The sequence below is a fragment of the Mustela nivalis genome (assembly GCF_964662115.1).
Source record: "Mustela nivalis genome assembly, chromosome: 15".
Lineage (NCBI taxonomy): Eukaryota > Metazoa > Chordata > Mammalia > Carnivora > Mustelidae > Mustela > Mustela nivalis.
In genome coordinates, this window is record NC_139034.1 from 30,313,238 (window position 1) to 30,384,190 (window position 70,953).

General features: G+C 54.2%; 2 pseudogenes across 2 annotated transcripts; one reads left to right on the plus strand and one right to left on the minus strand.

The window, feature by feature from the left end:
- Positions 1 to 28,725: 28,725 nt before the first annotated feature.
- On the minus strand, positions 28,726 to 55,763 carry LOC309849187 (calpain-8-like; annotated as a pseudogene). The gene is made up of 11 exons: positions 55,371 to 55,763; positions 51,040 to 51,109; positions 48,653 to 48,742; positions 38,112 to 38,230; positions 37,431 to 37,564; positions 36,569 to 36,737; positions 35,643 to 35,732; positions 33,881 to 33,966; positions 31,902 to 31,976; positions 31,182 to 31,341; positions 28,726 to 28,886 (listed from the first exon to the last, which is right to left on the minus strand). The product of its transcript is annotated as a calpain-8-like (transcript).
- Positions 41,434 to 45,625, plus strand: LOC309849238 (NEDD4-like E3 ubiquitin-protein ligase WWP1 pseudogene; annotated as a pseudogene). The gene has a single exon. The product of its transcript is annotated as an NEDD4-like E3 ubiquitin-protein ligase WWP1 pseudogene (transcript).
- Positions 55,764 to 70,953: the final 15,190 nt, after the last annotated feature.

A 70,953-nucleotide genomic window follows, 5' to 3' on the forward strand; every position in this document is an offset into this window, starting at 1 on the left:
GACTGCGCCACAGCTGCAGCTTCCGCTTCTGCTTTCAGCTGCGCCATTACTTCTCCTTGCATTCTTAATTCCTCTAATGCCTTCTGCAACTCCACCTCCTTACTCTCGAATTGCTGTCTTATGGCTTCCAAATCCTGTAATGCATGGAGACTTGGAGATTTCTCCTTCTTATCTGCCTCTCTCTCCCCTATTTCCTGCAACTCGCTATCTGAGAGTCCTTCCGAACTTTCACTTTCAGAGTCGGAGTCTTGGGAAGACCCTTTATGAGACTCCTCCTTTACCTGCTCCAGAACCTCCCCTCCCTGTTGCACTGCTTGCTTCAAGGGCTCTCGAGTAGATTGTAAACACACTCTCACCAAGGACCACACGGCAAGGGTTCCCGAGGTTACAAATGGGCATCGTTTCAAGTCCTCCCCCAGGTGCTCCCACTGTGGCACATTCAGGAGCCCCTCCTCTATAAACCAGGGGGCAATTTCTCCTACTTCTCTCAAGAAAGAGCGGGCTGTTTTTGTCTTTAAGGGGGTGCCATTTGCCTTGAGGATATCCTTTAGAGGGCCCTCCATCCTGCACCTAGCAATCTCGTTTCCCATCCTGGGAAAACTTTCTCTCTATCGTCCCTGAAGAGCCTTATAAGCAACCTTACCTCCGATCGTCTTCAGGGAACCTCCCTGTCAATAGACAGTTATTGGTGCACTCCTTACCTTATCGTTGCTCTACCTCGATCACCTCTTTGCGACGCGGGCGAAGTTCCCGGGTTTCGGCACCACTTGTCGCTCTCGCCGGCAAGAACGACCCGCAACGTGATGGGTGGCAAGCTTCTTTATTAGTTCTCTCCGTCCCGACAGTCTCTCCGCTTTATATCCTTTACCTCGGCCAATCACCGATCTAGTCCGCGCCCCTATCCCTGATCACGCTGCGAGCACGGGCTCACCCATGCTTGCAGCCAGCCAATCAGTCTCGCTTCCTCAATCCCCGGGCAGCTCCGCATACGTGACTCCTTGCATCTATTTCATGGCTCTCCACACTGGCGTGTGCTGCCGCCAGTGTTCGGGCCCAGGATTGCCCTGGAGCCCTGCAGGCCTTTGGGGCCCTGCTCGTTGCTGCTGTGATACATAGTCCCCCAAATCTGGAGCACAGATCGGCAATATCATCTCCTCTCCCCAAAACTGAGGGTACTGCCGAAAGCCCCATGCTGTTGGGGGCAGGTATTGTGGACCCAGGTCGGGGGCCGGAGTGCTGGCTGTTGGGCCCAGCATGGGACACGGTGCCACGTACCTGGACGGCAACAGCCAAGCCAGGGGCATTGGCTGTGGGCGTGATGTGGCAGAAGATGGCTTGTTACACGTTGCAGTTCTTTTGCACCTAATCATCGCTGGGTAGGGGATGAGGTGGTCTTGGTGGCAAGGCTGCTCTGGGCCTTGCTGACCAGGAAAGTGGGGCCACTAAGAGGAGAGTCCAGGAAGCCCCTGTTCCCGCAGGCAGACTTGCTGGAAGTGCCGCTGTCTGATCTGGACCTCTGCTTGATCTGGTGCCTGGGGATGTGACTGGAGGGAGGAGCACTCAGGCCCCAAATCAGTCTGGTTCGTTGTGCTGGCCACCATGGTCCCCGATAGGATGCTCTGGCATGGGCGGCCCCCTGTGTTCTGGCCCAGGCTTGCCCTAGAGCCCTTCGGGCCATGGGGGGCCCTGCTCGTTGCTGCTGTGATGCAGAGAGCTCCAAATCTGGAGCACTTATCAGCAACATCATCTCCTCTCCCCAACACTGGGGGTTCTGCCGAAAGCCCCATGCTTTGGGGGCAGGCATTGTGGTGCCAGTTGGGGGGCCAAGGTGCTGGCTGTGGGGGCAAGCATGAGACACAGCGCAGGGCAGCTGTTGGGCCGCTCTCAAGTCAGTGGCTGCGGCAGTGGGCTGGGATGTGCAGGAAGATGGCTTGTTGCACGGTGAAGCTCTTTTGCACCTAATCAGTCTCTGGGCAGGGGATGAGGGGGTCTTGGTTGCAATGCTGGTGTGGGCTGTGCTGATCACCATGGCAGTGTTGCTAGGAGGAGAATCCAGGATGCCGCCGTCCCCGCGGGTAGACTTGTTAGAAGTACCGCCGTCTGATCTGGACCTCTGCTGGGTACTGTTCCTGGGGATGTGACTAGAGGGAGGAGCACTCGGGGCTCCCGACACAGGCTGGTTCCTTGTACTGTCTCCTGTGGTCCCCGACAGGGTGCTCTGGCATTTTCTGCCACCTGTGTTCGGGCCAAGGCTTGCCCTGGAGCCCTGTGGGCCACTTGGGGCCCTGCTCGTTGCTGCTGCGATGTAGAGTGCCCCAAATCTGGAGCACAGATCAGCAACATCATCTCTTCTCCCAAAACTGGTGCTGCTGCTGAAAGCCCCATGTTGATGGGGGCCGGCATTGTGGTGCCAGTTGGAGGTCCTGGGTGCTGGCTGTTGGGCCCAGCATGGGACACGGTGCCACGTACTTGGGCAGCAACTGTCAAGCCAGGGTTAGCAGCAGTGGGCTGTGATGTGGCGGAAGATGGCTTGATACATGTTGCAGCTCTTTTGCACCTAATCAGTCGCTGGGCAGGGGATGAGGTGGTCTTGGTGGCGAGGCTGCTCTGGGCCTTGCTAACCAGGGACGTGGGGCCACTAGGAGGAGAGTCCAGGACGCTCCCGTCCCAGCGGGCAGCCTTGCTGGAAGTGCGACGTCTATATGGACCTCTGCTTGGCCTGGTGCCTGGGGATGTGACTGGAGGGAGGAGCACTCGGGGCTCCCGACACAGGCTGCTTCATTTTGCTGGTTCCCGTGGTCCCTGACAGGGTGCTCTGGCGTGGACGGCCCCCTGTGTATGGGCCCAGGCTTGCCCTGGCACCCTGCGGGCCACTTGGGGCCCGGCTCGTTTCTGCTGTGATGAAGAGTGCCCCAAATCTGGAGCTCAGATCGGCAACATCATCTCCTCTCCCCAAACCTGGGGGTGCTGCCGAAAACCCCATGCTGATTGGGTAGGCATTGTGGTGCCAGTTGAGGGGCCGGTGTGCTGGCTGTTGGGCCAAGCAGGGGACACAGCGCCGGGCAGCTGGGGGGCAGCTGTCAAGCCTGGGGCAGCAGTAGTGGGCTGGGATTTGAAGGAAGATGGCTTGTTGCATGGTGAAGCTCTTTTGCACCTAATCAGTCTCTGGGCACAGGATGAGGGGTTCTTGTTGGCAAGGTTGGTGTGCACCATGCTGAACACAAAGGCGGTGCTACTACGAGGAGAGACCAAGACGCGGCTCTCCCCGCGGGCCTCCTTGCTGGAAGTGCCGCCGTCTGATCTGGACCTCTTCTTGGTCTGGTGCCTGGGAATGTGACTAGAGGGAGGAGCACTCGGGGCTCCCGACACAGGCTGGTTCGTTGTGCTGGATCCCGTGGTCCCCGACAGGGTGCTCTGGCGTGTGCTGCCGCCAGTGTTCGGGCCCAGGATTGCCCTGGAGCCCTGCAGGTTTTTGGGGCCCTGCTCGTTGCTGCTGTGATACATAGTCCCCCAAATCTAGAGCACAGATCGGCAATATCATCTCCTCTCCCAAAAACTGAGGGTACTGCCGAAAGCCCCATGCTGATGGGGGCACGCATTGTGGTGCCAGTTGGAGAGCCATTGTGCTGGCTGTTGGCCCCAGCATGGGACACAGCGCCGAGCAGCTGTTGGGCCGCTGTCAAGCCAGTGGCTGCGGCAGTGGGCTGGGATGTGCAGGAAGATGGCTTGTTACACGGTGAAGCTCTTTTGCACCTAATCAGTCTCTGGGCAGGGGCTGAGGGGGTCTTGGTTGCAAGGCTGGTGTGGGCTGTGCTGACCATAATGGCAGTGCTGCTAGGAGGAGAATCCGGGACGCCCCGGTCCCCGCGGGTAGACTTCCTAGAATTACCGCCGTCTGATCTGGACCTCTGCTGGGTACTGTTCCTGGGGATGTGGCTAGAGGGAGGAGCACTGGGACTCCCGACACAGGCTGGTTCCTTGTATGGCTCCTGTGGTCCCCGACAGGGTGCTCTGGCGTTTGCTGCCGCCTGTGTTCGGGCCCAGGCTTGCCCTGGAGCCCTGCGGGCCACTTGGGGCCCTGCTCGTTGCTGCTGCGATGCAGAGTGCCCCAAATCTGGAGCACAGATCGGCAACATCATCTCTTCTCCCAAAACTGGTGGTGCTGCTGAAAGCCCCATGTTGATGTGGGCCGGCATTGTGGTGCCAGTTGGAGGTCCTGGGTGCTGGCTGTTGGGCCCAGCATGCGACACGGTGCCACGTACCTGGGCAGCAACTGCCAAGCCAGGGTTCGCAGCAGTGGGCTATGATGTGGCGGAAGATGGCTTGATATATGTTGCAGCTCTTTTGCACCTAATCAGTCGCTGGGCAGGGGATGAGGGGGTCTTGGTGGCAAGGCTGCTCTGGGCCTTGCTAACCAAGGACGTGGGGCCACTAGGACGAGAGTCCAGGACGCCCCCGTCCAGGGGGCAGTCTTGCTGGAAGTGCCGCCGTCTATATGGATCTTGCTTGGTCTGGTGCCTGGGGATGTGACGGGAGGTATGAGCACTCGGGGCTCCCGACACAGGCTGGTTCATTTTGTTGGCTCCCGTGGTCCCTGACAGGTTGCTCTGGCATGGACGGCCCCCTGTGTATGGGCCCAGGCTTGCCCTGGCACCCAGCGGGCCACTTGGGGCCCTGCTCGTTGCTACTGTGAAGAAGAGTGCCCCAAATCTGGAGCTCAGATCTGCAACATCATCTCCTCTCCCCAAAACTGGGTGTACTGCGGAAAGCCCCATGCTGATGGGGGCAGGCATTGTGGTGCCAGTTCGGGGGCCAGGGTGCTGGCTGTTGTGCCCAACATGGGACACGGTGCCTCGTACCTGGGCGGCAACTGCCAAGCCAGGGTTAGCAGCAGTCAGCTGTGAGTGGCGGAAGATGGCTTGTTACACGTTGCAGCTCTTTTGCACCTAATCAATCGCTGGGCAGGGGATGAGGTGGCCTTGGTGGCAAGGCTGCTCTGGGCCTTGCTTACCAGGGACGTGGGCCCACTTGGAGGAAAGTCCAGGATGACCCCGTCCCAGCCGGCAGCCTTGCTGGAAGTGCCGCCGTCTATATGGACCTCTGCTTGTTCTGGTGCCTGAGGATGTGACTGGAGGGAGGAGCACTCGGTGCTCCCGAAACAGGCTGGTTCGGTGTGCTGGCTCCCGTGTTCCCCGACAGGGTGCTCTGGCGTCGACGACCCCCTGTGTTCGGGCCCAGTCTTGCCCTGGCGCCCTGCGAGCCACTTGGGGCCCTGCTCATTGCTGCTGTGATGAAGAGTGCCCCAAATCTGGAGCTCAGATCGGCAACATCATCTCCTCTCCCCTCGCCCCACACCTGGGGGTACTGCCGAAAGCCCCATGCTGATGGGGGCAAGCATTGTGGTGCCAATTGAGGGGCCGGGGTGCTGGCTGTTGGGCCAAGCAGGGGACACAGCGCCGGGCAGCTGTTGGGCCGCTATCAAGCCAGTGGCTGCGGCAGTGGGATGGAATGTGCAGGAAGATGGTTTGTTGCACCGTGAAGCTCTTTTGCACCTAATCAGTCTCTGGGCAGGGGATGAAGGGGTCTTGGTGGCAAGCCTGGTGTGGGCCATGCTGACCACAAAGGCGTTTCTGCTAGGAGGAGAAGCCAGGACACACCTGTCCCCGCAGGCAGCCTTGCTGGAAATGTCGCCGTCTGATCTGGACCTCTGCTTGGTCTGATGCCTGGGAGGTGACTGGAGAGAGGAGCACTCGGGGCTCCCGACACAGGCTGCTTCGTTGTGCTGGCTCCCGTGGTCCCGGACAGGGTGCTCTGGTGTGGGCGGTCCCCTGTTTTCGGGCCCAGGCTTGCCCTGGAGCCCTGCGGGCCACGTAGGGCCCTGCTCGTTGCTGCTGCGATACAGAATGCCCCAAATCTGAGGCACAGATCAGCAATATCATCTGCTCTCCCCAAAAGTGAGGGTACTGCCGAAAGCCACATGCTGATGGGGGCAGGCATTGTGGTGCCAGCTGGAGGGCCGTGGTGCTGGCTGTTGGGCCCAGCATGGGACACAGCGCCTGGCAGCTCTTGGCCGCTGTCAAGCCAGGGGCAGCGGCAGTGTGCTGGGATATGCAGGAAGATGGCTTATTGCATGGTGAAGTTCTTTTGCTCCTAATCAGTCTCTGAGCACAGGATGAGGGGGTCTTGTTGGCAAGGCTGCTCTGGGCCTTGCTGACTATGGACGTGGGGCCACTAAGAGGAGAGTGCAGGACACCACCATTCCCGTGGGCAGCCTTGCTGGAAGTCCCGCCATCTGATCTGAACCTCTTGGGTCTGGTGCCTGGGGATGTGACTAGACGGAGGAAAACTCAGGGCTCCTGACCCAGGCTGGTTCCTTGTGCTGGCTCCCGTGGTCCCCGACAGGGTGCTCTGGCGTTGGCGGCCCCCTGTGTTCGGGCCCAGGCTTGCCTTGGTGCCTTGCGGGCCTCACATTATCTCCTCTCCCCAAAACTGGGGGTGCTGCCGAAAGCCCCATGCTGATGGGGGCAGGCATTGTGGTGCCACTTGGGGGGCTGGGGTGCTTGCTGTTGGGCCCCGCAGGGGACACAGTGCTGGGCAGCTGGGGGCCGCTGTCAAGCCAGAGGCAGTGGCAGTGGGCTGGGATGTGCAGTAATATGGCTTGTTGCATGGTCAAGATCTTTTGCACCTAATCAGTCCCTGGGCACAGGATGAGGGGTCTTGTTGGCAAGGCTGGTGTGCGCCGTGCTGGCCACAAAGGCAGTGCTGCTAGGAGGAGAGGCCAGGACGCCTCCGTCCCACGTGCAGCCATGCAGGAAATGCCGCCTCAGATCTGGACCTCTGCTTGGTCTGGTGCCTGGGGATATTACTAGAGGGAGAAGCACTCAGGGCTCCTGACACAGGCTGGTTCGTTGTGCTGGCTCCGGTGGTTCCCGACAGGGTGCTCTGGCGTGGGAGGTCCCCTGTGTTCCATTCCAGGCTTGCCCTGGAGCACTGCGGGCCACTTGGGGCACTGCTCGTTGCTGATGCGATGCAGAGTGCCCCAAATCTGGAGCAGAGATCGACAACATCATCTCCTCTCCCCAAAACTAGGGGTCTGCTGAAAGCCCCATGTTTATGTGGGACGGCAATGTGGTGCCAGTTGGAGGGCCGGGGTGCTGGCTGTTGGGCCCAGCATGGGACACGGTGCCACGTACCTGGGCGGCAATAGACAAGCCAGGGGCTGCGGCAGTGGGGTGTGATGTGGCAGAAGATGGCTTATTACACGTTGTAGCTTCTGCACCTAATCAGTCGCTGGGCAGGAGATGAGGTGTTCTTGCTGGCAAGGCTGCTCTGGGCCTTGCTGACCAGGGATGTGGGGCCACTAGGAAGAGAGGCCAGAACTCCCCTGTCCCCGCGGGCAGTCTTGCTGGAAGTGCCGCCGTCTGATCTGGATTTCTGCTTGGTCTGGTGCCTGGGGCTGTGACTAGAGGGAGGAGCACTCAGGGCTCCCGACACAGGCTGGTTCCTTGTACTGGCTCCCGTGGTCCCTGACAGGGTGCTCTGGCATGGGCGGCCCCTTGTGTTCGGGCCCAGACTTGCCCTGGCGCCTTGCGGGCCTCTTGTGGCCCTGTTCGTTGCTGCTGCGATGCAGAGTGCCCCAAATCTGGAGCACAGATTGACACAACATCTCCTCTCCCCCAAAACTGGTGGTGCTGCTGAAAGCCCCATGTTGATGTGGGCCGGCATTGTCGTGCCCATTGGAGGGCCAGGGTGCTGGCTGTTGGGCCCAGCATGGGACACGGTGCCAGGTACCTGGGAGGCAACAGCCAAACCAGGGGCTGCGGCAGTGGGCTGTGATGTGGCAGAAGATGGCTTATTACACGTTGGAGCTTTTGCACCTAATCAGTCGCTGGGCAGGAGATGAGGTGGTCTTGGTGGCACGGCTGCTCTGGGTCTTGCTGACCAGGGACGTGGGGCCACTAGGAGGAGAGTCCAAGACGCCCCTGTTCCAGCGGGCAGTCTTGCTGGAAGTGCCGCCGTCTGATCTGGACGTCTGCTTGGTCTGGTGCCTGGGATTGTGACTAGAGGGAGGAGCACTCGGGACTCCCGACACAGGCTGGTTCGTTGTGCTGGCTCCCGGGTCCCCGACCGGGTGCTCTGGTGTGGGCGGCCCCCTGTGTTCGGGCCCAGGCTTGCTCTGGCTCCCTGCGCGCCACATGGGGCCCTGCTCGTTGCTGCTGCGATGCAGAGTGCCCAAAACTGGAGCTCAGATCGGGAACATCATCTCCTCTCCCCAAAACTGGGGATGCTGCCGAAAGCCCCATGCTTATGGGGGCAGGCATTGTGGTGCCAGTTGCGGGTTCGGGACTGGATGCTGGCTGTTGGGCTCATCAGGGACCATAGCGCTGGGCAACTGGGGGGCCGCTGCCAAGCCATGGGCAGTGGCAGTGGGCTGTGATGTGCAAGAAGATGGCTTGTTGCATGGAGAAGCTCTTTTGCACCTAATCAGTCCTGGGCAGGGGATGAGGGGTCTTGGTGGAAAGGCTGGAGTGGGTCATGCTGACCACAAAGGCGGTGCTGCTAGGAGGAGAGGCCAGGACGCCCACGTCCCCGTGGGCAGCCTTGCTTGAAGTGCCCCCGTCTGATCTGCACCTCTGCTTGTTCTGATGCCTGGGGATGTGACTATAGGGAGGAGTACTCGGGGTTCACGACACAGGCTCTTTTGTTGTGCTGGCTCCTGTGGTCCCCGACAGGGTGCTCTTGTGTGGGCGGTCCCCTTTGGTTCAGGCCAAGGCTTGCCCTGGAGGCCTGTGGGCCACTTGGGGCCCTGCTCGTTACTGCTGTGATGCAGAGTGCCCCAAATCTGGAGCACAGATTGGCAACATCATCTCCTCTAACAAAACTGGGAGTGCTGCTGAAAGCCCCATCTTGATGGGGGCCGGTATTGTGGTGCCAGTTGGAGGGCCGGGGTGCTGGATGTGAGCCCAGCATGGGACATGGTGCCATGTGCCTGGGCGGCAGCTGCCAAGCCAGGGGCAGCGGCAGTGGGCTGGGTTTGCAGGAAGATGGTTTGTTGCATGGTGAAGCTCTTTTGCACCTAATCAGTCTCTGGGCAGGGGATGTGGGGGTCTTGGTGGCAAGGCTGGTGTGGGCCGTGCTGACCACAAAGGCGGTGCTGCTAGGAGGAGAGGCCAGGATGCCCCGTCCCCACGCACAGCCTTGCTGGAAGTGCCGCCGTCTGATCTGGACCTCTGCTTGGGGATGTGACTGGGGATGTGACTAGAGGGAGGAGCACTCGGGGTTCACGACACAGGCTGGTTTGTTGTACTGGCTCCTGTGGTCCCCGACAGGGTGCTCTGGCGTGGGCGGTCCCCTTGGGTTCGGGCCCAGTCTTTCCCTGGAGGCTGGGGCCACTTTTGTCCCTGCTTGTTGTTGCTTTGATGCAGAGTGCCCCAAATCTGGAGCACAGATCGGCAACATCATCTCCTGTCCCCAAACTGGGGGTGTTGCTGAAAGCCCCATGTTGATGGGGGCCGGTATTGTGGTGCCAGTTGGGAGGGCCGGGGTGCTGGCTGTTGGGCCCAGCTAGGGACACTGCACCGGGCAGCTGTGGGGCCGCTGTCAAGCCAGAGGCAACGGCTGTGGGTTGGGATGTGCAGGAAGATGGCTTGTTGCACGGTGAAGCTCTCTTGCACCTAATCAGTCTCTGGGCAGGGGATGAGCGGGTCTTTGTTGCAAGGCTGGTCGGGCAGTGTTGAACACAAAGGCGGTGCTGCTAGGAGGAGAGGCCAGGAAGCCCCCGTCCCCACCGGCATCCTTGCTGGAAGTGCCGCCGTCTGATCTGGACCTCTGCTTGGTCTGGTGCCTGAGGATGTGACTAGAGGGAGGAGCACTCGGGGCTCCTGACACAGGCTGGTTCATTGTGCTGGCTCCTGTGGTCCCCTACAGTGTGCTCTGGCGTGGACGTTCCCCTGTGTTCCGGCCCAGGCCTGTCCTGGAGCCCTGCGGGCCAGTTCGGGCCCTGTTCGTTGCTGCTGCGATGCAGAGTGCCCCAAATCTGGAGCTGAGATCGGCAACATCATCTCCTCTCCCCAAAACTGGGGGTGCTGCCAAAAGCCCCATGTTGATGGGGCCGGCATTGTGGTGCCAGTTGGTGGGCCGGGGTACTGGCTGTTGGGCCCTGCATGGGACACGGTGCCACATAACTGGGTGGCAACTGCCAAGCCAGGGGCAGAGGCAGTGGGCTGAGATGTGGCGGATGATGGCTTGTTACACGTTGTAGCTCTTTTGCACCTAATCAGTTGCTGGGCAGGGGATGAGGTGGTCTTGGTGGCAAGGCTGCTCTGGGCCTTGCTGACCAGGGACTTGGGGCCACTAGGTGGACAGGCCAGGATGCTCCCGTCCCTGCACGCGGCCTTGCTGGAAGTGCTGTAGTCATCTGATCTGGACCTCTTCCTGCTCATGTTCCTGGGGATGTGACTGAAGGGAGGGAAACTCGGGGCTCCCGACACAGGCAGGTTTGTCGTGCTGGCTCCAGAGGTCCCGACAAGGTGCTCTTGCGTGGGCGGCCCCCTGTGTTCGGACCCAGGCTTGCCCTGGAGCCCTGCGGGCCATTTGGGGCCCTGCTTGTTGCTGCTGTGATGCAGAAAGCCCCTAATCTGGAGCAGAGACCCGCAACATTATCTCCTCTCCCCAAAACTGTTGGTATTGCCGAAAGCCCCATGCTGATGGGGGCTGGCATTGTGGTGCCAGTTGGGGGGCCGGGGTGCTGGCTCTTGGGCCCAGCATGGGACACAGTGCTGGGCAACTGGGGGGCCGCTGTCAAGCCAGGGGCAGCAGCTGTGCCAGGGGCGAGTACAGCAGAGGAGGTAACCGAGCCTGGCTGGGCACTGGCTCGGGTCCCCTGGGACGCAGATGAGGGTAAGGGAACCACATAACCTACCTGGTTGCCACTGCCCAAGGACAGCTGGTCTACTGCCGTGCTCAGGGCCTGGAGTGGGTCTGGAGCCTGAGCTGCCGACTGTCCATGCGTGGGAGAGATTTGAAGGGTGCTGGCTCCGGACCACTGCCCACCAACAGCCCTGAGTGGGCCCTGGGCAATGGATCCTGGGTTGCCCCTACCTCCAGGCAGCGCAGGCAGCCCTGGGACGACCTTGACTGAAGCTGTGATGTTCCCGGAAGGCATTGAGAGGGCCTCGGTAGATGCAACGTTGCTCCCACTGCAACCAGGGTGAGACCCAAAGAGGAGAGGCTGGGAAGAACGGGAGCAGTCCCTGGAGGTGACCTGGGAGTCAGAGGCTGGCAGGGGAGCAGCCACTCTAGCAGGCAGGGCAAAGGCACTGGATGGGCTAGCTGCGCCACAGCTGCAGGTGGCCTCTGTGTCCCCTCGAAGAGCATCTTGGATGCGCTGGAGAGCAGCTTTTTTTTCCCGGTCCAGGTCCTCAACAGTCACTCGAAACCCCAGCTCAGGGGGTGATGGCAGCCTCAGAGGCTCCCCTTGCCTGTGTGGCCACAGAGGAAACTTGCGTTTTCAGGGCCTGGAACAGTCAGCTGGGGATGAATAGTTCCTCTGCGCTGCCTTCTGCCCCGTGGTGGTATCGGCAGCCTTTTCCGGCTGGTTCTTTTGGCAAAGTCCAGGCTCTCCGGCAGGACACAAGGGGCTCTCTTGGCTGACTTTTATGGGGGACCACGGGGGCTGCGAGGCCTGACTTGTGGCCAGACGCCTCTTCTTCTGGACCGGGTGGCAACCCCTGGTGGAACTGTAAGAACTGGTGCTGTCATTTCGAGTGGGGCAGGAGCTCCTGTGGGAGCTAGGGGACTTCTTATTGTATGGGTCTTCTGAGCTCTCTTTCCGGGGGACGGCTCTCAGCAGAGGCCCAGGCCTGGGCACAAAGGAAGAGAGGCCTCTGTGGACCCCCAGGCGCCTAAATGCCCCCTGTGGGGCCTCAGTGCCTTTAGGGTCCTTTCTGTGAGTCTCTATCTGGGCTGTCCCTTTGCCGCTCTGTCTGGGATTTCTGCACACCTGCTCCGCTGTGGAGTCACCATGGTCATTTCTGGGTGTTGAGGGCCGCAGCCCAGTGATGACCCGCTTCTGCAGCAGACAGGGGGTGACCGTATCCACGATGGACTCGGAGCAGCAGTGGCAGGACATCTGTGATCCGGCATCTGACAGCACTGATTTCAGCCGGCAGCCCCACCTACAGGAGGAGGTAAGAAGCCCCAGAAGAAAGCGCGGGGTCGCCAGGGTCCCGGAGTACCTTCTCCAAGCTGCTAGGATGGAGCGTGGATGCCAACTTGTGGGGTACTTGGAGGACCGCCTGTGAGTGGACCCCGGGGCGTGGACCGCTGGGCAAGCCCTTGCCTCCAAGACTTGTCTGCGGCCACAGTGAGCCTGGTGGGGGCGGACCAGCCCTCCTGGCAGGTGCGGACCCCGCAGAGCCCGGGGATTGGGGGAGGGGCATGGCCTGCTCAAGGAGGTGCCCATAGAGCAGTCTGGTAAGGTCAGATGCTGAGGATAGCGAACTAGGCTCGCAGCGCTCTCCTTCAGCTGCCAAGTCACGGCTGAAGGCCTAGAGCACAATGCGGGGCCTGTTGCCAGGACACAGCTTTAGAACCTGGAACCTGAGGAGTGAGCACGCGTGCAGGAACCCCTGTGCACGCGCACAGCTTCTGTTGGGTCACCTCCCAGTGCAGGAATCAGGCCTGCAGAGGCGCCATGGGGGGGTCAACTCCCTCATTCCCAACCCTTGGGGGATTCACAGATCTCTTGGGCTTGAAGGCTGAACTGAGGAAGGGGAACGGGAGTGCAGTGGGTGCCAGCCATCTCCCCTGGCTGGGCCTGAAGCATTAAGGGACAAGAGTTGGTCCCATAGCCGCGCCCTGCAGACCCATCAGCCGGGCATGGCAGGGCTACATGCATTTTCTCTTCCCTGGGCAAGTGCCTGCATTGCCTCCTTCTCTGGATGTCAGGCCCTTTGGTTCTGGGTGACATCTTGGACAGTGGGCTCACATGTTGTGCGACTCTGGCCTCTAGGAGACGCTCTGAAGACCTTTAGGGTTCTTTACCCATTTTGATTAATCCAGCAACAGGGTGAAGGTCCAAGTGCGCATTCCTGGTGCTCTCTGGGCTTTTCTCTCTCGCTGCTGCTGCCACTCGGAACCAAATTCTCACCACTGACTGCGGCAACTGCCGTGCCAAGTTCTTCATGTCTGTCCATTCCTATCCAGGCCTCAGAGGCACTTGAAGAAGGAGGGAGTCTTCTCCTCCCTGTTCCGTACTTGGGGACTCTGAGACACGCAGATGTTTCACCGCCTATCCCAGGTCACCCAGCTGGCAGGCTGATGCCACCCTGAGTCCATGCTGAGAGCGGGGTCCTAGAGGCTTGCAGGCCTGGCTAGAGCTCAGGCCCTGACCTTCCCTCATCCGTATAGGTCTTAGAGCTTGTTGGACACAGGTGGGAAGGGGGAGAAGGTGCTGAGCAGTCCCCACACTGGGACTGGGGCTTGAGTGGGGCCTGTTCCCTGTAGCCTGGCCCTGACCCCGACAGCTACATTTGCAGTGTGGCCCATAGGCGGGGTGGACCCCTGTCCCCCACAGGGCCCTTTGCCACTCTCCCAGGAAGTACAGCTTGGGCCTTAAGGGTGCTGGCCTGAGCATGCAAGAAAGGTGGCCTGGGGGCTGAGAGATGACGCTGTCTGCCGTGGACACAGTGGCAGGTAGTTGGGAAAGATGGGGCAGCAAGCAGACAGAGAAGCAGAGAAGGGACAGCACTGCAGAAGGAGGTGGGAGGGGAGAGGAACAGAGGGGACCTACAACACACACACACACACACACATAAGCACATGCACATGCACACACAGAGAAACAGGGCGGATAGGAAAGAGGGGAGGAGCAGCAACCCAGGGATACAGTGAGGCCATCTAGATCCTGCTCTTCCTCCTTGCTGCTCGTCAGGTCCCCAGTGGGCAGGTCACCCCCACTGTGTCCTAGTCAGTCTCTTCCTCATCTGCATAGCAGTTTGGTGGGACCCTGTACCTGCTTGCACAAGTGGGTGGCATCTACCGTCCCCTGTGTCCCGGGCTGGCCTAGTACCAGAGCTTTCATCTGCTCATGGCCCAACCCACACCAGGGGCACACAGAGACTTCAAGCAATGAGAGCTCCTGATGCCACAGACATGCTTCCAGGGGCTCAGGAGGCTGAAAACTTGGCCTGGGAAGAGACTTTCTTTCCCTGGCCATTAGCAGCTGAAAACGGTTCCCCCCAGGCCAGGAGCCAGCTGTGTTCTTGGATAGTCTGTGACCATGGAGTTGTACATGCTTTCCAATTGTTCAGTAACGGGAGTCCCAACATAACCTGGCTCACACATTTTTATATGTGGATATAGATTTTTATCCATAGAAAAAATGACAAAATTCTTTGTTTTTAGAGGTTATTTCTCATACCTGAATTCATCTCTACACCGTGGGGGGGGGGGGGGCGGACTCAAACTTACAACCCTGAGACCAAGCATCACACACTCCACCGAAGGAACCACCCGTGCAGCTCGTCTTTTTAGAGGTTATTTCTAAAATTCTGCCTTAAAATTTTTTAAAGATTTTATTTACATATTTGTCAGAGAGAGATGGAGAGCACAGGGGGAGGGGTTGCAGCAGAGGGGGAGCAGACTCCCCTTTGAGCAGGGAAACCAATGCGGGCCTCCATTCCAGGACCCCGGCACCATGACCTGAGGAAAGGCAGATGCTTAACACACATAGACAGTCAGGGGTCCCAAAAATTCTGCCTTGAATTATCCATTTATTTATTTATTATTAATTGTATTAATTATTAGTTATTAATTTTTATTTTATTTTTCCTTTATTAATTTTATTCTAAAATTAATTTATTTTATTATTTTTTTTATTATTATTATTTAGCATTTGTTTTATTTTATTCTTTATTATTTAAGGACAAGCTTAGGGAGTCTGTGACACTCACCCAGGCTCCTTGTGAGCCTGCTGTCTGGGACCATAAATAGGAACATTTGCTGATAGAACTGTAGGCCAAGGCAAAAATGGCCCTCTGGACATGTATCTACGGACCTAAAGAATCAGAATTAAAGATTGGTCACTGACTAACTAAACCTATATTCCAGGAGCTAAAAGCAGATCCCTCTGAAAATAGAGAATTCCAACAATAAAGTGAAAATGAACAGCAAGAAATTCAGATGACTCAAACATCAATATCAAAAAGCAAAGGCATGTCATGACTGAAACAAAGCAGAAGGCCCTTGAAAGTAGTCACTCTAAGATGGAAAAACTGATGTGACCAAAATAATTCAGAGAGGAAATAGGGTTTAAATATTGAATAAAAATAGGTCTCAATGATTCTAAAGACCCACGTCCATTTTAAAAACTGCAGGGCCCCCCTTTCCAGCTGTGCAACCAGAACCTGGGAAGCACACACAGGTGCTGCAGTGATGGGGGAGGCACAGAGACGGATGGAGGAGGCCCCCTCGCTTGGGTGTCTGGGACCCAGGAAGCCCCATAGATTCTAGAAGGGGACCTTGGCCCTGACATCCCCAGGGCACAGAGCCACAGGGCACCAGGGCCCTTGCTGGTCTGAGCTCACTGTGTTTTCTGTAGCTGAGAGTGTCTACAAATGTCCCCCAGGAGAGACTTCACCTAGGCATTTGGTAGGGCAGACTTCAAGGGACTGGTCCCCTGGACAGTGATGTGATGTGCAGGAAAGGGGAGACTCTAGGCTTCGGGATGAACAGGCTCAGTCCCACCCCTGAGCCCCGTGAGCAGCAGTGGCCCTGATGACACAGGGTGGAAACGGTCACCCTGCCCCTGCCTCCCTCCCCCGCCACACACGAAGACTCATCATGAGACCAACATAGCCAAAATGCACAGTTCATGGAGCTCCCCCTTCCTTATGGGAATCCTCTCCTTTCTAATACCTGAGCCAAACCTGAAGGTGCTTAAAATAAAAGGGAGTATGCTATGGTAATGAAAACGTGTCATTTCTCTCTAGTGTATTCCAACATGAAAGCTTGCCAAAACATGAGCTTTTATTTATTTTTTTTGAAGGATTTACTTATTTATATATTTATTTATTTGGAGAGAGATCCTCTGTGTAAGAGAGGAAGGGCGGGGAAGACTTCCTGGTGAGCAGAGAGCCTAACCTGGGCTCCATCCCAGGACCCTGAGATCATGACAGGAGGTCAAGGCAGATGCTAGTGGGCCTTGCACGGGAAGAATGGCCACCATCCATGTTGACAGGAGCCGGGAGGCCTGGCCCTGGTGGGCACCCCAAATGCTTCTCCCCCCTCGCTCCCCGGCAGAAGTTTCCCCTGGCCATCCTGTGGGGCTGGGAGTGCTACTGTGCTTACCCCACGCCTCAGTTCAGCCTCCGGGATACCGTGGATAGTGCGCTATGTGGCCAGGAACCCAAGGCACAGAGGCTGGCTGGATACTGGGAGGTCTACCAGAAGCCCCTGCAGGATGAGTTCGGCCGCTGAGCATGAGATGTGAGGGGCCTTCCCTGCCATGTCTGCCGTGTGTGCTCTCTGGGCATTTGGAGAGTCCAGTGCGGCTGCATGCATCCTGGGGTAGAGAGGGGAGACCACCACTGTCCCTGGAAGCTGGACATGGCACACACCTGACCTTTCCCTGCGTCTTGGGATGGAGGTACTTTGAGGAACAGCAGGAGAGCCATGAAGCAGGGACCCACCACCCTCCAGCTGAATCTGGAATGTTCTGTGCTGTGCGGGGAGCCAGGGCTCCCTGCCTGGGCTGTGGGAGGCCTCATCATCCCCGGAGCTCTCTCTGGGCACAAGTCTGGGTGGCCGCCCCTCCCCCGCCGGAACTACCTCGGTTTCCCCATCGATGAAGCAGGAGACAGGGGACGGTGGGTCTGGGTGGGGCGGTCGGTGGTCAGCCTCTGGCTTTTCAGACACTCGCTGTACAGACCAGCGGTTTCTACCCACCAAGGCCAAGGTGTTTGTGGCTCTGCCCAGCTTCCCGGGAGCCAGGAACACGTGGGTGCGGCACCTCATTGAGCACGTCACCTGCTTCTACATGGGGAGTTACAGCTTCGATGGGACCCTGTACAACAAGGGTGAGTGAGGGCCACAGGGCCTGGAGTCCTGGGGGCCGGGGAACCAGCACTGCAAACACATTCCCAGCCCTGCGGCTGGCCTGGGACTCGGCACATCCATCCTGGCGGCTTACGCTCCCAGGCTATGACCACTTTCCGAATTTCCCTTTGTTGGCAGAACCCGCAGTAATTCTGTGAGACGTCACCGGCTCGGTTTTCTGATTTTCTGGGAGGCCAGAAGGAGCTCCTCAAAGCGCTGTTTTTTTGAAGATGGGTGCAAAGGACCCTGGAGTTGTGTGGCCCCTAGTCTCTCCCTGTGGAACTGAGAGGCCTCCCTGTGCTGAGTAGGACCGAGAAGCCCAGCCAAGTGAAGGGCTGTCAGTCCACCGTCAGGTGTCACCCCTGTTGCATCCAGATTCCTGACCGGACTATGGTTTAGGAAGAGAAGCCCAGGTCCATAGCATCCTGAGCTTGGCGGGGGGCTCTGGTCTGGTGGGAGAAGCCAAGAAACCTGGTCGCTCATCCTTGTGCTCTGAATGTTACCGGCACCCCCAGGGGGGTGGCCAGATGACCGATTCCAGGGTCCTGCCTGCTGTGGCCTGGCGCCCGTGGAGTCCCATGGCATGTGCTGCTGGCCACAGGCTCGTCTAGAGGACCGTAGCCATCTGCACAGCTGGTGGTCTTGCTCTGCAAGTGGCTGGCGTGGCCACGTGTGATGGCCCTGGGGGTTCCCCCTGTGAGGCTTATGGGACTGGTGCTGGGTGGCCGCTGGCCTCTGCACCGACCCCCAGTGACATGCATGGGCACCTGTTCTGTCCTGGGTGATTGTGGCCTATGGGACCCACAGAGCAGCTGCTGTGGGGACAGGCTGCTGCACCCAGAAGACACTGCAGGTCTTGGGGTGCTGGGGACCCGATCCTGATCCCGTGTTTACAGCCCGTGGTCTGGCTCCTCTTTCCCTCGTCCCCGGTGCTGGGCAGTAGGAGCCCCGGCGAAGGCTGACAGTTGTTAGGCCTGGTGCAGAGATCTGTTTGAACTAGGTTGGGTTCCAGGAGGCAAACCGGACTCAGAAGCCTTGTTTCCCAGCATCAAAGAACCTGGCCCTGCCTGCTGCACCTTTGCATGCCCCCCTCCCCCACTCACGAAGCAGATGGTGTTGGGGCTTGTCGCTGTCCCCAAGAGCCCAGGAGACATGCATGTTTGTTTATGGAGCACGGGTCCCCGGCTGGCGGACCCTGGGTCTGTCAGGATATGGCTGGAGTCTAGGTTCTAGTGCACCCCTCTGGGGGTCCTTCTGTGACATCTGGCTGCACCCCCTGATCAGCCCCCTACTCCTAGTTCCTGGGAGGTGCCCCTCCATCCCCAGCATAAAGGCCACCGCTGAACGAGCCCACAGCGTCTTGCTGACCCATGTGTGACTCTGTTAGGGGTGGGGAGGGCTGGGACCCCACCACAGGACCCCAGGGCCCACTGCTTGGGCGGGGGCTGGAGCCCGGCCTCACAGGGACAGCTTCACCAGGGGCCCAGACCCTGTGCTGCCCTGCGATGCTGGCAGGTGTCCTGCCCACTCTGGCCACGCCTGAGGCCATGACTGCCTCTTGGGTTGTTGGCGATGCTTGCAGGAAATCACCTTGCAGACGCCCAGAGGCATGCGCCCGCAGGGTCTAGACTTGTGGGGTCTCCTGGAGGTACGCTCAGCTCTGCCTGCTGCCACGGCAGGGTCCATCACCATCCTCAGCGGCCCCACGTCTCCCCCGCAGGGTTAAAAGGCAAGAAGGACCACTGGCAGCCGGCGCACCATCTGCGAGAAGACCCACGAGAGCGGCCACAGGGAGATTGAGATGTTCGACTCGGCCATCCTGCTGATCCAGAACCCATACAGCTCCCTGGTGGCCGAGTTCAACTGCAAGTGTACCAGGCACCTGGGCTACGCGGCCGACCGAAACTGGAAGAGCAAAGGTGGGCAGAAGGGAGGTCGGGGAGGCCGGGCAGTTCTTCTGCTGTGCAAAGACACCCGTTCCCGGCCCTGCCCGGGATCAGCCGCTGCCCTTCTGCAGTGTGGCTGGGACACGGGTCCGGGTGGCGAGTGTTGGGACACTGAGCAGTCAGAGGGCAGCAGGTGGGCAGGACCGTCGCCACAGACCCTGTCCGGGCAGATGCTCCTATCACCTCCAGCCCACCTTGCCCCTTGCTGGCACCCCAGGCGCAGGAGGCTGAGCTCTGGTCCCTCCTCGGCTCCCAGGGGCCTCACCTCAGTTTACCCACTTGAGACACCAAGGCAGTCCCTGTCTGAGCGTGGTCGTGAAGACCAGGGAAAGCGAAGGGTCCCCACACCATCTGAGGTGGCAGGATGGTCACAGCTGTATTTGTTGATATTGACACCGTCCCAGCAAGACAAAAGCCCCAGCACGTCTATATTGCTGGGATCATCCCATGCCCAGAGATTGATTAGGTGCAAAAGAGCTTCACCGTGCAACAAGCCATCTTCCTGCACATCCCAGCCCACTGCCGCTGCCCCTGGCTTGACAGCGGCCCCACAGCTGCCCGGTGCTGTGTCCCATGCTGGGCCCAACAGCCAGCACCCCAGCCCCCCAACTGGTACCACAATGCCTGCCCCCATCAGCATGGGGCTTTCGGCAGCATCCCCAGTTTTGGGGAGAGGAGATGATGTTGCCAATCTGTGCTCCAGATTTGGGGGACTCTGCATCGCAGCAGCAACGAGCAGGGCCCCAAGTGGCCCACAGGGCTCCAGGGCAAGCCTGGGCCCACGCCAGAGCACCCTGTTGGGGACCACTGGAGCCAGCACAACGAACCAGCCTGTGTCAGGAGCCCCGAGTGCTCCTCCCTTCAGTCACATCCCCAGGCACCAGACCAAGCAGAGTTCCAGATTAGACGGCTGCACTTCCAGCAAGGTTGCCCACAGGGAATGGGGTGTCCTGGCCTCTCCTCCTAGGGGCCCTGCCTTTGTGGTCAGCACAGCCCACACCAGCCTTGCCACCAAGAACCTGTCATCCCATGCCCAGCACCTAAGAGGACGCAAGAGAGCTGCACCGTGCAACAAACCATGTTCTCCCACATCACAGCCCACTTCCTTGGGCCCAAGAGGCAGAGGCTCGGCTAAGTCAATAGCTACCTGGAGAAGTATCTAGTGGTGTACTTCCATGTGATACCGGTACAAGACTAGTGTGGATCGGGAGACACAAATCAAGCCTGGTACTGGAGCAAAACCAGACTCCCAGCCTGCCAGCCAAGATTGGGAAAACTTCCCAATCCCTGACCCACCATTTTTAAGGAAGGTGGGGGCCTGAGGCCTCGTCTGTGTTCCCAGGGGCCATGGGCCTTGGGATAGTACACGGAGATCGTGTCCCTTTAGCCTCCTCTCCCACAGCTTCTGGGACTCCTGCCGCTGCCCACAGATTTCCCCTCCCCCTCTTCCCACGTTCCTCGCAGAACCTTTAGGTAGTGTTCATTTCATTAATTAAAACCTGTTCTAGTTTCTTTGCATAGCTCTCCTGAATCTCTTCTGTGGGTCATGTGGGCAAAAGTTGGGGGCAATGGATGCTGGCATGGGAAGCCAGACGCCACCGTTTCCATGCTCCCATGGCCCAGCGGAGCAGGGCGGGCTGGAAGGACAGACCCTTGAAGAGTGAGAGTAGGTTTTCCGTTTCGGGGATGGGCCTGGGAGAACACTGGCCTGGGGAAGGCAAACTGGGGAGACTCACCCTTGCCTATTGGAAACGCTGCTCCTCTCCCACTGGGGACCCCACGGAATCTTCTTGCTTCACAGCCCTAGGGCGATGTAAAGACACTCCTGGCCTAGAGTATGGGTCTGGCATCAAAGATTGTGGCTCAGGGCAAAGGAGGACAGCTTTGCCTTGAGGGTATGACAGCTCCCTGAGCGTTGAGTGACATCCCACCTCACACAAGCACCAGGCCTCCCTCCGTGCATCTCTTCCCTCTGCCAGGCATTTGGGGGCCCCTTCCTGATGGCACTCAGGAGAAGAATGAGGAAGAAACAAGTCCCCTGGGAGAGGGAGGGAGCAAGGACGACCCTGAAAGGACTGTCACCCCCCAAAACTCCTCAGTCCCATATTGATTAGATACAAGATCACAACCAACAAACGAGGAGGTTATACATGTTATACATTAGTCTTGGGTCTTGTAGGTCAACCAGAAGGAATGGGTGTCCTACATCGACCATAGTCTTGCAGGTAAACAGAGGAGGCTGTGCCTGGCCCAGCAGCATGGGATTTTTGGCTGAGCAAGCGCACAGAAAGGGATGATTTTAACAGCAGGCTTTCAGGTGGCAGCGGAGACAATGGTAAAGGGAAACAGGCGATGTTCCACCCTGAGCGGCTGGGCTTCAAGGACGTGTATGCTCCTCTCCACCGGAGGCCTGCTGCTAGTTCGGGTTTTCTCAAGGTCATCGTCAAGCATGCTTGCATGACCAGTACAATTTCTCATTAGTGATATTTCAAGCAGCCTATCATTCTGAGGGACGGTTACCTTTCCCCCTTTTTGTTAATGCAGAAGCAGCAAATCCGTTTTGCAAGTTCTTGAACCATTAGTTGTCAGAAAGAACTTGGGAATTTATGAAGAAAACAGAATGAACCCTGCAGGGTGCCTGTATTCTTTGCACTCAGACAACTCCGTGGAGCAAAGGAACTCATCATCCATGAGGCGTGTCAGGATCCTTGAGGGCTTTGCTTCATGGGAAGAAGTTGTGTGTTCATCCTTATCTGAACCAGAGCCATATTGTCTGGTTGTAGAGACCCAAAACTTTACATGCCCATGTCATTATTATACTTGTTATTTTAAGAAAGCAATCTAGATATTGACTTTGAGATACAAATATCAAAAGGAAAAACACAAGGTCAAATATATATATGAGGACTGAACTTGTGGCATCTCTCATTAGTATGTGTAATGTAGGGCTACCCTTATGAGAAAGAACAAGGAATTCTATTTGGATCAAAGTGTGCTGTGCACATATGTGGTTTTATGCTATCATTTTCCTTATTTCTCTGAAGGGAAAATAGAGTGGTGATTGGAGCTTGGTTTATGATTTTAAGGAATGGGAGACGAGATATGAAAGGGCAGTGCTCATGCTGATATGGTGCTCAGTGCCCAATGAGTGAAGCTTTGAAGCTTGGACTTGGACGCTCTGGGGTTCAGGGAGGATGTTGTCTGAGTTTCCCAGACACAGAGTCACATGGCTGGTCTGTCTAAAGGGGCCAGCTCCTGCCATTTTAAAGGCAGCTTGAACGTGGTTTGAAACCCTAGGGCACTTGAGGAATGACCTGGTTATGACAACTGTTTGGGTCAGTGTAGACACAACCCAGGAAATTTCAGAGCTAATGATGAGCACATTTCTGAGGCTGGAGTTTGCTTCTCTTTGAGAAGCCTTGAGCTGGAGTGGGAAACAGTCTCTGGGTCTAATGAGTCATTGTGTGAGCAAGTCTGAGCCTGGCAGGGTTGTCAGATCAGAGAGCTGGGAGAGTGTGAGGCCATGGGGGTGGACCATCACTCTTGATGTGCAGGCCAGCTTGCTCCAGGGACAGGGCTTTGCTTCCTGGCCAGCCCTTCTGCTGCAGATGTGATTCAAAAGTTGCTTCCTATTTGGTTCTCAAGCCCTCATCTCAGCAGGGGGCTTGGTGGGAAGCAGCTCAGAGGCAGCATTATTGATTCTTGCCCAGTGTGCCCCTTGCTTCCTCAGATGAGGTGCAGCAGGTGTCCTCTGTCTGGTGTCTGTGAATTAAGCCAACAGAACCACTTCTTCCAGAGCCACACCCCTGAGAAATCCTCTCTCCACATTCCTGTGCTGTGGGGAAGCCGGTTTTCGTTTGGAACTGAAATCTCAGCTCCTGTCATTACGCTCTGGGGCCACCAGTCTCCATAAAGCTCCAGTTCCATTCGGGGCCTGATGTGCGGGACTGAGGCTGAGCCTGGGTGGCCTGCTGCTGTGACTGGTGCAGGTTCCTTCCTGAAAATTGCTCAAAAGCCTAGTTTGTGATGATGTCCCAAGAAAGAGGGACTGGTGCACCATTCTGCCCCACCTTAGGAGGATGCTGGACTTCAATCACAGGTGGCTGGTTCAGAGAGGAGAGATTTCTGTTTCCCAGGACCTTGGCCAGAGGGAGATTTGGACCCTGGGATGCTTCTCTGCTCAGCTTCCTCGGATGAGCACCTGAGGCAAGGAGAGGAAGTGTATGTGCTCACCTGTAATGAAGGAAGGTGTCTGGTTTCAGTTTTCATGTACAAGTGGATTCCTCTTATCGCTCATTTTCCTGATGGTGTTCAGGATGCAGTCGGTGGACCTTTTTGGCAGGACATCCTGGCTGTGCAAGAGCTCTGGTCACCTTTTTCTCCCCAGAGCTCTGGACTAGGAAATCGGAAGGAGTCAGTGGTGAAATCATCCATGTAGGCCTCTATTTCTCCCTTGCCCAGATGGACTAGTGAGTGTGATAGCTGCTCTGGAACTATAAAATATGTAACTGCTCTGGATACAGGGCTGGGGTGCTGACGGGAGAGTGGGGGTATTGCTTGCTACCCACATAGGCGCCAGGTGGGACTTCACCAGGAAGGTGATACTTGAGTCAAGATCTAAAGAAGGTGAGTGATATCACATCAAGAGCCTTCTAAATGGAAGGAAAAGCATATGTAAAGGCCTAGGGGCAGGAGCATGCGAGGTATGTCCAGGAACAGCAACAAGGCCCTGTGGCCACAGTAGACAGCTTAGGACATGACCTCAGGGAGGAGACGGTAGGGTGACAGCCATTGCAGGGCCACGGCCACATGGGACCCTGTTTCACTGGGCCATCCTGGCTACAATGCTGAGAGCAGAAGTCCCAGGGTTGAGGATGGGCAAGGGAGGTCAACAATGAAGTTTTCCTGAAACTCAGGCAAGGGATGGGCTCCAGCATGGACCAGACTGTTGGTCTGGAAGGAGTGGTTAGCCCTGTTCTGGGAACCTGTTGAAGATGGAACTCACAGGATTTGCCAATGGGTTAGATGTTGGGAATGGGAGAAAGGAGAAATTGAGGTAACTCCCAGCTCCTTCCCGGAGCAAGGGGAAGGAGAGGGTAGGAGGTCGTCTTTGTTACTCCTGCTGAGGCAGGTGCCTTACACAGTGGATCTGCTGATGTTGGTGTCCAGGAGAACTTATAACATCCCCTTAGCAACTTTCGAGTAAAAGTCTCCCTAACTTTTCTCAAAGTTCATGGTAAGACACTTGGCTTTTTAAAAAGATCTATGTTATTACTCAGCTTCAGTAATAGAAAGAAACCTGAAGAAGATTTCCCTCTTATGAAAAGAGTTGAAAAGTGAGCATCGCATTCAGTATCTGTTCTGTGGGGAACCACCACCGAGGTGGCATGCACCCCATGCAGCTCCTTTCTGGGCACTACTCTCTGCATCCAGCTGCCAGCACTTTGAATTGTGTCTGTGAGCATCTGCTGTTTTATTTCCATTTTCTTTGGGCATCTGTTAGGATGTTGTGTCCTGAGGCCTAAGAAAAGTCAAAGAGAAGGAATTTTTGGAGTTTGAGCATGCTCACTAGTTTTTCTTTTCTTTTCTTCTCTTCTCTTCTCTTTTCTTTTCTTTTCTTTTCTTTTCTTTTCTTTTCTTTTCTTTTCTCTCCTTCTCCTTCTCCTTCTCCTTCTTCTTCTTCTTTTTAATATGTACTGTCAGAGCAGAGAGAGTCAATTATCATATGGTTTCACTTATTTGTAGAGCATAACAAATAGCATGGAGGACAAGGGGAGATGGAGAGGAGAAGGGAGTTGAGGGAAATTGGAAGGGGAGGTGAACCATGAGAGACTATGGACTCTGAAAAACAATCTGAGGGTATTGAAGGGGCGGGGGGTGGGAGGTTGGGGGAGCAAGGTGGTAGGTATTATAGAGGGCACGGATTGCATGGAGCACTGGGTGTGGTGCAAAAACAATGAATACTGTTACACTGAAAAAAATAAATTAATTTTAAAAAAATGTCAAAGGAATCCCCCCCAAATATATGTACTGTCAGTATTTTTTAAATTTTTAATCATTTTATTTTATTTTTTCAGTGTTGCAAGATTCATTATTTATGCAGCCTCTTTGGAAAACAGTGTGAAGATTCCAGAAATTAAAAATAGAGCTACCCTATGGCCCTGAAATTGCACTACTGGCTATTTACCCCAAAGATACAGATGTAGTGAAAAGAAGGGCCATATGTACCCCAATGTTCATAGCAGTAATGGCCACAGTCGCCAAACTGTGGAAAGAGCCAAGATGCCCTTCAACAGATGAATGGATAAAGAAGATACGGTCCATAAATACAATGGAATATTATGCAGCCATCAGACAGGATGAATACCCAACTTTTGTATCAACTAGTTTTATGTATAATTTAATGGTAACTCCTTCTTTACACCAATTCTGCTGTGAACAATTTCTTAGGAAAAATGTACTTTCAAATAGCGGGGAACATATACCCCATCCTGCAGGGTTAGGTTTAGTCTCTATGCTGTACAGAATATTCCATGACTTAGGCATTTTTATCACTCAAGCATGGCACCTTTGACCATGTTCACCTATTCCCCCCATCCTTGAATCTGGAAACCACCAATGTGTTCTCAGTATCTATGTGTTCAGTATTTTTTTTTGTTTCCATGTGGAATGTCCATGAGAGGATCTGGTATTTGTCTTTTTGTGTCTTAGCATAATGATCCCAAGGTCTATGTTTCCATGTTTGGCTATTGTGAATAATACTGCAGTGAATATGGGAGTGCATTTCTCTTTTTGAGGTAGTATTTTGTGTTCCCAAATAAATACTCTGTAGAGCAATTAGGGAGTCATGTGGTAGTTGTGTTTATTTTTTTCATGAGCCTCCATGTTTGTCACCGTGGCTAGACCAATTTCCATTCCCACCAACAGTGCACAGGGTCCCCTTGTGTCTACACCCTTGACCACACCTGGTCTGTCTCTGGGACACTGGGTTCCAACAGTTGTGAAATGACAAATGATTTTGATTTTCTAACCCATACTACCTCCGCGTGAGCTCATAACATGCAACGTGAGTCCGGGACCAGCAGGCAGGTGGCCCGCGGCACCGACAGGGTCCTGAGGATGTGGGCCCCCTTGTCACGTGCCACAGAGCTGGTGGAGCATGAGGACCAGCGAAGTGGGGGGTACGATGCCACGGGAAAGGCATAGCCCCCACGTCATTAGCACAGTCAACCCCAGAGGGGGCCCACCATGGAACCGTGGTTCCCAACCTCGGCTGCAGGCCGGAATAACCCCTGAGATTTTGCAGTGAAACATCTGGGATGCAGCCTCCATACCCAGAGGGGTCCAGGGTGCAGCCATGGAGGGGCTCCCGGGGAGACTGGCTCCCACGGGCCAGGCCTCCTCCCCTGCCCAGAGGCGCTGCCTGTGGGGGCTCTCCCTTCTACCAGCCAGGGATAGGGGAGCCAGGGGAGCATCAGCAGGAAACCCTGGATATTAAGTGTGACACAATGCTGTGTCACTGAGGAAACATGGAAGGGCCCAAAGCCAATCAGATAAAGTTGGTGCTTCCTTTTCTTATCAGAGATCAGGACATTTGTTCCTGTGGCTAGAGGACCCCGGGGCATGCCCTCTACCAGGCACACGGGGGCAATCGTCACCACTATCCCCCCCCGGGGGGGAAGGTCCCACTGGGGTGGGACCCAGCGTCATCTCTGCCACCTGCCAGGGTCACTGGCTCACCAGAGAGTGTAGGAGAACCCACTTCCCTCTGAGGCCGCCAAGCCACATCTTCCCAAAGGAAGGCACCCCAGTCAGTGCTCACATACCTCTTTGGGGACCTGCGGAGCAGAAGGAAAGAGCAGTCATCCACCACAGCGAGGCTCGCCCTCCATGCCCTGCGACCCTCCCCACATCCTGCAGACAGACTGTCCTGGGTGAACTCGAGGCCGACTGAGATCACTTCACTCTGGAAGTCTGAAGGGGGAGGGGCTGGATTTTTTATTTTCCAGGCGTGTGATTGGTCAGGACCCCACATGTTCAGGAGGGATGAGCCGGATCTTGATGAGAGCTAACAGCTCTCAGACCTGCACACCGGCACCTAGACCCAGAACTGGCGAGGTCTGTGGAAAGAAATGCAGGATCCCAAGCCCCAGTGAAAAGCCTGCCTGGCCTGAGCCTGTGGTCACAGCAGGAAAATGACAGGGGACAGGGAGCAGGCAGACAGGCGGGACTCTTCAGCCTTGGGGCATCAGGGTTGCTCCCCAACTGGTGACCTACACAGGTATCCAGATTGCGGACACGGAGCCTTAGTAGTAAGTTATAGGGGTCACAGAACGGTGCCCCTGCAACCCCAGGTGCCCCTTACAGCCCCAGGTGTCCCCCTATGACTAGGTGCTTCCTACAACCCCAGGTGCCCCCTATGGCCCCAAAAGCTCCCTGTGACCCCACATGTCCGTCCCCTATGACCCCAGGGCCCCTATGATCCCAGGTTTTCTCTATGACCCCACATGCCCCCTACAACCCCAGGTGCTTCCTACAACACATGTGCCCCCTATGACCCCGGATGCCCCCTATGGCCCCAGATGTCCCCTATGACTCCAGGTGCCCCCTTATGACCATGTGTTTCCTACAATCCCAGGTGACTCCTACAACCCCAGGTGCTCCCTATGACCCCAGGTGTCCCCTACAACGCCAGCTGCCCCTACAGCTGCTCCCCTATGACCAGGAACTTCCTGCAACCTAGGTGGTCCCTACAACCCCAATTGCCCCCTATGACCAGGTTCTCCCTACAACCCCAGGTACTCCGTATGACCCCAGGTGCCCCCTATGACCCCAGGTGCCCCCTTACGAACAGGTGTTTCCTAAAACCCCAGGTGCTCCCTATGACCCCAGGTGCCCCCTACAGCCCCAGGTGCCCCCCATGATTCCAGGTGGACACTCTTGATTGTACGCAGGGCGCCTTCCGGGGGTTCGTCCCCGTGAGCAGGATCTGGTCTGGGGACATCAGGCTCTAGGTGGGGTGGAAGGGCCAAGCTGGGAGAGAAGTGAGTGTATTTATTTGAAATTCTTTCTCCCGCCATCAAGCCAAGATTAGGTTTCAACCTTTTTCCACCATGAGAGATGCACATACCACATCCTGAACTCTAAAACTGTAAGTTCCAAGGTGGAGGGAAGAAAGGGGCCACAGGGGGTATGAGCTTGGCAACTGACTTCTTATCACAACACTTCTTCATCATGCATTAATGTATACTGAGATGTTGGGCCTCCAGCTGGTTCTTGCTCTTCCTGATTAAAATTGTATCTTTCTCAAGAAATTCATTCTTCACAAAATTACCTAACGACAGCCACCATGAATCCCTCCGGAATTGGTTACAAGGAGTCTTTGGCAGTATAAAAAGTAGATTGTGATTTGTTCCTGGCTGGGCTTATCGAGCGCCAAAGGCCTTGCTTCAACACATCTGTGAGGTGCACTGCAGCCTGGACAGGGCTGTGGTCCCCAAGCCAGAGGCACCCAGACCAAAGGTGGCTGTGTGGCTCCCTCGCCCCAACCATGCCTGCCTGTCTCAAGGTCGCCCAGCTCGGGAGGAAAGGAGAGTCTACAGCCTCCCATACCCAGCCTCCCTTCCACTTTCAAATGCCGTGTGCCCCCCTTTCTTGGCTCCTGTCCCCTGAGAAGCCTAGACTAGATGCTGAGCGTACCCTGTCCTATCCTCTTCCGGCACTGACAATTCTTCTGCATCAGACCCAGCAGCACCATGCAGTGGGGTTCGCCGACGCCCCCCTCCTGGCTGTCATCCACTTAGGCCAGATGGATTCCGAACTGGGGATTGGTCCAGTAAGTGGCTGGAGGTCTCCAGGAGGTCGCCGGGCATGGTTTCCCTCTTGGGGAGGCGGGAAAGAACACAAGGGAAGAGCCTTGGTCGCCCCAGAGAGGGCGCAGCTGGCAGTCAGTGGGCCTGGGCAAGTTTTGCTCACAGCGTGGCCAGCACGCCCTCCTTCCCTTCCCCCCTCCCCTCCCACACACTGGCAGACGCACCCCGCGGCATCCGGAAACTTTGCACAGCGCCGTCTGACTGGGAATACTCGAGGTCTGATGGGCCAGGGCTGCCCTGGAATGCTCACGAGTGACCCCCAAGTCTTCCAGTTCTAAGCTCCTGGCCCGTGAAGATGAGCCCCTCTCAGGGAGGAATATCTCGGGGTGTGAGGGGAGTCACGTCTCAGGAGGCCTCTGCTCACAGGCTCTGGAGACAACGGGTCTGGTGGGCGTCTTGTCCCCTCCAGCCGTGGGGGCTGACCCTCTGCCCCTCAGCCAGATGGCTGGAGCATTGAGATACCATCTCTCCCTGGTAAGTCACTGAATATGCATGAGAGGTAATTAAAAAGAACACAAGCCACACCACCTATGGGTACTCTAAAAGATGGCTTCCCTTCAAAGAGAACTTTTTAAAACTCTTTCAAAACAGCGACTACACATTCCGAGGCACAGAGAGGTCCAGCGGGTCAAGGGAGGGCACAGAGTCGGGCGGCAGTGCATAAATGAAGAAGAGGGGCCTCAGCGGTTTTGAAATACTGATGTGGCCAAGGGGAGGACAGCCTGTGGGGGTGGTCCTCACATGCCCTAAATGAGGGTCCAACTCGATGAGATAACAAGGCATGCACAGGAGACCAAGAGCCATGGACTTAACCAGAACGTTTCCTACTCAATCCTTCCTCTCCACCAGAACCTCCATGTGCAGACTGTCTGGGGCACAAGCGCGGACTGCAAGGTCAAGTCACTGCAGCTTCCCAGGTAGACGTACAGAACATCATTACGAAAGGGCCAGGCACAGTCGGTCCCTTCCAGACAGCTAGGTGACTAGGTGACTATGCCCATGGGGTGGAGATGGTGATTGGGGGCGGATACCTCAGGGGCGCCCCCGATGGTTCCGCACTGCCAAAGCAATCCGGGCCCATCTCTTACCCATTTTCTAAGTGCTCTCTAATGGTGGACGTATTTTAACTTCTTCCAAATGCAACCTCATGGCAATCCCTACATTGTTTTGTTTACTCCTTAACAGAACTGGAGGAAGAGAATGAGCTACAAAAATAATGCCCTACACTTACAGAACACCACGGGTTTACATTGCGCCTTGCCTGGTGGGTGTTAACCCTTCGTTGTGCGGACCAAGCAACAAGGCGCCGCAGAGGAAAAGGAGCCTCCCAGGGCCCTGCAGCTGGTGAGCCAAGCTGCTGCCAGGCGCGGAGCTCTGGGCTGGATGGTGGGCGGTGGGTGGGGAGTGCAGAAGAGACACAGGGTAGTCCGGACCCAGCCTGCAAGGACATGGGATTTTATTAGGACTGGGAGCGCAGCCCTGCAATGATCAGCATCAGAGCCCGGAGCGGGAGGCTGGGTGGACTGGGGCCTGGGGGGCTGGGGGCTGGGGGGACAGAGGGGCTGGGGGGGCAGAGGGGCTGGGGGGCTGGGGGGGCAGAGGGAGCAGGCTTTGCTTTCCTTTATTTCTCCTTCGGGAGGTGGGTCGTTTTTTCTGCATCTTCTTCCTACTGCCTCGGCTGTCTCGGCCCAGAGAAGCCTATGTCGGATGCGTCAGTGATGTCCAGGGAACCGGGGAGGGCTCCCCACCCACAGTGAGACGAAAGCCCCCCAGTTAGGGCAGAGGCAGGGGTTGCCCAGATATCCTCCCAGGGTGGAGCTCCAGTGGCTCCCATAGGAGGAAGGAGTGGCCATCACGGACCCCCAGGCTCAGGCCGCTCTACCCCACCCTCCGGGTTCAGCTAGGGCACACAGAATTAGCATGGCGTGATCTACTGGAGCAACACAGGGTCCACGCATCTCAGGGGGATGCGTGTCCAGCAGGGACCGGGAGAAGAGTGAGAAAGGAGCACGGTGAGCAGGAGGCATCCTTGGGGGGCAGGGGCAGGTGGGGGAAGTGTGGAAGCTACAGAACCCCGTTGGCTGAGCTCCAGCCTCAGCTGGGGGCTGCAGAACCATTGTCCACCCTGCCGCCCTGGCCTCCAAGCCCAGGGAGAAGCTGGGCCCCTGCGGGGCAACAGGAGCCAGTGAACAGGCCGAGGCATTGCGCAGCCCAGGGGGGACAGGCCAAAAGGACTTGGGGCCCCGCAGCCCTCCGTCCAGCTCACCTGGGAAGTTGGTGTGGCCCCCAGGGGTGGAGCCCTGCATCAGTGGCCATTGAACAGGACCAGGTCCCATTTGTGTAGCTCCTCGCTACTCAGGGAGGCTGGGGAGAAGTTGCAGATCTCCAGCCGGGAGAACTGCTCCAGGAAATCCAAAAATGACATCCTGGGGGCAGAAGGATCAGAGGGCTCTGGGTTCACGGGGCAGGTTCCAGGACAGAGCAAGGGACCAGCTCTGGCCCTGTCATATCTACGGGGCCACTCTCCAAGTCCCTGGCTACCGTTGTCATCTCTGTTTCATTAGAGAGCGCCCTTCGCACGTCTAACAACCAGGCAGAGGGACAGAACAGTAAATGGGCCCTGCCACTGGGGCCAGGCACCTCGGAATCTGCAGAGACTTAAGTCCTCCAATTTAAGTCTGCCCAGCAGAGATGTCCCTAAACCATGTTCAAGGGACGTCCCTGTCATCTGTCCTAGACCATCCACAAAGGAAGTCACCCTGTCATGTGGCTAAGCCCAACTTGCTGAGATGGGATTGGTGCTCTGCCTCATGAGGGGGAGGGGCAGCAGAGACAGGGACACATGCAGTCCCTGAGGTCGGACAGCCTAAGGGTAAAGGGGGAGAAGAAGGACGCCCCCAGCAGGAGCCACATGGGCTTCCTGAAACCCTGGTTGCCTGGGGAGTGAAGCCGCTAGGAAGGACAACTTCCTGCAGATGGTGCTCACCAGAACTCGCCATCCTCCGCTTTCTTATCCAGGTCCGCCTTCTGCCTGGGGTCTATGTCATTTCACTCTGGGGCACTGGAGGAAATCGTAAAATTAAAATCTTTAAAAAGAGAAGCAAAGGTGGTCATTTGTGAAAGGTTCGCTGCAGCACACAGTTTCCTGAAGCTAGATGGCCCCCGGAGGGTGGAGACGGTCATGAGCCAGACCCTAGCAGGCCGACAGTGGTGGGGGAGGGGGACACACATCCCGGGAGGGATGCGGACCGACCACATGGACCACAGTCATGCAGCTGGGACATTGCCTTAATTTTACTGCCAGGGAACCTTCATTTCTAGCTGAAACTGCCACACTCCGTGACACGGCTGCAGGTCCAAGAGAAGAGGGATGAGGCTGCCTGTCAGGCATGCACCTGGTCCATGGGCTGGTTGTCATTCTGGCTCATTCCTCAGGTGAGGACCCTGGGGGAGTCGGACACTCTCTGGGCATAGGTGCACCATCCGTTTCCCGAGCCGCCAGTGACAGCCATCAGGCCCAGTCGGGCAGCAATTTTCCTGAAGTCGTGTCACCTGTGAGGCCTCCTGTTATGGCCTTTCCGTGGCGATGGCCATATATGTCATAGACGTATATTCAAATGACGTCTCAGCCTCCTGCCTGACCTTTACCAAGCTCGGTCTCCTGAAATAAGTGTGCAGCGTCTAGGAACCGAATGGTATAAAAATGTCCCTTCCCTGGATGCCTTCAACAAACCACAAACCCTGCCCTCCCCCAGGAAAGTCCAGCCACACAGGACCACAGGGGTCATGCAAGAGGACACCCAGGATGCCTTCAGCTCAGGGAAACTTTCACCCATCAGACCCAAATCTCAGAATGTTCTTGTTGTAAACAAAGATTAGACAACTTAGAGAATTCTGGATCTGAATCAAATCTCCCAATTGGGTTTTGAGCCTAAGACAAATTTAGATTGTTTAAGTTACCTGGACATTGGGCTGACTTAGAGCTGTGGCTCAGAGACCCAGTGTCCTCCTGCCCCACCGGCTGCTACAAAAATGGTCCCAGCTGTGTCTCCAGCTGCTGGAGTTCAGCTCTCACCCCCCGACACCACCCCTTTTGCACCTGCCCAGCCTCTCAGAGACTGGGCGCGTGGGAGGGGGTGTTGTCAGGGAAGGAGATGGGGTCACAGAAGCCCTCTGGGCAGCTTGCTAAAGAGCTGTCGGCTGAAATGGCCAAAAGACAGAGCGTTGATTTCGTTCAGCGGGGGCGCCCTTCCCGGGCAGTGGGCCGAAAGGAGGTTTTGGGTTTTGCTCCAATGCGGGTAGCGGAATCAGTGTCTGTTGCCCTCGGGACCTACCTCTCTCTGTGGCACACACCTGAAGGGAAGTGTGCGGTGATGGGCCATGTCCTGCCATTTTGGCAGGCAAGGGCGGGCAGCACAGGGCGGCTCCCGAGCACTTAGGGACCCCCCATTTCCCAGGTGCTTCCTCAGTGGCACGAGGCCTGGGTGAGGGGAGCCTGCCTGCCCCCCCCCCATGACCTTGTCAGGAAAGAGCGAGCAGCCCTCCCAGATGCCCACCGCTGCCTGCCACCAGCTGGCCCCGAGGGCCGGATCCCGCTTCCTCCACTGGGCACTGGGGGCTTGGCCTTTGTCTGAGAGACGTCTGAGAGATGGTCTGAGTGGGAGGTGCGGGATCTCATGGGTCCGGCCTCCCCTGGCAACCACCACTGTGTGGCAGGTGGGAAGCAGGAAAACATTCTGGAGACAGAGCTGCCAAGCCTGCAAAGGCCAAGCAGAGCCCCAGAGGCCAGACTCCAGCTGCCTGCGGCGTGCTTTGCTCAGCAGGAGCCCAGCAGTTCTCCTTCCTGACCCGACTGCTGGGCTCTGAAAACGCGGCCGTGCTCACGGGGCCCCAGGTCTCATGAGCGCTGTGTTTTGTGAGCCACCTTTCCACAGCACGGGGTGAGGATGGGGACCAAGAACCTACTCGTCACTCCAAGCCCCTGTCCACTCCACTTCGCCCCACGGGTTCCGGAGTCTGATGAGCTTCTCGGGACGACCCCGGAAATCCACCTGCAAGGTCCACATGCGGAAGCACCTGAGCCTCTGGGCTCCCCTGCCTGGCGCCCCCGCGTCTGCAACCCCCCACCACGCCCTCGTGACCACCTCCTTCCCTGACCCCTCGCATCTGCCCCACACCCCTGCGCCTGCCCCCCACTGCATCCCCACGTCCACCCCCTACTCCCCGCGTCCACCCCCTGCCCCAGGCCGCCACACCTTCCCCACACCCCCGCATCTGTCCCATGCCCACCGCCCCCGTGCCCCACGTCCACCCCCAGCCCCAGGCCCCAGCACCGGCCTCACGCCCCCACGTCTGCCCCCGTCCCTGCGTCCTCCCCACCACCTGCGACCCCATGTCTACCACCACCCTTCGTCTGCTCCCTGAGGACTTACACTTTCCAAATGTCCCCAAAGAGCCACACCCTTGTTTTAACACATGTTTTCCAGATGTGGCCAACTGCTGTTTTCCACAATTTGGTTTGTTTTCCACAAACCATGTGTCTGGCTCACAAACAAGTTCGTGTCGGCTTTTACATGCACTCAAATTTTGTAATTGACTAAGACTCACTGCTCTTAACCCACCAGATGAAATGACAATAAGCACACACAGCACGGTGGCCAGTGTTCGGGGAGCACCCTCTGGAGGAAGCACACATGGGGCCAAACACTGCAAACACACCAGCACCGCCCTGAAGCCCTGTGGCTGCCCCAGGAGCTGGGTGCCGTGGCTACCTCTCTGGGACAGCTCAGGAATCCTAGATGCAGAGGGAGCAGGTCACTGAGGTCAGGACATGGTGGAGGGGGCATGGGCACCCAGACAGCGTGTCTGCAAACACACCTGGAAGCTCGCACTTACTGCCTTCCCTGCTAGAGCCCCTGTGTTCACATTCCGCGCACACACACTCAAAGGATGTCAGGTGTTGGGTGTCCCACTCCCCTCTGTGTCCTCCGTCATGCCCTCACCCACGCTTACACATGTGTGTTCAGTCTCTGCTTGGGAAATGACTTTACAGAAGAGCGTGTTGGTGAATTACAACACTCGTGCAGTTTTTATACACAACAAAAACTGAGATCCCGTCTCATTTCCCTTTTTGCTTGGCCATCGGGAAGCCCAGAGCAAAGCTCATTTTTCGAGGGCAGCCCTGTCTCTCACCTCCATTGTCTGGTGGATTTCAGTTTCATGTTTTGATTGTGTCTGCACACGTCACTGTAAGTGACTGCAAACGCTTTTTCCAAGTGGGCAGAATATAGTAAATAAACATCGTGAAAACTACAGTGCGTGCTTTCTGCTTGCACGGCTCCTTCTCCATTGGGCCTCATCCTGGGGCAGCCGACATCACTGCCTTTATCCCCTTTGGGGTCCTACGGGTTTCCACCTGTGCACACGCACCTCTTAACCCACATAGAAAATCTAACGGACAATCTCTACAACCTCCTCCCAAACTGCCCTCCCACACCAAGCCTGTCTCATCTGCATGTCGCTGGAGCCCAGGGAGCTGAGGCACAGACGGACAGCGGGATCCATCTCCAAGGGGGAGAGTCCAAAGGGCCCATGAGCAAGAGGGACCCATGCACGGGTGGCGTCCTGGAAGCCAGGGAGGGACCTCAGCAGACGGGAGGCTCTTTGTGGTGACCTGGACGCATGCAGTATCACAACCTGCTACCCTCCTCTCTCTTCCAGCTTTTACCTCTTGGACCCCAGTGATGGAGTAGGCATGACTCTTCACCAGTTTCTGGCAGGTGGTGGTCTCCGCTCCTGCTTCAGCTGCACTGGAGACCTGGTTGGGGATGAAGTCCACAGAGGCTGGCCCTGACCCTGACCCTGACTCTGACCTCGTTGGGGCTGGCCGCTGGGGGACACTGGAGTGCAGGTGCAATGGTGACCTCAGTGACCTCTGAACAAGACTGCAGCTCCAGGTAGGCGCTATGTGGCTCGGGGGCCGGAGCATGACTTACAGGATTTAAATGCCACCAGACACCAGGTTGTCACCTCAGGTCCCCGAATGATCCCCTGCCGCTTGAAGAAGTCCAGTTATCCAGGATGGCCGCTCTGGGCCAGACTACTTCTCCCGTGTCTCCCCCTTCCTCATCCGCAGGCCCCCCTCTAGGCCCCACATCGTCTCCCCACCAGGCAAACCCTGGAACTGAGATTTGGCAGAGATGTACTGTTTGCGTGCCCAAGGCCACCAGGTCAGGGACAGAGAGGGGCAGGAACAACACACCAGCTCCAGTGTCCATGCCGCCCCGGGGCCCAGACCACCAGCCCCCCCACCCAGGCAGCACATGCACCCTGGCTCCAGATCCGCTCCCCTTCTTCTCAGGGATCTCCAACTCCATCGGGTACCCCCCCACACACCCACCATGTATCTGTTTCCTAAAGCTTCATGATCACTGAGCAGGGAAGGGGCAGCAAAGGTGGGATGCTGGATCCAGGGGTCAGGTCTCTGTTCTTGGGCCATTCCCTGGCACTGCAGACTGCGACTCCCACGATGTACCCACTTGCTACCCACTAATAAGGTCTGGGACCCCTCTGTCCCCAGACTTTCCCACAGTTCAGCCCCAGATGCTGCTGTGGCCCCTTCCCTGCCATGCAGTAGGGAGCAGGGAGACTCACGTCAATGGAGCAGGCCAGCAGGGACCCCGCGCGGAGGGCCTTCCGGATGATCTGAAACGGGCGGGCTGGGGGCTTCTTCAGGTCATAAAACTCAGAAATGCCTCCAGTGAGATTCTCAAACCCCTCCACCGTGGACCCTCCAGTGAGAGCCTCATAGGAACCGTTGAGCCTGCATGGAAAGAAAGAAAATGTGTGTCATTTGCAGAGGAGGGGCCCACGTGGGCTGGTGCTAGGATGCAGAGTGGGCTGGAAGATAAGAGAGGGCCCTTTGCCAGTTTTGCTTTGGGCTGACAGGGAGCTCTGGCTACCTCCCACCAAGCCACCCCCCCCCCCTCCAAGTCCTGTAGGAAGCCAAATGCAGCCTTCGCAGCACGGACCCTGGCTTCCTGGGTTCCTGGGGGTTGGAACCCTGGGCAGCCATGGGTAGAGAGTGCCCCGGGGGCTCACTCCGGGAAGAAGGCTGGAAAGGTATGGGGTTGCAGGACAGGGTAGGCGACACGCATCAGGAGAACTCACAAAGGCTTCCTGCATGGAACTCCAGCAGAAAGGGGGCAGTGAGAGCCGGACGGGGCCTCAGCACCGAAGTGCATCTGTTCCTTCCTCGTTATGGTTGTTTGAAAAACTCACCTTAACCTAGGAACTGACTTTGGGATTTGAAGGAGGAGAATGGGGAGGCCCCAAGAACCTGTAGGGCTGACCCCCCCACCTTGATCCACACCTCATGGGGGCAGGGCTGAGCTGAGAGCTACTGGCCCCAGTGTCCAGGTGCTGGGGGGACTCGGCCAGGCACCCCGGGTTCAGGGTGGGGCAGGTGCCATCCTCGGGGACACAGGGGTCTCCCGGCCCTGTACCGCTTACTCACTTGGCATAGGCCTTCTCCAGCAGTGCTCCCCAGAACTCGGTGCCCGTCTCTGAGTGCAGGAAGAGCAGCTCCCCATGCTTGGTGGGCAGCCTGTCATCCACGACCACTTCCACCCACTCGCCGTACTGCCAGAACTGGGGGGCAAGGGACATGGGGCGGAGGCCCCTCAGACATCACCCCATGTGGAGGGCCGAGCTCCAAGCCCCCCCAAGAGCAGGATCTGAGTCTTCCATCCACACCCACCGGAGAGGCCAGAGAACACAGGACACGTGGCATCCAGCGTGTGAGTGATAAGCAAAGGCGCCCGCGTGGGGGGGTCTCTGGTTTGGGGATGTGAGAGGGACCCAAGCCCATGGGAAGGATTCCCACATGACACGGTCAGAGCAGCGAGGGGGGGCTGACACATGGAGTACCTTCCTGAACCATGGGTGTCCTCTTCCTTACAGTTTTCTTAACAACATTTTCTTTTCTCTGACTTGCTCTATGCTAAGAACACAGTGTATAACCCGCTTGATCTATGAAACATGCTTGACTCCACTGTTTATACCCTCGGGAAGACTTCAGGTCAGCAGCTGGCCACCAGGGGTGAAGATTTGAGGGAGTCCAAAGAGACGCCAGATTTCTGGCTGTATCCCGACCCCCACGTAGCTGCAGGGCCACCATGGGCCCCAAGCACAGTACCTGAAAATGGAAGATCCCTGAGTAGTTCTGCTGGAAACTCCGGTCCCCAGGGACCACGCGGCGAAGCAGCCTTTCATTCAGGGTTAGGGAGGCAAGGGCGGCCAGCAGCCAGGAGTCACCTGCACCCAGTCACAGGGACACACCGGTCAGGCCTGCCGCATGTCCCTGCCCAGTCTGACATTTAGCGCCCTGCTCCGTCCAGCCCACGTCACCTCGCCCCCTTCCAGGTCAGATGCCCCATCATCCTCCCGTGTCTGAAGGTCACGGGTGGCTCCTGCTGTGTCACTCAAAGTCCCGTCCTCAGGACGGGATGTTCTCTGCCCGCCCCTACATCACAGGACCCTGACCATTCCACCCCTAAGCACCAATGGTTGGGGTGGAGAACGCAAAGAAAGAAGACAGGGCGGATCCCACTCATGTCTCCAGCTTTCATCCCTTTGCTCCCACCAAGAACCTGCCCTCCAGGCAAACTCTGATGCCCTGGCCTTTCCCCTTGGGCAGTGGCTACTTTGTTCCCTCCCCCAGCAAGAGCTCACGGCTCAGCCACCTGCCCCTTCTCTCCAGCAACGAGTCACTCTGTCTCTTTGTGTTTCCTTAAGACCGGACAGTACCGAAACTCTGTGCACCGGGCCACAGCACCCACCCGAGCAGCCGCTACTGAGTAGCGCTTTGGCGGCCTCCCGGGGTGACCTCCCGGGGCCCTCCAGCCAGCAGGGATGTGGACTCCTGGTCTGGCACCCCCAGCAGGAGGCTGACACATAGGGGGGCCCGGCTTGACGAATAGCTAGTGTCCGAATGACTCGATGGATTTGTCTGGAACAAATGCCCAGTGGCCCCTGTGTGTTTGCTCCTGAGTCGCCCGGTCTGTGGGAATGGGGAGCCCAAGAGGACATGCACTAGGCATGGCACTCCCATGTCCGCCAACATCTGCAGCAGGAGAGATGGCGAGTGACAGTTCCCAGCACAGGCCCCGGAGGGATCTGACAGAGTGACCACTCTGCAGCCCCTCTGACATCCACCCCGCAGGGCACACGCATCCTCGCAGCCCCTCTGATGTTCTCGAGCCTGGCTGAGCTGTCTCCATCTACCCACCCAGAAACTCCTCACGCATTACAATTCAAGGCACGGAAACTCCGCGTCCCTCAGTTGCTGACATCAAACAGGGCTGCCCAGCTGGAGGAGCTTAATTTTCTTTTCATCTGCCTCACTCAGGACACTGCACAGGTCCTCCTGGCACTCGGGCAAGCGCGGGGCTCCAAGGGGGGGTGTTTGGATTCCTGCCAGAACTGTCAGGCGTGAGTGGACTGTTGGTTCAGGAACACATCCAAATCAGCACATGCCCCTTCAAAGTCCTCTTGGGGGGATGGACTTCTATTCTGCTGCTCAGAACATTTCAGGAACTTGTTTGGGGACCTGCCTTGAAGCCTGTGGCACAATCGTTGGGTTCTTCTCCATAGGGACATGGCTTTGACCTTGGACCATAGTTTTAATTGCCAGAAGCAGCCAAGAGGCATTTGGATACAAGAGGCTTTTGGTGGCGAGTAAGGTGGGTGGAAAACCTGGGAAATACGTTGATGGACGAGTCCCTCCTCGCCAGCCACCTTCCAGTCAGATCTGGCTGTAGGTTAGAGTTTGGACTAACTGTAGAGCTAGAATGGGGGGGTCCTGGGTCACTGACCTCTGGGAAAGTCAGGGAACTACCTAAGCTTTGTTCTTCCTATGTTTTATTTGGGTAATACAAGCAATGGGTTTAATAGTTATTAAAACAATAAAGAGATTTTTTAAAATTACGCTTAAATACTGACCCCCTAGAACCTTCCACCCCCTCCACCCTAAGGCCTCAGGACTTCCAGTAAATAGCAAACAGACCCGAGCCCTAACAATGAGGGTCTCTGCTTTTAAGTCCACCAAGAGACAGTCATCCTGAGTTAGGCTTTGTTACAACAGAAAGTGCTAAATCAGAAATTCCCTTTAGGTCTGAACACCTAGTGTTATTATAAATCATAGGTAGCAAGAACTCAGGGTCCAGCTTATTGGGCACTTCCTAATTGCCAAGGGGAGAAGTAGAGCTGCCCCTGGGCCACTGGCTGAAGGACAGGTGAGGGAAGCAGGGACAGAGATGAGGTCAAGTGCTGGGATCTCTGCAGTAGCCCCTTTATGAGGCTGATCAGTGACAGGAGCAGGAATAACAGTTAAGCCACTACTTGGTTGAAGATGAAGCCTAAGTGGAGGGCATTCATGGGGGCTGTGAGGGTGGCACAGAGCCTGGAGGCAGAAAGGAGGAGAGACGGCAGCCTCAGGGACGTCTGCATCCACTGATGGCAAGGAGATCCAGGCAGGGTGGTCCCTCCCCAGAGTGGTGGTGGCTGCAGGGTGGGGCCTGGGAGCCCCCTAGGGAGAACAGGCCCGACCCTGCACAGTTGTACCCCCCTACGGCCACCCAGGACCCCAAGGACAACTTTGGCATAAGTACTAGCCAGCCCTGGAGGCTGTGATTTATAAAAAGAAACGCAGGCTGGGTCTTAGATCTGCTTCTGGGCTCAGAGCTCCAGAGAGGCTAGGCAGTCCTCTTCTGCACAGTGCTTTTGTTATGTTAACGAGGTGGCTTAGGAAAGCCCCTAGGTGACCCAAATGGTTGCCAGGAGAACCAACCCCAGTGAGTGGGTTGGACATTTAAGAGCCATCCCATCCTCTGACCCTGGGACCCATCAGCAGTGGTGATTCCTGATTCCATCAGGCCTCTGTCATGAAGCCTTCAGAAATACCCAGAGGCCGGGGCTCACAGTGCTCCTTGGCGCACACATGCAGGTTTGGGCAATCAGCGTCCCTTCCCCAGACCTCATCCCATGCCTCTCCTCCATCTGGCTGTGCCTGAGCTGGATCTCTGGGAGGAACCCGTGCTCTGGGGAGTGAGATGTTTCCCTGCGACGGGTCGTGAGGCCCTCCATCTGCAGCTGATGGGTCAGAAGCACAGGGGGCTGCGGGGGAGGACAATGGGAACAGGAGCCTGCGGTCTGAGATATGGGGGGATCTCTGGCCTTCCTCATGTCTGAGCCCATCTTGGGGAGGCTGGAGACTGGCCGCCCTTTAAGAAGTAAGAAACCGGGCACAGCGCGCGATGCGGGGCTGGCGGGGAGGCGCGCGCTCGCGGCGCGGCGCCGTCTACGGGAGCACGCGGCGCGCTGCTGAGGAGGGAGGTGTGGGGTCTGCTGGGGGTGGCGCGTGGCCTGGGTGGGGTTGGGGGGAGGGTCGGGAGTCGTCAAGCGTGGCAAGCGGGTTCCAAGTGGCTGCAGGCGGCCTGGGCTGGGTGGCTGCTGCCGCCGCCGCCGCCGCGCCTGCTGCGAGATGGCGATCTTGGGCGCGGAAGGGGGAGGGCGCGCGCCGCTGGAGGAGGCGCTGCTGCTGTGGCCGCCGACCGCCGGGAGCCGACAGCTTTGCGCCGGGTTTGTCTCCTCGCTAGACTATGAGCTCCTTGAAAGAAGGAATCGTGTCTTACTCATCTTTATATCCCCAGTGTCTAGCACAGTTCCTGGTACATGTATAAGCTGAATATTGGGACATGGCCACTGCTTCACCAGGGTCTGATACTAGTAATAATCACAGTGGAAGGTTACAGTTACAAGTAACTGTTTCTAGTGCCAAACTAAAAAGAAAAAAGAACTGGTTTGGAACAGCAGTATATACAGAAGTAATTGTAGATGGAGAAATTAAGAAAACAGCCAAATCCAGTAGTTCTTCTAATCCAAAATGGGATGAACAGCTAACCGTAAATGTGACCCCACAGTCTACATTGGAATTTCGAGTTTGGAGTCATAATAGTTTAAAAGCCGATGCTTTATTAGGAAGAGCAACAATAGATCTGAAACAAGCTCTGTTAATACACAATAGAAAATTGGAAAGCGTGAAAGAACAATTAAAACTTTCTTTGGAAAACAAGAATGGTATAGTGCAAACTGGTGAGTTAACAGTTGTGCTCGATGGACAGGTGATTGAGCAAGAAAATCTAACAAACTGCAGCTCATCTCCAACCATAGAGATACAGCAAAATGGTGATCAGCCTTACGTGAAAATGGAGACCCTTCAACAAGACCAACCTCCAGGTTGGCTGTTGAAGGTACTAATGGAACAGATAATCATGCACCCACAAGCAGTCTAGTTCAAAACTCATGCTGATCATATGTAGTTAATGGAGACAGCACACCTTCATCTCCGTCTCAGGTTGCTGCCAGACCCAAAACCACACCAGCTCCAAAACCACTCACATCTGAGCCTGCCAATGACACTGTTAATGGAGAATCATCCTCATCTGCACCAACCGATAATGCTTCCACCACGGGTACTGCAATAGTATCTGAAGAAAATGCCTTGTCTTCAAATTGCACTAATACTACTGTTGAAGATCCTCCAGTTCAAGAAATACTGACTTCCTCAGAAAACAATGAATGTATTCTTTCTAACAGTGCAGCATTTGGATCTAAAACGAGAAGTACTTTAGACCTTGCTGCCTCTAATTCTGGAAATAATTCTGCTTTTGAGGCAGCCAAATTAAGACAGCCAGATGGGTGTGTGGAACCTGTACGGCAGCAGTCTGGAAGTACCAACACAGAAACGTTGCCATCAAGGTGGGAACAGAGAAAAGATCCTCATGGTAGAACTTACTACGTGGATCATAATACTCGAACGACTACGTGGGAGAGGCCACAGCCTTTACCTCCAGGTTGAAAGAAGAGTTGATAATCGTGGCAGAGTTTATTATGTGGATCATAACACCAGAACAACAACCTGGCAGCGGCCTACCATGGAGTCTGTTCGAAACTTTGAGCAGTGGCAGTCTCAGCGGAACCAATTGCAAGGAGCTATGCAACAGTTCAACCAGAGATACCTCTATTCGGCTTCAATGTTAGCTGCAGAAAATGACCCATATGGGCCTTTGCCACCAGGCTGGGAAAAAAGAGTGGATTCAACCGACAGGGTTTACTTTGTGAATCATAACACAAAAACAACCCAGTGGGAAGATCCCAGAACTCAAGGCTTACAGAATGAAGAACCCCTGCCAGAAGGCTGGGAAATTAGGTATACTCGGGAAGGTGTTAGGTACTTTGTTGATCATAATACAAGAACAACAACATTCAAAGATCCTCGCAATGGGAAATCATCTGTAACTAAAGGTGGTCCACAGATTGCTTATGAACGCAGCTTTAGATGGAAACTTGCTCACTTCCGTTATTTGTGCCAGTCTAATGCACTACCCAGTCATGTAAAGATCAATGTATCCAGGCAGACACTATTTGAAGATTCCTTCCAACAGATTATGGCATTAAAACCCTATGACTTGAGAAGGCGATTATATGTAATATTTAGAGGAGAAGAAGGACTTGATTATGGTGGTCTAGCAAGAGAATGGTTTTTCTTGCTTTCACATGAAGTTTTGAACCCCATGTATTGCTTATTTGAGTATGCTGGCAAGAACAACTATTGTCTTCAAATAAATCCAGCATCAACCATTAACCCAGACCATCTTTCATACTTCTGTTTTATTGGTCGCTTTATTGCTATGACACTTTTTCATGGGAAGTTTATTGATACTGGTTTCTCTTTACCATTCTATAAGCGTATGCTAAGTAAAAAACTGACCATTAAGGATTTGGAATCTATTGATACTGAATTTTACAACTCCCTTATCTAGATAAGAGATAACAACATTGAAGAATGTGGCTTAGAATTGTACTTTTCTGTTGACATGGAAATTTTGGGAAAGGTTACTTCGCATGACCTGAAGTTAGGAGGTTCCAATATCCTGGTGACTGAGGAGAACAAAGATGAATATATCAGTTTAATGACAGAGTGGCGTTTTTCTCGAGGAGTGCAGGAACAGACCAAAGCTTTCCTTGATGGTTTCAATGAAGTCGTCCCTCTTCAATGGCTGCAGTACTTTGATGAGAAAGAATTAGAGGTTATGTTGTGTGGCATGCAGGAGGTTGACTTGGCAGATTGGCAGAGAAATACTGTGTATCGACATTATACAAGAAACAGCAAGCAAATCATTTGGTTTTGGCAGTTTGTGAAGGAGACAGACAATGAAGTAAGGATGCGACTATTACAGTTTGTCACTGGAACCTGCCGTTTACCTCTAGGAGGATTTGCTGAGCTCATGGGAAGTAATGGGCCTCAAAAATTTTGCATTGAAAAAGTTGGCAAAGACACCTGGTTACCAAGAAGCCACACATGTTTTAATCGCTTGGATTTACCACCATATAAGAGTTATGAACGACTAAAGGAAAAACTTTTTGCGATAGAAGAGACAGAGGGATTTGGACAAGAATGAATGTGGCTTCTTGTCTTGGAGGAGCTCTTGCATTTAAATACCCCAGCCAAGAAAAATTGCACAGATAGTGTATATATAAGCTGTTCATTCTGTACAGTGAATTTTCTGAACCTCTCCAAGTATAAATATTTTTTGTTCTTCCACAGAAATATGCAAAACAGTTTATCCTTTTCTACTTTATTTATTGTACCCTTGAAGTAACTGACCAGGAAAAAGATCATCCTTAAATTTTGAAACAAGCAAGAGACTTTATTAAAAATAAGTATATATCTATATAAGCATATAAGATGGTGGCTCTAGTTTTATAGAGCTCCAAGTATATTAAACACGACTGCCGTTCATTCAAGAAATAATCTGGATTTGCTTTACCTTGTTTCTAGTATCCAGAGGAAAAAGTACAAATTGCTTCATGATCTTCTCCCTTATACAACACCTTTTGAGGGTGTTTAGTTGCATGGCTGTTCAGGAAGGTATTAAGGGCTTAGGCCAAATCTTACTTTGAGTATGTTAAAAAAAAATGCTGCTGGCTTTTCTGAAGGACAGGCATTTGAACCTGTCAGCTCGTTTTAAATAAATACAATAGTTGAAAATTTTTCCTCTTTGCTACATCACTAATACAGTCAAAGTAATGAATGAAACCATAATGTATATGTAAGTCATACACCATATCTGATGCCATTTAGTTTATTCTAGAAATTGGAAAGAATTCATTAAGCAGCAAAGAGGTTTGTTTACATGTTACTTTGGGATGCTAGGTATTTGTGGAGTTAAAAAGAGTCAGGTACTTAAGTACTTTTGTTTTTAAATCTGTGATGTTCTTTAAATTTAACTCGTAATAAATTGATGCAGTTTGATACTTAGGAACATATAATAAGGTAATGTGAACATTTTTGCTTTTGTGTTCAGAGTTTTGGTTTTATAAAACCAGATGGACTGAAGAGTTGTATAAGCATTTGAACACGCAAATGAAAACTATTTTCTATTAGTGTTCATATATCCTCATTCCTCTTAAATTCATGAAAATTTTATGATCTGAATTATATAGGCATATTAAAGACTCTTTTGGTCCCCACCCCCCTTTTTACATAGATCATTATTTTTGTCCTAATAACTTTTTAATTTTTCATTATCAAGGGCATTTGCTGAACTACAAAGATGTATAACAAATTAAAATCTGATGCGAATGATATCAATGCTATTTTAGCAAACTGGGCTTCCTTATTAACAAAAATTGCAATTTCCATTTGTATCATTTCAATATGCAGTGTAAATTTCAGGAAGTTAAAAATTTTTTCATAACCACAAACTGACATCTTGCAATGTTATCTGTAACATATTTATCTGCTAAGTACATATGGAAAATACTAGTATATAATTTAATTCCCCTAAACAGTTTTTGTTTTGCCAAAATTTTATTTTTCTACATACTAGATCGTGTTCTGCACTTCTATTCAAAGTTCATAGTAAAGACGAAATAAAGGCAGTGATCCACTAAAAAAAAAAAAAGAAAAAAGAAAAAAAAAGTAGAAACCACCCAAAAAGGTGAACCAATGAGAAACATTGATCCAAAAGAAAGGGGAACCTTTCGGAGACAGTTTGCGGTCAGCAAGAGACAGGCTGCAGGCAGGGAACTGTCCAGGGGAGCAAGCAACTCTGTGCCACCACACGTCCAGCCCTGACATGGATGCTGACCTGTTCATATGGGCTTGTTTGTCAAAATCCAGCTTCGGTGTGCCCTGGGGTTCACAGGCCAGTGTGATTCGGCTCTGACGCCTGCACCAAGTCATCTCAGGGTGACCACCAGGCCTCCTCCAGGCCCTCTGAGCCCCATAACTATACCACTCTTCCTTCCCTCTAAACCGCGCCACCGCCAGGCCTCATCCCTGCCTGCACCCCTGCAGAGGCAAAGCTGGACACTTCTGACCTGGGAGACAGCAGCTGAACTGGGTTCTCAGGGCACCACGCTACAGTCCTGGCCTCCTCTGTGGCCAGCCTCCATCCCACGGATGCCCCTCAGCCCTCTGCCCAGGTTCCTCCCAGGGAACAATGCACCTAGCCCTACCGCATCGCAGAGACCTGAGCTTTCCTCGCATCTATGGAGGCCGTGCTGATGGGGTGAGCTGTGGGTCCCCCAAGGAGACGGAGCAAGGAGAGGCTGGGACCAGCATGGTGCCCCTCCTCAGCCCCAGCCCTGCGGACCCAGGGGGCTTCTGATTAGCCCATGTTTCCCAAAACACATCCACTTAGCTCCTGGTATAGAGCCAAAGCCACGCTCTCCTCTGGCAGAGGCAGAGCCCCACAATAAGAGGGCTTAGGCCCCATTCTCCACACAGCTGTTGGGAGCAATCGAATCTTCAGCATCGCAGATTTCCCAGGCTTCATGCACCTAAAATCACGTCTCCAAAGAAAGCCAGGCCTTGGGCGCTGGCCAAACACTACCTCTGATGGTTGCTAAGGGGCTCCCGCCTCTGGGAGGATGGCCTGGCTGAGCAGGAGGGAGCCAGACACCCACCAGGACCACTGCTGCCACGCAATGACCAGCACCCCCACGCTACAGGACAGCATTTGCCACGACACTTGTCGTTGACAGCGGAAGACACAGAGCTCTGTGGCCGCCTCAGCTGATGGGACAAGGAGCAGTTCAGACACACGGGGCAGCAGGCATCCAAGGATGGGAAGCAGGAAGAGGACTTGTCCCAGCACAGCTTCCCAGTGTCTAAGGTCATGAATTCAAAAACAGTAGTAAAATAACAGCAAGAGTAATGAACATGTTCTAACCCCGGAGGAGACCCCACTGTGTGGTGTCAGACCCAAGCACTCTGAACACACGTTGTTGGCGGCGCATCCTGTCTCCCCGAGGGGCACCCGGCACTGCTCTCTGATGGGGAACCCTCACCCACCACACAGGGCAGCCTGGCTGACTCACGGCACTGTGACTCGGCACCTCCAGCAACCCGGCACCCCCACACCCAGGAGCAGCCACATTTCCACTGCGGGAGCCTGGCTCCCGCCCACAGGCCCTCAGCCCCCTTCTGCTCTTTTCATGCATAAAGCCAGCAGGAGGCAGGGCTGACCCCAGGGCTCCTGCTGGTGGCCCCACTTCCTTCCCACAGGTTGAATTCTAGAGCAGTAGAGTCCCTCTGTGCCCGGCCAGCCGCCCGCACTCACCATGGCAACACCCAGGCTTCTCAGAAGCCCTCTTTTCTCCTTGCTCAAAACCATTCAAACTTCTATGCAAGCCGGCAATTAAAAGGCACTTATTCAATAGCTTTTCCAAAGTTAAAACACCTGTAGCAAGAAGCTGTTAAAAGCCTACATTCGGAGCTGTGTTTCCCTGAGACACATGCTAATTAGGTTAAACACTGAGCTCAAAGTAAAAAGGCAGAACAAGGAGGGCCAGGATGCTGTGCCCTGCCCCCCCCCCAGCCCCCCCCCCCCCACTGTGAGCCCCACAGAAACAGCTCGAAGGGCACAAGGGCTTGGGACACAGAGGCCGTGGCTCTGGGCAGCGGGAGCATGACCGTGTGGGGTGCCCGGAACATTCCCACAGTTCTGCACTCATGCTCTGCGAGCTCGGCCAAGGGGGTATCTGCGAGCAATGCTCGTTAAGGCCAGAACATGGGAAGCATTTGAAATAAAATGCCTGTGAATTTCGGATTCATAAAGGCTTCCAGCAGGCGGAAGAGAACGCGTTTTCTCGGCTGGCATGAGGAGGAAAAGGGAGGGCACCTTGTGAGAGGACAGGGTTTTCAGGCCCACGTGGACACTGGACTTCTGTTTGCTCTGTTGATCTTCACGGGTAGGATTGCTCTCCGCGCCTGCATCTCTGGGCCCTGTCCTGCCACCATCCCGGGCTCCCTAAAAGGAGCTCAGCTGGGAAGACGGGGTTCTCGTTTTCTCACTCATTTTAGAGCATCTGCTGGGCCAGCCCACAGTTGTGCAGATGTGGCTGCTCCATCCGGTGAGTGGTGTCCACGTACAGGCCACAACTGTCAAGCACCACCCGGCGCGGCTGTTTACTTGCTCCCACGTGGAAGGGGGTTCCGTGGCCTAGAGAGATCGCCCCGGGGAGCCACGGTTCTAGCATCGCAGACCCACGCAAGGAGCACCGTCTCAGAAACAGACACACCCAATATCGCAGACAGGACGCGAGGTCCCACTACTCATGTCACACACAGCCAGCCTTGCCCCAGATGGAGAGTCCCCAGTAACTCACCCAGACTCCCCTGACAGATGTCTGTTCGTGTGGCTCCATTAAGCAAGGGGGACAAAACACGGGTCACAAGACACCCCGCACTGGTCGCAGCTGGGGTCGGGGAGCTCCACCATCAGAGCAGAGCCTGGAGGAGGCCAAGTCACCTATTGCTGATGACTCTGCAGGCCAGTGAAGGGAGGAGGCCGTAGGGGAGTGCGTGGCCGGGGTGCAAGATGGGGGTGCAGGGCAGAGGTGCAGGGTAGGGGTGCAGGCAGGGGTCCAGGGCAGCAGCCGCAGCAGCCACAGCCTGCCTCCCCACCGTCCACCTGCATCGGTGTGACTGTGCATGCCGTGCCAAACACTGGTGTGAGCGGCGGCCAGAGAAGGGCAGAGGCTGGCACTGATGTGCTCGAACATGACCTCCCTCTCAGACAACACCCCGTTTGCACAGAGAGCATTAGATCCACATTCCCCATGCAGACTACATGCTGTGTGCACTCATTAACTCCCTGATGACGTGCCCATGGCCCCAGGCGCTGACGCTGATGCTGAGGTGTCCGGGCAGGGAGGGCGGTTCATGCAGCTGACCCGCACTCCCTGCGCTCAGGACCGTCAGGGTGGAACCGGCCTGGGGCACCGCTGAGGCCCCCGTCAAGCACTTTCTTCCCTGTTTACCCAGCACGACTGCTGGGTGCCCAGCCTGCACACATAGCCTCACGGGGCAGGCACGAGGGTGACGGGGGGAGGGAAGAAGAGCACAGGCCTCACACTTGAAGTGCGTCCATCCTGTGTGGGAAACCCGGACTGACCTCCATGGAGAAGTCAGAGACAAGCCCAGTGCATAACAAGGGGTGCGAGCTTGTGCGCAAAGGGGGAACGTGAAATGCCTGGGAGGGGCGCGTCTGGGAGGCTCTCCGGGCGGGAGAGGATGCCTGCCCGTCGGTTAGACAGTCTAGGAGCAGGACAGGGGTGTCCAGCTAACCCCAGGCAGACGGTCACGGGCAGTCGTGGGTCTTCAAGGAGCAAAGAGGCCCCTGTGACTGACCGTAAGTGCATCAGAACGCCGGGGAAGCAGGTGGCGGGGCCAGCTCCAGGAACTGGGATCCTGCCCTGCGCTGGGGACCGTGGGTCCTGCAATGACAGCCCCACACCCTACGCAGCGCCACCAGCTCGCGTCTAAGTGGGCGGGAACAGTGCCTTCCTGCTGGCTTTTTTTTCTTCCAAGTAGTAAGAAAAATTCATTCACTTGTGTTTTGTTGAAAAAGTAATATAGGCACATAAGTTGAAAAAAAAAATCTAAGTAAATAATGCCCATAAAACCGAAATCGCTTGCATTCAGAGTGCTCGCTGCTCACATTTCCTTTGTATTCTTTCAGAAACTGTCTGTTCTCATAAAAGCATTGACATGTACATCCGTTTTTATCACAAATGTATTGTACCTCCTTTCCCAGCCCAGAGCGGGCCTTAGAATTTCATCCTAATTTCTGCTAGCTCTTCAACCAGCCCTCCGTGGGCAGACCCTCTGTTCTATTCCTTTGATTTCTGCTTCTGCGGTCTCCAGGGCAATTTAGACCAAGACCCAGCGTCAGCCAAGCTAGGTGTTCTCTAAGCTCCAAATTCAGAAGATGGAGAGATTTGGGAAATTAATAATTAGAAAAGGGAGAGGTAGAGTGCCTGAGTGGCTCCATCCGTGAAGCGTCTGCCTTCGGCTCAGATCATGATCCCAGGGTTGTGGGATGGAGCCCCACATAGGGCCCCCTGCTCAGTGGGGAGCCTACTTCTTCCTCTGCCTGCTGCTCCCCCAACTCGTGCACACCCTCTTTCTCTCTCTCTGTCAAATAAATAAATAACATCCTTTTCTAAAAAGAGAGGGACCAAAAAATCATATTAAATTTCATTTGGCACAGGAACGTGCGGCTTCGTCGGGAAGGAAGGGAAGAGAACACACTGAATGGGGTCTCTCAGACTCTCGCTCCTTAAAAACCCTCTTAAAATAGTGTTCTCTCCTATTACCCGTTCATCCTTCAGTCTCCCGAAATCTGGTTTCTACCTTCGACCAGAACCACAGAGGGAGAACCATTGCCCCGGGTGCTGACTGCCTCCTCCCTCCTCGCCCCTGCTGGAGTTCTCTTCCCTTGGCTTCTGCATCCCTGCTTGCCCTTGTCAGTATCCTCACCTCTCTAAATACTCCTCCTCCATCATCCTCTCCTTCCTCTGCTCTGCTCGCCCTTCAGAGTCAGGGAGCCCTCCACCAGGGTCCTCAGTGCTCTGAATGATTTCACGTCCTACGGCAATGCCACATGCCAGGCACTCCCTCCTGGGACATCACCCAAACCCCAGCCACAGAGTATGACGATCCCCCTGATGGCTCCCCTGAGCCACACAGATCAGCCACCCACGTCACTGACATAGGTCACGTGCTGCCAACCTCAGCGACTCAGAGCTAACGGGTCCATGAGCTCGGCTACAATCTTGCATCTAGTGCGGGAGACAGACTGGTTCATGAGGCCGGCAGCAATTTCGTGGGTTATAGGCAGAATGGCACAGAGTGATTTATAGACAGAGGGGATGTTCCTGTCCTCACATCATTTGTTAGCATAATTCAAAACACCTCTGCCCAGAAATACCAACCAACATGTGCAGGGACTCACAAGTCCTGTGCATCCTCTAGAGCCCACAGAAAGCCCTCGCAGTCACCACGTCCTTCCTGTGGGTCCCACACTTGGGTGGGGGACACAGGGGAAAGTGGCAAGCAGAGCATTTTGGGAGAGGGGGGCCTCCCATGCCCCATCCTTCCTTCTTCATAAGCAGCTTGTGTCTTCTCCGTAATCATGTTTACTGACATGTGGGTAAGGAACTCAGACACAGACACAGACCACAGACACAAATTACTCAGGCTTGTGCCAGGCCCTGACCCAGGGCACGGGGGAGCCCCAGGCACCGTGTTGAGTCCGAGGCAGGAAGTGACAGGGACAGCATATTCTCAGTGACCACGCTCCCCCGGGGCCATTCCGGGAGCTCTGGTCCAGGACTGCGGTACACCCCATGCTGCTGCTACGCTGGTCACCATCGCCACAGTTACGGCACATCACGGCCCGGCACCCCTGCCCCTTCAGGTCCTGGACCCTTCGGAGCTTCCCGCCTCACCTCCATTTCCCCCCCGTACTCCCTCTCTCATTACCACCTTTCCCAGGCCGTGTTCACCCTGAACAAATGCGCAGAGCCTGCTTGGGCCTTCCTGCTCCCGCTCCTTCCCAGCCCTGCTCCAATGTCTGGACCTCCACATCACTGCCCGGCCCCCGTTCCACGGTCAGGTGTAACTGCTTCCTCTGCGAGCTCCCGTGCATGTCGTTGTATGTGTGCATCCCCCTCTGACATGAATAACAGAGACACTCCTAGTACTGAGCTCTGTTACATGCCAGGCGCCATGCGAAACCCCGCATGGTAGATAATGTTATTTCTCCCCTTTTACAGGTGAGGGAACGGAGTCCTAGGGAGCTCGGGAAATCACGTGGCGTCACAGGCCCAGTGAACAGCACGGAAGGGACCAGAACCCGATCCAGCTGACACCCGAGTCTGCGCTCTCAGCCAACTGTCCTACTGTCTCCCTCCGACCACAGAGAGCGCCTCCGAGGCTCTGCGCCCACATGCACACACGACCTGCGCATAAATAAGGCTGAACTGAAAGTCCCCAGCTCATCAGACCAGAGCAGCGGCTGGAAGAAGGGCAGCCGCCCCCGACAAAGCGTGGTCCCCTTATCCGAACCCTCATCTTCCAATGGTCATACCCTCCACGTCTCCCTTAACCTAGGCTGGCTGCTTCCTGGGTCCATTTGGTGTGCTTGACCCACCTTGCTCCCCTCTCTGCATTTCTCCCTAAGATCAACGCACTCATCAAATGACAGAAATGCACAGAGAAAAGTCTCGTCCACTGGGCCGTGCTTGGCCCCATGCACACCGGGCAGCCCTCAAACCACAGGCCCGGGCTGGCCGTGTACATGGCGAAATGGGGAAGCCAAGAATGGAGAGGGCTCTGCGGAGAGCTCCGCTGGTCTCACACACCGCCGTGGAGTCTGCGACAGTGCCGCTGTTCTTGCCCAGTGCCACTGAGAACATCACCGTAGAGTCATGAGATCCCAAGCTTGACCCTGAGGTCTTCAATCTGGGCCAACCTGTCTTCCACCATTAGAAGAAGAGCCCAGCAGACCTTCCATTTAGCAGCTTAAAAAATAGGACAAAAAAAAAAAAAAAATGGGTGCACCTGAGTGGCTCAGTTGGTGAAGTGTCTGCCTTGGGCTCAGGTCCTGATCCCAGAGTCCTGGGATCAAGTCCCACTCAGGCTCCCTGCTCAACGGGCAACCTGCTTCTCCTTCTGTCTGCTGCTCCCCCACTTGTGCTTCCTCTCTCCCTCTTCTTTTCTCAAATAATTTTTTTAATCTTGTAGAAAAATAGAGCAAAAATAGGCAAAAACACCTGGAAGGGGCAGGATGCCAAAATTTATGATTTCAGAAAACATCTAAGTAGCAAGCTTCATTCTATCATCAAGAGGGCAAAAGCATCCACACATACATATTCAGCAGATCCCATCTGCTTTCCCCTCGGGACAGGTCAAAGTTAACACCTTTGTGAGAAGCAGGGCCATCGGAGCACTGGTGTGAAGTCCCCTGAGACCAACAAAGTCAGGTGTCACTCTCAAACGCAGCCAGGGACACAAAAAAGCCAATGACCCCATTTATACATGAGCAAATGATTCGAACAGACAATACTCCAAAGAAGACATCCAAATCGCCAACAGACCCACGAAAAGATGCTCAACATTGCTAATCAGCAGGGATACACAGATCAATGGGGCTCTTGGGTGGTTCAGTCATTAAACGTCTGACTTCGGCTCAGGTCCTGGGATTGAGTCCCACATCAGGCTCTCTGCCCAGCAGGGAGTGTCTGCTTCTCCTTCTCTTCTTGCTTGTGTTCCTTCTCTCACTGTGTCAAATTAATAAATAAAAATCTTTTTTTAAAGATTTTTTTAAACTTTCTTTAAAAAGAAACCAAGAAAATGCATTTTGTTTCTTTTTTTTAAGATTATATTTATTTGACAGACAGAGATCACAAGTAGGCACAGAGGCAAAGAGAGAGGGAGAAGCAGGCTCTCTGTTGAGCAGAGAGCCTGATGCAGGGCTTAATCCCAGGACCCTGAGACCATGACCTAAGCCAAAGGCAGACGCTTAATCGACTGAGGCACCCAGGTGTCCCTGCATTTTGTTTCTTTAAAAAAAAACATCAAAGATAGAATCACCAAATGATCCAGTGACTCCACTTCTGCAGACACCCGGAAGAATCGAAAGCATGGTCTCAAAGAGATATTTGAATAGCGTCTTCGTAAAACCGTGATCCGTAAGAGCCAACGGGTGGAAGCAACCCACAGGCCCCTGGATTCATGAATGGGTGTAAACGCTCTGGAGGTGGTGATGGACAGCTGCAGCAGCGGAAATGCTCTTGGCACACACTTAACATGGTTAGATGGTCTTTCGTTAAGTGCGTTCTACCGCAATTAGAATAAGGAACAGAAGGAAGGAGAGGAGAGACAGAGTGGGGAGGGAAAGCGCAATGGAGCAAGTGATCTCCTTAGGGCCAAGTGGAGTGTCCTCATCCCTGTCTCTCCCGCCCCGGCCTCCTTGGGGTGCTTCAGGTCCACTAGGTTGCAGCCTCCTGACACCCCAGGATCCCATGGCTCGTGGTTGTCCCCGTGGAGCACTTCCATCTTTCTTCCCAGGGTGTCCACGCCTCACCCATGTGCCTGTCTCCCCACCATCTCCATCAGAGTCAGGACCAGAGCTCACTTCTGACATCTCCCTGAGCACCGCCCCCGCCCCCCGACCAGTGCAGGCAGCCCCCCCGCACAAGACACACCTGCCCGTTGAACTACCTCTTGAAGCAAGAATCTGAAACTGATTCTCAGTCTGGATTTTGCCCACACCCCAGATTAACCACACAGGTTTCAGGGGGATGGGAAGGTGGGCCATGGTGGCTGCAGGGCAGAGGGCGGAGGTTGGAGGGGTCCTTCCAGCCGTGGGAACTGTGTGCAGACCGGGTGGGGAACACAGCAAAGGGGCAGAGGTAGCTGGAGCTGGCCCGTGGTCCTGACCACATCTGAAGAGCCCTTCTGTCCTCATGCTCCCTCTTCCACCACTGCCAAGAAGTCAGGTCCCACAGCTCAGGTTTCCCATCATGGTTGAGGAGACAAAAGGGGCCTGGCCAGGAGCTCCAAAGCCTAGTCCCTTGTGGCTCGTTTTGTGGACCAGACACAGGACAGAGCCCTTGATTCACTTGGGCTCACAACCACCCTGCAGAGGGGCTCTGATCCCGCAGCTCAGACCACGTGACAAGGGTCATGGGGCAGGAGGCCATGGGCTGAGGTTTGGGAAGGACAGTTCTCCATCCCTTGCCCTTGGGCACCATTTCACAGAGGAGAAACGAGAGCCTCATAGAGGTCACCTGTGCAAGGAAGGCCCGGCTGGGGTTCAAATCTAACTTGTCTGCTTCCAAAGTCCAGGAATGCTCTTCCCTCCGTCCCTTGCTCCTCCAAAAAGACTTTAAAGGAGGGCGAGGGTAGGGGGCGGGGGAGCTATTCTAAAATACGGACCTGGAAGAATGATTTCTCCCTCAAAGAATGACTTCTCCCTCAGCTATTTGCCTGAAGAAGCGACAGCCCTCTGTCCCAGGAGCAGGCCTGGCTACTCACCGTGGGCCGTTTCCAGACAACACCTTGGGTTTGCGGGGAGTGTGGCCCCAGATCCTTGTAGCCCAAGGCAGACGGGCACGCAGGGAACTCTGGATCCTTAAAGAGGACTCCTGAGTCCAAGCACTGTCGCCTCAGGCTCTCAAAGTCCTGGCCCAAGTACTTCATGGCTTTCTGGCGGGAGCCAAGACCTTCGGCGGCCGTCCGCCGCCGGGCTACTCTGGCCACCGGGGCTGACATGGCCATGGGCTCCGTGGGGGACACAGGAGACGCGGGGCAGAGCCGCACAGGGTTGTCCGACACCTGCCGCTGGGAGGCCAGGCGGCCGTCACCCTTTATGCCAGGGCCTGCTCCCGAGGGAAGTGAGTCACAGTGCAAGCAAATGTGTACCCACATGATAATGAATCTCACCCACCTTCCCCTTCAGCAAACAATTAGGAGGCTGGGAGCCTCAAAGAGCCCCTCCCTAAGAAATCTGTTGGGATGGCAGCCATCCCTGCCCCAGGCAAGGCCAGCTTCCCTGCCCTTGGCCCCAGTGGCTGAGATGGGAAGACAGGTCCAGCAGCTTAGGCAGGTGTCTACCCCAGCCGGGGCAGTGGCTCTGAGCAGGAAGAGGGTGAGGAGCTGGGGCTCTGCTTCCCTTCCAGGAAAGTTTGATTCCTAATCTGCTAGGGAGTCAGAGATACCGGAGGTCTGCAGGAAGGATCTGGGTGAGCCCCCAAGAAGGCGGCTCCGAGTGTGAACAAAGCTTTTGGGTCTCTGGCCCAGCTCCACCAGTAATTAGCTCTGTCATTTTGAGCAGCCTCCCTTCCCCTTAATGTTCTCCTCCCTAAAATGGAAGATAATAGTAGGACCCGCCTCTCAGGGCAGGGCGAGTGACCAGCTGGAGCATGAGTATGGCTCAGCAAGGCTCGGTGGTCTGCGGCAGTTGAGCCTGTTCCTGGGGAACGGGGCTGGAAGGGAAGGCCCAGGGCTCAGAGTCATGGGCTCTCCTCCCAGAGAGGAAATGTAACCTGGGACTTTCTCGTGGCTCCAGTTTCCGGGGCCTGGTCTACTGGAAGGATGTGGACCCCATCTGTGATTTTTCTGCTAATGTTGACTATTGGAGTTTGGTTGACCTGTAACGGTTCATCAGTCTCAGGTGTAGACCAAGTGATTCAACAACTCTAGACATTGTGCTCCCCACTGAGAGCGTGGTGGCCCCCTGCCACAGCACAATGAGATCAGCACAATATTGTCACTTGTGTTCCCCTCGCTGTGCTTCCCAGCCCCATGACTCACTCATCCCTGGACATCTGTGTCTCCCATTCCCAGGACCTATCCTGCCCATCCCCCCCTCCCCACTGCACCTGGTCCTCTGGCGACCACTAGTGAGCACATGAGGGATTTCTGAACTTTAGTGCATGTGACAGCCTGGAAAATGGTCCCCCAAAGACCCGGGACCTAATCTCTGGAACCTATAAATAACAGGTTGAAAAAGGACCTTTGCAGAGATGACCACGTCAGTGCTCCTGAAATGGGGAGATCATTGTGGCCCTAACTGCAGCCGCGAGTGCTCACCCACGATGCGGGCGAGGGGATGTGACAACAACAAGGAAGAGCTAATGTGTCCACAGGGACTGAGACTGAAGCCACACAGCCACGGGCCACAGATGCCAGCAGCCATGGGAACCTGGAGGACGCCCAGGGTCTCTGCAGGGAGACTGGCCTCACCAGTCAGTGGGTCTGACGTGGGTCCTGGAGTTAGGGACAGTCTGCACAAAACACTTAGGGGGCTGGGCAGGTCCGGACAAGCAGCCAGCTGTCCACAGAACAATACGGTTTCTCTGGGTTCACCAGAAGCTCCAGGCCCAAGCTGGCATCAGAGAGATGCACTGCAGGCCTAGCCCCGCCAACTTCACTCACTCAGGCCCTTTCCCTGGATTCATCATCAGCCCAGCGTCCACTGTCCCACTTCACCAGCCCCTAGACGTGCCCCTGGTCTCACCTGGTGGCCCCATCCTCCTTTAAAACCAGAACCACAGAACCACAGCTCCATTCCTTCTACACAGCATTCTCCTGAGCACCGTGGTCTCCAGGAGAAATCCAGCTTCTCTGTTTGGGAATGGGAAGGAAATACTTATTCCCAGTGTTGAATCCATGGCCCAAGATCTGAAGCCGACTGGAGCAGTCTGACTCCACCCAGAGCGCACATTTCAAACACAAATCTGGCCATGCTGTTCCCCTGCTAGGGGCTGCCCAGTGCTCCAAGGAGAACGCGGAGGGAGGGGGCGATAAGGCCCGTAACACCCCAAGCATCGTGCCCTTTCCTCCCTCTAGTCCCTGCTCCTGTCTTTGCTCCAGGTCCAGGAATGTGGGCTTCCACGTGGGGCACCCTCTGCTCACCCACCCCAAGGGACCCTGAAAAGGCTCTCCAGACCCCACCCCCCACAACCCACCCGCTCTGACACACTCTCTAGTGAGCTTCAACGCCCTGGCCGCGCCTGCACCCACTGGACTCTGACCCCCACAAAGACACCTGTCTGTGTTCTGTGTTCTGCTCCTTGCCCCTGTCTCTCTTGAGCCCCGAGAGTCCCCCGGAGTGTAGTGGGGACTGAACACATCTTTGGCGAATGCAGGGGTTGGAGACAGCACGCCTTTAGGTAGGGATGTCTGTGGACGAAGGGGGGGACCTCGCAGAATTTCTATCCCCAGGTCCCCTTCCCCCCGCACCTCCAGGCATACCCCCGGCAGACTGATGGAGCGAGCAAGTCCTTCCTCCATAGCAGTGAGCACAGCTGGTGATTTTCTGTCTCCACGAGGGATTTTTGCAGGGTGAGCGCCCTCCTTCCACCTGCCCGCCTGAATCCCCCCTCGTCACATCCAGATGCTGAGAAATCAAGCCCTTCTCCTGGCAGACAGATCCAAGCCCTCATTACCCTGGTGGGAAAGCAAGGCATGCTGAGTCAGGAGCCTTCTGATCACGGGCCCTTCCTGCAGAGACAGCAGATGCCTCCCCATGATCCCGCAGCAGCCTGTGCCTGGGGGGCTCCATCAACCAGGACAGATGTCTGCACAGCCTCACACCCCAGATACCCACAAGAGCAGCCTCCAGCTCCCTGCCTGGAAGCCCCGGGTCCCAGAGGCTGAGGAGGCCGGGCAGGATCGCCCCTCATGGCACCTGAGCCACACAGCCAAGCCAGAGCCCTGGGCTTGATCTACAGAAGGACCCGGGCTGTGTTGTCCCCTCAGCAAAGGCTGTGAGTCACCTAAAGACCTGAGTGTGTGCTTTTCAGACAGTTACAGTTTGCCAAGCTTCCTGTCATGCACAACTAGAACTTCAGGAGGGAGAGGGCGAGAGCAGGCAGCACTCTCTCTCCTGGACCTCCCCACCTTGGAATTCTAAGGCAGGCAAGGGGTGAATCCGAGGTCAGGCGCTGCTGAGGTTCAAGTTTTGAGAAATACCCAGAATAGGCAAATCTGTAGAGATAGAGAGGAGGTATTGGTTGTCAAGGGCTAGCCAGGCAGGGGAACTGGGATTGACTACAAACAGGTATGAGGTTTCTCTTTGGGGTGCTGGAAGTGTTTCCGAGCTGGATGTCAGTGACGGCCCCACAGCACAGCGAGGGTGCCAAGAATCACAGAACTGCGTACTTTCAACTGGTGAGTTTTAGAGTGTGTGAGTTTCTTCTCCAAAGAAAATAGTAGGATGGAGAAGACCCGCTGTGATCCACGTGCTCGTTGGCAGTCTCTAAGGAATCCCCAGACCCCACCTGCCCAGGACAGGGAGTATCCCCTCATGCCCAAGAGTGCCTGAGCTGGAAGACCACACCCTGTGCACCAGCGCAAGCAAGCGGGAGGGGCGTCCGGAGTGTGGGATCACCCCTCTCCTGGTCTGGGGGTTCACAACACCCCCAGGAGGGGCCCAGCCAAACTCAGCAACCAACCCAGATCCCACTGACCCGTTATGACAGAGTGAAGCTGTGAACGCCTTGGGCTGGTTAGAATGTCAGGTCCACGGCTGATCAGAGACCCACAGAAGGTCTGCATGTACCGCACGCTGGGATCATGACCTGAGCCGATGGCAGAGGCTTTAGCCCACTGAGCCACCCAGGTGCCCCAAGAAACACACTCTTAATTGCAGAGAACTGACAGTCACCAGAGGGAAGGTGGCGGGGGATGGGTGGAAGAGGCAATGGGGATTAAGGAGTGCACCTGTCCTGAGGAGCACGGGGTGATGTATGGAAGTGATGAATTACTACATTGTACACCTGAAACTAATATTATACTGTATATTAACCATACTGGAATTTAAATTTTAAAAATTGGGTGGGTTGCCTGGGTGGCTCAGTCAGTGAAGCATCTGCCTTCAGCTGAGATCATATCCCAGGGTCCTGGGATTGAGCCTCACATCGGGCTCCCAGCTCATTGGAGAGTCTGCTTCCCCTCTCCCTCTGCCCCTCCCCCCACTTGTGCACACTCTCTCTCTCAAATAAATACAATCTTCTCTTAAAAATGGGTATTATATGATATTAAGAAATTATTAATTTTGTTGAGTATAAGATATTGTAGTTTTCATATAACTATATTTGTCACGTCTTTATGCACTAAATGCACTAAAGTATTTCCAATGAAAATGATATTTTTCTGCCCTTTGATTGAAAATATTCAAGCCAAAAAAAATGCATGGATACCTCCTCTCCTTTGAATGTTCTCATGATTTGAACCTTCCTCATTACAAGATGACCCCCTTTTCTCTGTAAAGCTGCTTTTTGCCCTAAAGTTTATTTTGTCCATTATTAATATGGTTTTGCCAGCTTCCTTCTCATGAACGTTTGCATGATCTTTTCCCACGGTCTGATTTTCAATCTTCCTGTGCTGTGTCCATATGCACCATTCTGTTCACACAGCTCAGCTGACCACTGATTGAGTCCCTGACTCTCTGATGTTAAACCAACCTTCTACTCTTTTTTTTTTTTTTTAAATTAATAATCTCTACACGCAATGGGGGCCTCAAACTCACAATCCCGAGATCAAGAGTCAGATTCCCCACCAGGTGAGCCCTCCAGATGCACAACCCCCCAACCTTTTTATGCTTGGCTGTGAGTCTTACCACGTGAATGCAGCCGGATCCTGTTTGCTAGTATTCCCTTCAGAAGACAAAGAGGGATGTGGGTCAACCTGGGAAGGGTGTGTCCTTGGGTGAGGTGAGATGAGAACTCCCTGCACCGGGAGCAGCCTGCACCCAGGGCCTGACAGAGAAAAGGCTAGAAAGGCGCCCAGCCCCACCCTGCAGCTCTTAGGGGCCGTGGAGAGTCCGGGACCTCCCAGGGGACTGAAGGTATACATTTCCATGGCTCAGTAAGTAAATTCTGAGCAAAGTGAGCCGGACAAATCTTATGACCAATCAAAATATTCAAATAAAGTACTCTCATTCCTCATATCATATAAAATTATGATGCCAAAAATGGCATATTTTTGCAGTCTGTCGGTTTATGGTATTCGTCCCTCTAACCCTTTACTACCTTTTGTAAGTAAGAAACATCATGGAAATAAAAGCGTGATACGTACATGGCACTTCTTTCCTGGGTTTGGAAAAATGTGGCCATGTTTGGGTTTTGAGGCATTTTTCTATGGAGCTGTCATTTATTTACTAGAGAAGTTTATACATGATGTTTAGGATCTGAGTATTTTTCCTTATTATTTTTTGTTTGATTTTGTTAATCGTGATTTTTTTTTTAGCATATAAACTTTTTTTTTCTTTAATGTAACTAAGTTTATTATTCAAAAGGCTTATGGCTTCTGGATTACAATTCAATAGCCTGTCTCCAGTCACATTATATTGGAATTCTCCATTGTCTTTTGCAGAATGTCTGTGGGTGTATTGTATTATAAATACAATAAAAATATTGTATTTATAATGTTATCATAATGTTAAAATATTAAGATACCATTAAGATATATGGCATAAATAGGCAACCAACATAAAAATAAAACAAATGGCTAGATTTACCATATTTATGTGAGATTATATAAATAATATATTAGAGTATATACTTAAGGAATATAATGTTAAATGCTTAATTATGAACATTATTCCATTTAGAATTTATCCCTGTGACAAGAGGAGCTAGAACTTGATTTTTTTCTAGATGGCCCTTCCACTGTTCCAATCTTACATATGAATATTGTATCTGCACTAAATTCCTACATTTAGAATGATTCCTGAACTTTCTGTTCTGTGTCACATATCTGTATTCTTGCGCACAATTTCTGTACTGTTTTAATTATTGTGGCTTTATGCCTGTTTCAATACCTAATAGAGGTAGACTTCCTTCCATTCTAGACTTCCTTCTATGCTTGATGTTTAATTTTTCCTTATAAACTTTGCATAAGCTAAATTCCAAATTTAAAAGATCATTTTACCATTTTTGTTGGGAGTACCTAAAGTTTACAGACTGACTTAAGAGGAAGTGGCAGTTTTACGAGGATGACTTTTTCTAGCCAGGAATCTGAGCCCTGTTTTAAATGGGGTAAATGATTATCCGAGCTTCTCCATGCAGAGTGTTGCCCTTGGAGTTAGCTAAGGGGGCGCAGCTGTTGAGGGATAGACCGCAGTCAGCCAAGCCTCGAACACTGCTGGCCATACACACTGTGTGTTCGAAGCCCTCTGTGACCCGGTGAGGAAGTATCACCCGATCCCTGGTAGGAAAGGCCCTGATTTGGGAGGTGGTGCTGGTGTCAGGACTCAAGAGCTGAGCTTAAATGGGTCATGCCCAGATGCCACCTCGAGGGAGCAGTGCCCAGGGTCAAGGGGCACAGCTCAAGCCAAGTCCAGGAAGAAATACTCTCACCGCACCCTCCTCCCTTCCTGTGCTCCCCAGGGCCCCCGCTGGCCGAACCCCCCAGCAGCCAGAGGCGCTGGGAGCCCATAGTTTGGTCCAGGGAGGCCAGCTCTGGGACAGAGGGCAGGATGAAGATTGTGCACAGGACGTGGGGAGGCATGCAGGTCCCCACGACCGTCGTCTCTGCTCTGAGACAAATAGACTTAAGTGAAGATGAGGTCATCCATGGTGACTGAGTGTAAGCAGACTCTGCACCCGCAGGGGCTCTGTGGTGTGTCTCTCAGGGACAGTCCCTCGTGGTCTGGATGACCACCCACCCTCACCTCTCTCTTGCAGTCAGGTAATTTAAAAACCTATGGAAATACACACCTGCATCTTTCCAAGCCTGTCTGTGTGGCGGCTTTGCCGGACAGTCCTTGTCACTGAAAGACAGCCTCATGGGCTTTTCTGAGGCTTAACCAGTAGAGCGGCGGCCAGGTGCGTTGCCGCCTCCCCTGTCCCGAACCAGTCAGCTGGTTGTACACAGATCCCGATGCCGCTGACCCAAACAGCCTCTGCTGGGGGAGGATCCACCCATGTCCCTTTGGAACCGTCCAGAGAAGGGCGGTTGTGAGTCATTTGGGGGAAGGGAGAGGCTGACCATGATGGGGAGGACGGAGGATCCAAGACTGCAGCAGGAGGTTGTGGGACGGGTTCCCGGGAGGTGTCGGGGCAGTGGCATGCAGACGTGGCATCCAGGCGGCAAGCAGGGTGCTCGAGAGCCACCGTGCAGTCAGACACAGAAACAATCAGATCCCCTCCCAAGGACAGAAGTCCCCCCAACAACATCCTGTGAATTAGGTGCCTTGTAGGTCACACATGAAAAGCTTTGCTCAGACCCCATGATGGTGGCTCGTTACAGGGACTTCGGGAGGCCACCAGCCTCCTCCCTAGGCCCCCTGTACTCTGCTGTGTCCACGGCCGACAGCACCTGGCTGCTCTGTGACGAAACGGGAGGATGACCTGGGGGGCCTGACACATCATGAATCCCCACGATGTCACTGTTCTAGTCCCTGATACCAAGAAAACCCCCGTGCATGGGGAAGTAAGGAAAAGAGATGGACCCTCGGAGGCAGACAGTTAGGAATTTGAGCATAAAACAGGGTTCTTGACACTTTCAGCTTATCAGACACCCGCACACTCTTCCAGAGGCCTCTAAGCCTCTAAGCTGCCGGGGCATCACCGCTCAGTTTTAAACTTGGATTGCACTAGGATAGTCCTAGTGGGGTCTCTTGTTTGTCGAAGGAATCAGACGCTCCTTGACCAAAAGAAATCTCTAGCAAGGTTCGGTTTTTAAACAAAGCCCAGGATTTGATTTAGAGGATTTGCTTGTGAGACCGGGTCACCACTGGTCTGCGTGCTCTCCGAGCTTCCATTTCTTCCCCACAGAAAGGTGACGACAGCAGGGGTGATCATGTCGTAAGGTTTGCAGAGAACCAGGCAGCGTGCTCTTTGCACACTGCTGAGCGGTATCCTGCACGCTGGCTGCCTGCTGCCACCGAGGGCAGACCCGGGTTCTGCCCCTGTGCAGCTCCTCGCAGGACACATGACCTCAAGCAAGTGACTCGACCTCTTAAAGCCACCGTGCTGTCACCTAGAAGGCACTCTAGCATGATGTGCCCTTTTGGAGGACACCTGTTAGGTTGGGATAGCTCTGCATGAGACAGGAGGTGCAGGGGCTTTGTTCCCCCCAGCTGGCCAGGGGGTACTGGAAGAAAGAAAACCAGGAGGCATGGAACACAGCCTCTGATTGCCACGCTGTGGTGAGACCCTCCGGGCCTGGTGGGGAGCGGTCATCTGAGCTTGGTGTGGAGCCAGCGCTGACCTAGATGGATGGCCCAGGATAAACAAGAAGCCGGTCCCTCCTGCACTCGGGCCCATCCGGGAACTGCTGTGACGTCTGAGGCCACAGAGCCAGACACACGTGTGTCATGTCAAAGCATGGGCTCCTGGGACCTGGGGAGACCAAACCAGGAGGGGTTGGAGGGACCTGCTGCAGCTGCTCTTCCCAGGGGCTGCATGGCAGTGGTGGGGGTTTGGCTTCAGGACTCTGCCTCTGGGGTCCTATGCTTGACCCACTCTGTCCGCAAGCCTGTCGTCCTCCACGTGTTGACAGGCCCAAAGGGCCCCGAAAAATCTCAAGTCTACTCAAGAAGAGTAAGAATCACAAACACCTCCAGGCTTCCGGAGAAGGACCGAAGCCATGGGAGGAGCTGAGGTCAGGGGACAAGGAGAGGACTGGAAAAGGGATCTCATGAGCCCAGAACAGTGGACACATGGTGGGTTTGTGCTTCAGGTGGGGACAGTGTGACACGGTCCACGTGGGAGAGCACAATGCTCAGAAATGGCCAAAGCTTGCTTTACTGACCAGGCAGCAGTGTGGGCTCAGCACGGGGAAGCCCCTCTGGGAAGACTTCCATGCCCCCAGTGGGGGCTGCTCACCTCCTGCCCCGTGAGAACTAAAGACTCCCACCACCAGATTTCTCTGCAAGCTCCATACTCTGAACACGCTAGGGGTCTCCAGTTTGGTTCATGTCAAGGCTTACTTGACCCAAAAGGTTGTCTCCGACATCGGACGGACTGAAACACCACACCTTTTAAAGTCTCAGTTATAATTCTTTAATCGTTGGCAGCACATTTAACCTCCCCAGCCATGTCCTGCTCCATTCTGACACAAACACGTATATGTTCCTCATGGAGCACTGGATGGAAGAGATGAGGTAATGACTGGAAGCTCCCAGGAGAGTAGCCCACACATCTGAGGGTCTCCGCCAGTGAGGGCTACTGCCCACGTGCCCTGGACCTCAGGAAGACTGAGGTCATTGCATCACATGGCAGAAGAGTCCAAGGCACATCAGGCTGCAGGTACGGCTTGATTCAAGGTCTCCAGCGATGCCTGCAAGACCTGGTTCTAAACCCCTTCCATCTCCCAGCCCCTCTTCCTCCAAGGTGTGCCCTTTCCCAGGCAGGCTGCCCCTCCCCAGCAGTAGAGCACCTGTTCACTCCTGCCAAAGCCCTCATATAGCTCTCGTGGCACCTCACGTGCTGTGGCTGGGCCACAGAACCTTCTCCAGGCTGACCACAACAGGCTGGGAAATGTGATACTTGCGAAACCACAGGCCCACGTCTGAAACTGGGGCAGGGTCTGCGCCACTGAAGCCTCATGGACGGAGAGTACAGAGCGGCAAGAGTCTTGGAGGCACGTGGGGCTTCCAGGAGGCGAGCCGGAAAGCCACACCTGCATGCCCAGCACCACTGCGCCCACCCGGTGAGGGAGCCAGGGAATTGGTTTGCCTGTGTTGGGTTCCAGATTGGGAGAGCAGAGCTGCCCGGCCCAGGCCTCCGAGAGCCGCACACACACCACCCGTCAGGACACAGAGTAGTCGACCGGACTCCAGAAGAGCTCAGTGACCTTCAGTAGCAGCTTCCCGAGCCCCGTCCTTAGAAAGCACGAAGCCAGTGATGTACAGTAACTCCTCCAAGGCCACATCCTGTTACTGCGGTGGGAAGTGGCAGGAACGCACACACTTGTTCAGACCGAACTCAAGGTCCTCAGCCTGCCCAGGGGGCCTGTGGCGGGCCTCGGCCTTTGGAGGTGAACATGAGCCCCTGCGATGCACCGTTGCTGCCCACGGTTCACTGCTGAGCACTGAAGACAGTCACGGTGCTTGCGTGCAGAGCACCTCCCGTGGGCGTGTGAGTGCTTTACCCACTTCACACACATGCTCCCGCGACAGCTGGGCCGTCCCTGAGCCTCAGGGGGCACGGCGGCTCGGGGAGGGGCCTATCCGACCGTCCTGGTACTTGTGCCCTGGCACGGTGCCCTCCCACCCCCTAGAAGTGACTGTCCATGTGCCCTCGCCTCTGGAGGGCAGTCGGGCCATGAGCCTTTTCTGACACATGCGGGATGTGCAGGACAGCCTGTGTGGGACCTGCTGGTGGTGGCCTCTGTGCCCTCCTCCCCACCAACCATGTCCCATCCGCGCGACTGCATGTCCCGCCCCCAGCTCTCCTGAGCTCACCTGTATGCCCTGTGCCCCCAGAAATGTGGGTACCCTATCACTCCAGGGCTCCTGCTGTGTCTTCCGTGGGCCAGGCAGGTGGCTGGCTCGTGTCTTCCCACGAGTGAATCCTCTGCCTCCGTCCAGGTCACCTCCGCACTAAGGATGTCACCCAGCCCTACAACCTGCCCATCACGCAGGGGCTCTGTGTTCACATGCGTTCATCCCATCCTCAGCTTCAAGCTCCCAGGGCTGGACAGGGTGAGGCCCCTGCTTGGAGCTGTGTGCTGTGTTCACAAGTGACTGCTGGCTCCTGGCAGCCATTGCCTCCCTCACCTTGAATGAAGAGGTCCTGGCTCGTGTTGTGCCTCTAAACCAGAGCTTCCAGGAGAGCTATGCGGGGATTTTCCACTTCCAGGTGACTTGATTTTCATGCAGGCTTCTCCCTAGTGGGACCTGGGGGGCTACAGACAGGTCCTGGGGGGCCAGGGATAGGACCAGTCGTGGGGGAAAGACAGGTCTTAGGGGATAAAGACAGGACCTGGAGGGCTGTGGACGGTTCTTGGGGGGTAAGGACATCACCTGGGAGGCCAAGGACAGGACCAGAGGGCTAAAAGAGTTCCTAGGGGGTGGTAAGGACAGGTCCTAAGTGGGAGTGCTAAGGGCAGTTCTTGGAGACTAGAACAGATCCTGGGAGCTAGGACATATCCTGGGGGCTAAGGACAGGATCTGGGGGGTAAAAACAGGCCCTAAAAGACCAGCACAGGTCCTGGGAGTAAAGACAGGTCCTGGAGACCAAGGACAGGTCCTCAGGGGTAAGAACAGGACCTGGGGACTAGAAGAGTTCCTTGGGGATGGGGGGTAAGGACAGGTCTTGGGGGGTGGCTAAGGGCAGTTCCTGGAGACTAGAACAGGTCCTGGTGGGCTAAGGACAGCACCCGGGAGGGGTAAGGACAGGTCCTCGGGGGTAAGGACCTGGGGGCTAGAAGAGTTCCTTGCGGGAGGGGAGGCAAGGACTTGACACCTTTTGAACAGCTATTTATACTTGCTAGTGTTAATAAAAGAAAGCATTTGGCTCTGGGAGGGAAAAGGCACAGATTTGTGTTTATTCCATCAGCACAAAGAAAACCTCAGAAAACCTGGACGATAGGCAGTAAGTAAAAAGAGGGATAAGAAGAAAGAGAACCCTACTTTAGCTAATAGAAGGATGCCAGGTCAGGAATCCAGCATCTCTTCTACCTGAGAGTTTTCTCATATGGGTTAATAAAAAGAAATGTAAGTACAATGAAATAAAATATAGATGTACTCTGAATTTCACTGATATTCTTATTTGAAAAATTATTATATTCATCTTGGAGGCCTAGTCTCTTTCTAAGAGCAGTTTAGCTTGGTCCACAGAAAGAGATGTTTACATCATAAAAATCTTCTCAGGGCATTTCACTGAAGAAAATAAATAAATGGTCCTTTATATAAAAAAATACTCTATTTTACTCTTAATAGGAGAAACACTAAGACTACACGAAGATACCATTTCTTACCAGTCAGTTTGAGAAAAATTCAAGTGCTTAGCAATATGTTGATCATGGGGCTATTGGAAAACAGGTGCTCCTCACACATTACTGGTAGCAATGCAAAGTGTGTAACCACCATCTTAGCCTGGGTTCCCCTGGGAAACAGAACCAACAGGATGTTGTGTGTATATGTGTATGTATGTAGATGTGTCTGTATGTATTTTAAAGGACTGGCTCATGCAATTATGGAGACTGGCAAGTCCAACGTCTGCAGGGGGGCCAGCAGGCTGGAGACCCAGGAAAATCTGATGCTTTAGTTCAAGTCCAAAAGTCCTTTGCTGGCAGAAATGCCCTCTTGCTCAGAAGTCAGTCTTTTGCTTTATCTAAGTGTTCAACTTACTGGATGTGGCCCACCCACATTCTGGAAGGCAATCTGCTCTACAAAAAGCCCATCAATTTAAATGCTAATCTCATCCAAGAACACCCTTACAACACCCAGAATGATGTTTGACCACGTATATGGGCACCAATTAAGTTGGAATATAAAATTAACTACCACAACTGGGGCATAAGGGGATTTAGCTGTATCTAGTAGCACTGTATATGCATTTACCTTATGATCCAACAATCCCCCTTCCCAGAAAGTATTGTGAAGGTATGCATTTACAACATGAATCAACACGAAACAACATTTGCACAAGGTTACTAATCACAGCATTGTCTGAAATAACAAAAGATCGGAGAAAAACTAGGCTCATTGGAAGAGAACTGTTCGAATAAACTATGATAATAAGGATTTAGGGACTGCTATGAACCAGGGACTCATGAAACTATTACTTTTCACAAATGCTTAATTAAGATCTCAAGTACCTTGAGTTGCCTTGTCATTTTACCTTCATCCAAAATGTGGATGACCTTTTGTATTCTTAAGTTCTATTGATTAACAGGTTTCCAAAAATAGATTCTATTTAACTTTTGGGTTTTTGTTTATTTTGTTTTGTTTTGTTTTGGTCCCAAAAGGATACCACATGTCAAAGGAAAACGTAAAATTATTAGCTAAAGTTTCATTGTTTGGTGTCCAAACTATCTGAGGGTGTTACTCTCTTACCTCTGATTGATTACAAGCCATTGAAAACTTCTGTATGTCAGTTACCAAAAGAAAACACAGGAGTTCTAGTCTCATTGGCATTTTTAGGGGCATAGGGAGGGAAGAAATTCAAGGTTGGGAGGTCATTAGAAGGATAATGCAATAATACAGCAAAGGTTTCTAAGAACTTAGACTAAGACCATGGCAGCAGAGAAAAAAAGGGAAAAAGTGGGATAGATTTTAGAGATGCCTAGCTGTCTGGCTCAAGTGGCTAGGTGGATGGTTAAATTATACTTTAGTATCCGCCTTCACAGAAGGTGACCATCTTCATTTATGTATGAAATACTAATGCCAGAAAGAACCACACAATAATAAAGATGCCTTAAAAAAAAAAAAAAAGGGAGAGGGAGAGAGAAAGTATGCACCATTTTGATTAACTGGTTCTTTAGAAAGTAATTCACAGGTGAAACAAATTATAGAATTCCCTTCCATGCTAGGATGAAATATAAAACTTGGCTTCTATGACACAAAGAGGGCGGTTGGGGTAGGATGAATTCTGAGCTCAGCGGTATCAATTTGATGTCCAAGGATTTGGGAACTCCCTGTTTCAGAGCAACAAAGGAAAATGGGCTCCCCATAAACATCATGGCTCCGCTACACAATCATTTTACTTTATTTGGAAATTAAACAATGTATCAAATTTCTTTTCCATGGAAAACACCGATGCTTGGAAAACAGGGCAGTGTTGATAGTATCAGGGAGAAAATTACAAGCTTTATATCATTGCTTGTCTGTCCTGTAAGAATGACGGGTGCATCCCACCAGAGGCGGCATATCATTACTTGCAGACCCACATGAACACACAAACTCACCCTTGCTTTGAAGATTCAACATATAGTGTAATTGCGGGACACCTGGGGGGCTCAGTCAGGTAAGCAGCTGCCTTCGGCTCAGGTCATGATCTCAGGGTCCTGGGATCAAGCCCCGCATCTGACTCCATGCTCCATGGGGGGCCTGCTTCTCCCTCTCTCTCTGCCTGCTGCTCTGTGCACTTTCTGTCTGCCTCTCTGTCAAATAAATAAATAAAATCTTAAAATATATATACATATATATAATGTAATTCCAGTCAGCCAGAAAAGGATGTGGCAGATGTTGAAGTCATCCTGTTCCTTCATCATGTGTACTCAAAATGCTCAAGGTATATTGTGGTGGTAGATTTTTGTCATTTTTCTAAGTACTCACTGATTCTCTCTGTGGTAGAGGCCTTCCTATATGGCCCCCCTCTCTCTTATGTTGCTCCACGAAAGAGAGGTGAGCATTCCTGCCCTACACAGGTACAGCTGTGATATTTATTTTGACCAATAAAACGTGAATGAAGTCATGTGTGTTATCTCTGAGCACAAATTTCAAGGGCTGGTACATACAGTCCCCATCTCTTTATCCTCCAGTAGAAGACCAGTAAATCCAGACAAGGGCTCCTCTTTCAGACAGGGTCCCTGAGCGAAAATATGGAACAGAGCTTCAGTTGACCCATGACCGTGTCTAACATAAGGAAGAAATGTAGAGTCTTTTGTTATTGCAGCATAATTTAGCCTAAGCTTAAGAGAGCGCACTGCCACATTTTTGTAAACAAATAAAAACCACAAAATCTCAGTTGGTACAAAAATAAGCATTGGTTTCTCACTTCTGTCTGTGGGCGCAGCTGATCTGGGCTGGGTTTACAAGGGCTTACCTGAGCTTGACCTCAGGCTTAGCTTGAGTTCAGATCTACTCTGTGTGTTACTCACTTTTCAAGGGCCAAAAGGCTATGTTGGACATATTGTTCTCATGACAAAAGGAAAGAGCACAAAAGGCAAAACAGCAGCCCAGAGGCATATTTTAAAATCTTTATTCTTCACATGTCCAGAACATTCCATTGGCCAAAGCCGGTTCTGTGGTTGAAGCTAACATCGGTGAGGCAAGGAAACAAATTCTGTCTCCTGTAGGATGAACTGCAAAATCCCATGACTATGGTGGTGAAGAAAGGCAGGGGTGAAGAGTGGAGAACAAAGATGCAATCCACCACTGGCTTTGAGATGGCAGATAAGTATCTAGCAGCAGGTCCGAGTGGGCATCCTGGGAGTT